At 34.8% G+C, this 72,089-nt stretch overlaps 1 protein-coding gene across 4 annotated transcripts; it reads left to right on the top strand.

The window, feature by feature from the left end:
- Positions 1 to 23,975: 23,975 nt before the first annotated feature.
- On the top strand, positions 23,976 to 51,534 carry LOC149551720 (rhomboid-like protein 11, chloroplastic). Of its 4 annotated transcripts, none has more exons than XM_089787233.1 (3): positions 24,001 to 24,554; positions 32,010 to 32,185; positions 51,126 to 51,534. In XM_089787233.1, exons 2-3 carry the CDS (start codon positions 32,020 to 32,022, stop codon positions 51,158 to 51,160), a joined length of 201 nt encoding a protein of 66 aa, XP_089643359.1. In that variant the 5' UTR covers positions 24,001 to 24,554; positions 32,010 to 32,019; the 3' UTR covers positions 51,161 to 51,534. The 4 variants fall into 4 exon arrangements, 2 of the variants coding, with proteins under 2 accessions (XP_089643359.1, XP_089643360.1); XM_089787234.1 differs by lacking the exon at positions 51,126 to 51,534 and adding an exon at positions 48,864 to 49,713 and having other exon boundaries at positions 24,004 to 24,554; XR_016352802.1 differs by lacking the exons at positions 32,010 to 32,185; positions 51,126 to 51,534 and adding exons at positions 27,572 to 27,662; positions 48,864 to 49,713 and having other exon boundaries at positions 24,007 to 24,554.
- Positions 51,535 to 72,089: the final 20,555 nt, after the last annotated feature.

Here is a 72,089-nt window from a genome sequence, read left to right as displayed (position 1 = left end):
CACATTTTTGTTGTGAAAAAAATGATTAAGAAGCACAAAGTGGTTAGTAAAAAATCGTGGAGAAATGACCATTGAGAGTGACATATTGATCAATAGCCCTAAGCACCATTCTCTAAATTTTCTTAATAGAGATGAGAGGGTAGTACAATTTATCCATTTTCACTAAAGCCTCATTTTCATCATCATCCTAGGAAAAAATACCCTCAATAGAATTGGAAAACTTTCCATCCTTATAAAATATATTCCCCACAACTGGTATATCAGTAACTAGGTAAATAATCTCCTAGTCAACTATAAATTTCCTACCTCTAATCACAAAGGAACCCTCATGCCAATTCTTGTGAAAATTTTTGATAACCTAGTAAATATGATTTCCTCCATGAAGTTGTTATATGAATGGAATGAGGCCTCTCAACTACAAAATATCCCAAACTCTAGTTCTCTTTCTCCAAATATCACATCAAACAAACATCCTTCTCCTTTAACTTCACATAATGAAAGATCATACTCTCTCAACAAAAAAATCCAAAATAGAGGAAGCAACAAAAATGGCAAAGGGGAATTAACCCAAATTAGTAAATTAAAAAATGAGCTCAGGAAAAACAACCCAAAAAGTGTGTGAAATGATAAGGTGATAATTTTGACTATTGCCATAAGAATGACACACTTACCAATAACTCATAAATCTTTTAGTACAAGTGCAAAGATTAACCATTTTTAAGAACAACTTCCTTACCATGAATTCTATTGTACTTAATGTGAGATCTGACATGATTTGGGAGGTCTTCTTCATGATGCCATGTAATGAAAGCATTTAAATTAACCACCACGTTAGCTAATGAGTTAGCCATAGTGTTTGATTCCCTATAGCCATGTGAAATATACTTTCTTTGCAAGGTGTTGATAATATCCATAACATTGGAAATGATATTGGATATGTTCCAAGAATCATTACAAAAACCATTTATACATCTTATGATATTGTTAGAATCACCTTCAAGCCATATATTGGAAAAATCAAGTTTCCTAGCCAGAACAAGGACATGAAGGGAAACCATTGCCTCTGCATAGTGATTGGTTTGATGAACCCAGGGGAGCTCCACCATAATAATACAATGTCATGTATGATTTTTTAACACTCCTCCATACCCAATTGACCTAGAATTACCTTTGGCCATCCCATCAAAATTGGCTTTGATCTAATCCATACGTGGGAACTTCCATATGCACTCAACTCCAATCATGTTCTTATCCACAAGAGAATTATAAATATTCCATAAAGAGTCCTAACATTGGAGGGGAGGACTTGGAGAGACACTAAAATTATCAAAGATAACCCTCTCAATTTTAAAGAAAATTTCCTTTGGGCTAGCCACTTTATCTCTAAAAAAAATGTTATTTCAATCTTTCCAAATACCCCATAGAATATGAGAGAGAGAAAGGGACTAAAGTTGTTGGCTTCTCTACCAAAAGAGTGAGAAGACCATTGAGAGAAACACGATAAAATGGAGCAAGGAAAACCCATTATAGGTTAACTCTAAAAAATATAGGCAACCAAACCTCATGAGAAAAAGGCCACTAAATAATAACATGCTTAATTGACTCCTCTTCATTCAGGTAGAGAAAAAAGCTGATGAGAAGATAGAATCCTCTTTTGCATAGATTATCCACAATAAGAATTCTATTTGGAGAATGATCCAAAATATGATCTTCACCTTAGGAGTGAGACCAAAAATCCAAGCATTGGCCCAACCAAGAGTAGGGTTAGTGGAAGAGGTTTCAAATTGTAGATAGAGGAAGCATATAATTAAGCAACTAGAGGGAGAGGCTCCTCTAATTATTTCATCCTGGTAGGCTAGGAGATATGACCATTGAACATGGATTATGTTATACCATGTATAAAATTGTTGATTTTATGCAATAATGCAATGTTATGTATATTTTACATATATGGTATCAAATACTTAAATTTCCTTTTGAAATCTTGATATATAATGTTCAATAAATTCATATTATTTATCTGACATTAACATTATTTACTAAAGTCATATTTTTGGTCTCTCACTAACATGTTATTTAATATGAATATTATTTACACTTGACAATGCATCGTTCATTATGTCAACAAATTAGAATGCAACATTCAATATTATAAACTAATTGTATTTACACATATCAATGTTTTACAAGCAATTTGTCATAAATGAAGTTGTAAATAATTTGATGTCTATAGGAGTGACAAATTAAGTAATTGGATATTAAATCTTTGGAAGAAAAGAGTTTCAAATATATAATAAGTATAAGTGTTCATTGTTAATACTCAGTTAAATAAACCTCCAAATGTAATCCTCCCTAAAGTGAGAAGAATATACAAGGGAAAAAGAACATTTTATATGTTGGATATAAAGAGCATGCATGTATGGATTTATAAATGGGGATTGTTCTTGCAGCTTCATGTACACCAACCCATGTAGAAAGAAACTTATTTGAAATGGATTTAACTAGGCAATTTGGTTTCAATTCTTTGTATGTGTGTGAGGACACTCAGGTTCATGAATGCTCCATAAGATTCCACTAGAGTATACTAATTTTACCTAGGCCTTATTGGGTACAAGAAAGTTTGTTAACTACATAATCAGAAGTTTTAAAATGAAAAGTTAAATGTTGTTGAGAACAAAACCTACTCCGAATTAAATCTAATCTTATCCAATCAATGTTTAAAAAGAAAATAAAAATATTGTTATAGTAAGAAAGAAATAGGCTCTCCTCTATATCAGTGGCTTTCAAGAAACTCTATAAATGCATTGTAAAACTATCTAGATGTTAGATAGATTGCATAACTTAAATACTAGGACGAGTGTAAAGGGAACAATAGGAAATTTAAACAAACACCAATGTGCGGATCACAAATCCAACATCTTACTAAATGCATTACTTATGTCAAACTTTGAAGCTCTCCTATTGCCAACAAGAGAAAACTCATAAACTAAAATGACCAACTTCACAAAATTATTACAGCTGAATCAAAAACAAAGAGAATAATGAACTGAATAAATTAAACTCAGAGAGAGATAAAAATCCTCTAATATATATAATTTTCTCTTACTGTGGTTATTTAATACAATCATTAAGATAATTATTAAGTTATCTAACTAATTACAACAATTAAATGGTGATGTTTCCCTAGAGAATAATATAGAATTAATGATATTATATTAAATCATCATTCCAAGATAATCTTCATTTCAATTAGGGTCAAACTATTTCATCACAATTTGATGCTTATGATGTCAACACTTATTCTCAAAATATAGTATCTTACTTAATCACTTTAGCATAATCTATTTTTCTCATTGATTGTTTTAGTTCTAGAGATGATTTGAATTAATGAATTTGAAATAAACAACATTCATTAAGAAAAGAGTTCAATGCTAGGTAGCAACCATAAAGAGAATGTTTTATTTAAAACTATCAAGTTAAACTCATTCATTTAACATGAGTTTCAAGGGTTCAAACTTGATTTCCACCATGGTTGATGTCATTCTCCTTTAGCAATAATGATTTCATTTATTTATTTGACTCATATTCTTTTCCTATATACTAATTTAAAATATTTTCATGGATTTTAGCATGATAGATTTTTTTTTGATCTTTCTGTTAAAAACAAGTTTTTTTTTTTTTGGTCAAGACAATCCTACGTGTATGAATAAGTTAGGTCTTTAGGGGTCAAACGGTGCCGTTACATGATTTCTAGTTCACTTAGAAACTTCACTATAAATTTGGCTATGAAATGTTAAGTCAAATCTAGCTTTATTTATGTTTTGAATGTGAGGGAGCTTTGTAAGGAAATTCTGAAGTGTTTTGATATCAATTTAGAAAGAAATTCAAGATGGTTTTGTTTTTTCAATTTCACTTAAGGTTCACCCATGCTAATCTAAATATAATCATATTTCTAATGTATCAAAAATACTTGGGTTACATATTTCAATTCAAAGTTGGGTTGGATTAAGTTTATACAAGCTTTGGGTTTGTGGTTCCTAGAGCATATTAAATTTTCCTCAAGAACTTTCTTTCTTATGAAATTATGTTAGACATGAATGACCAATTAATTTTATGTGTGTCAAGTCCATAGAATTAAAGTTAATCTACTTTCAAAGTTTATGTTCAAAAATGCCTCACATTGACAATTCACACCATCAAAGTTATTAAGTATCAAAATTCTTATCAAGGACTTTGACTTTGTTGACTTGGTTAGTGGATGTCGACTGTCGACTATGAGTATTAGTCATCTTTAGTTGCATATTTTAGACTTATGGTCAAGATGTTGTTTGATTTAGATTACAAAAGTGTAGTACAAATATGTAGTTATGTGTTTTTGGTATTCATGAACTTCTTTAATAAGAATTTTATTTTTGTCGATATGATGATTGACTATGTGATCCTATTTATCTTTCTTTCTGTTTACATGTTAGATTGATACATGTTTTGGGAAAAAGAGGGGTGAAAATTTATTAACATAGAAAGGATTACAAAAAGGAGAGCTCAACAAGGAACTATGTCCTGGTCAACAAGTTCATCAAATTCTCGTAATAGATTAAGGGTAGTTGCACCCTATCCATAATATTCCAACCTAGTGCATGAACAGAAGCCCATTTGCCCAAACAATTAACAACTTTGTTCCATTCACGAGGAATGTAAGTAAACCTAATGAACTCAAGAGAGGTACAAAAGAGAAGAGCTTGATTAACAACAGTAGCCAAATTGCCAACTAACATCCTCAAGCTCCTGCAAAGTAAGCAAGTTCACCACCACTTGCGAGTTAGACTCACAGATAATCTTGCACCATCCCCTCAAACAAAATTGTTCCACAACATGTAAAATGGCTAGAGCCTCCATGAGATTGTCAGTATGGAAACCCTTATGGGCTAAGAAAAATAATTTAACTTCATCAGAGCTCCAACAAGCCACTCCCCCAATACCAACAGGTACTAGATTCCTCTGTGAAGAACCGTCAGTGCTAATTTTAAAAAATACATGAGGAGGTGTCCAATGCCCCTCCCGATTCACCGATCCCTTTGCTTGTCGCCGAGGCTTTTTGGGCACTCTTTGGTACCATTGAGCTATAGTCCCATCCTAAAGATGAAAATTGAGGTGATTTCATATAGAAAGATTGGTTGAATCCATACCCCCATCTATCTCACACTTTGCTTGAATAGTTTCTTGAAGAGAATGCATGGTCTTCTACCAAAGGTCCATGATACCAATTCAAACATCTTGAAAGACTTGTCGATTCCTCTCCAGCTAGCTATGCCAAAGAATGAACAATGGGCCAACAATCCAAGCAACATGGAGAGGAGAAGCCTTGCAGGGGTCACTCCCCAAGCAGGCCCAGAACTCAGGCAAAGATGAAGCATGCCAATAAGAGAAACCCTAAGCACTCCACCAAAGGTGTCATAACTAAGTAGAAAATGAGCAATGGAAGAACAGATGGGAGACATAATCCTACCCATTACCACACAAAACACAAAATGAGGGGCCCTAAAATCTGTGTTTACAAATATTATCCCATGTAAGACAATGGATGTGAGCCACTAGCCACATGAAAAAATTGCACTTGGACCAAGAAAATTTATTCTAAACTTGTTTCCACCAAGGGACCTTAGCATCCCCTAACAATTGTGTAGTTATCTCCTGATACCCAACATAGACAAAATATTTACCAAACAAGGTACCTCTCCAAGCCAAAGCATCTGGTCCTAGTAGAAAGCAACATGCGCTAGAGGCCATAATCTGAGAAAGCTCCTGATGATCCACCTCTGTGCCTCCAAGAGGCCAATTTGAAGAGTGCTTCCATCTACAACCAAGAACAAGTCCCAAATGATAGGAAGTCTTGTAATGAGCCACTTTGTCCCATCTAGTAGGAATAAAAGAATCAAAGAGAGTATGAAGATGAGGGTACATGGATAAGATGGAGGGGAATTCATCCCAAACATCAGACCAAAACAAAGCCTTAGAGCCTCACTTAAATATCTAGAAAAGACCCCTCTTAACTAAAAGAGCACCAGTATTGAGAGTATGTCAGACCATAGAACCTCGACCTTCAAGAGGAAGTGTAAAAATAGAGCAATGATCAACACCTCTAAAATACTTATGAGTAATAATACAGTCCCAAAGTTGATGTTGTCCAGAGCACCATCGTCAATAAAGCTTAGCAGCCAAGGCTTGACTACTCAAGATAGTTGATCGAAGACCAAGACCACCCTCTTTCTTAGGCCTGCAAATAGTCTCCCAACTAATCAAATGCCATTTTAAGATACATAGATTACCACTCCAAAGGAATTTCCAAGAAAGAGCATCAAACTCCTTGAGAAAGTAAACAAGAGCAGCCTGAATCATGCTTCTATAAGTAGGAAAAGCTTGAACAACATATTGAAGAAGGGTAACTCAAGAAGCAGTAGAGAGCCATCTATGAGTCAAATTATTTACCTTTTCCTCAAGCTTGTTAATCAAATTGTACCGAAAGAGTCGTGGCTACCTAGAAATAGCAACAGGGATGTCGATATATGTCAAAGGAAGCAACCCAATTTGAAACCGCAGGATATTAGCAATCCTTTACTAAATAGATTTTGGAGTGTTAAAAAAAATAGAAGATTTGTGCTCATTAAATTTTTGGCCTAATGCCACCAAATAAATATCCAAAGTATGTCGAAAGGTCTCAACTTCCTTGATCTGAGAAAGTCCCACAAGAGTAGAATCATCAACAAATTAAAGGTGAGAAAGAGTAGGTAAACCATTACCCCACTGCGACCCTTGACTAGAGTTCTGCTACACCTAATACTTGATGAATCTGCCCATGCCCTCAACCATAATGATGAAAAGATAGGGGGAGAGAGGATTACCTTGGTGAAGACCTCTAGAGGCATCAAATAGCTGGGAAGGTGGACCATTAAGAAGAATAGAAAAAGAAACAGAAGTAACACAACTCATAGTCCAATTCAGCCAATCAAAGCTAAAGCAAAAGGTGAGAAGAATATTCCCCAAAAAAATCCATTTAACTCTATCGTAGGCCTTAGCCATATCCATCTTAACAAACATAGATCACTCCCTTGAACTAGCCATAGAGTGAATAGCCTCAATAGTAATAACCACCCCATCCAAATTTGTCTTCCTACAATAAAACCATCTTGTTCCTCTGAGATAATAAAGGGAATCTGCTTTTTAATTGTCTCAGCAATTAACTTGATAATGACTTTGTAAACCACATTACATAAAGCAATAGGTCTACAAAACTCTCGTTGATTAGCCCCCTCTTTTTTTGGAATAAGAGTCAAGAAAGTAGAATCCAATGACTGAAGCATTTTCTTGCTATAATATGATTCCTTAAGCACCTCCAACAAATCATGATTAATAATGTCCCAAAATTCCTAAAAGAATTCAACTGGATATCCATCAGGACTTGGAGCTTTGCCCTTAGGCATGCCAAAGACTGCCTCCTCCAACTCATCCTAAGAGATTGGTCGCATGAGATAATCATTCATTTCCTAGGTAATAAGGGATGGAATACAAGACAAAATAATATTTTCTTCATTATCAGTAGGAGGAGAATCTTCAAAGAAGAGGGTAGAAAAGTATCGAGTAGCCTCCTAAAACAAAGCTAGCAAGAAAGATCTTTGAATACTTTCAGAATTGACCAATGAAGAAATATAGCTCTGATTTCGACGAGATTGCAGAATTTTATGAAAAAAAGTAGTGTTCCTATCTCCTTCCTAGAGCTAGTCAACTCTAGCCTTTTGCTTTGAAAAACCTTCCTCTTGAAGTTCCCATTCTTCCAAAACTCTAGAAGCAAGGGATTCAACCTTGCCAAGATCCTCAGAAAAACCTCGATCTCTAATCTACCTAGTTATGACATCAAGATGTTCCTGAGAAAGCCTATTCATAGAGTGAAGGTTCCCAAAACATTATCTATCCCATATCCTAAGTTGTCTTTTAACATATTGAAGCCTTTTAGAAAATGAAAACATAACAGTACCATATCTAGGAGCTTCATCTCTCCACCAACAAAATACAAGATCATGAAGAGAGGAGTCACGAAGCCACATCAACTAGAAATTGAAAGGTGGATGCTTGGAATAATAACCCCAGTAGCAAAAAAATTAATTGGCCAATGATTAGAATCTATCCATTCCAAAATTTTTGAAGAGAGAGTAAAGGTACCACTAACCTAGAAACAAGAAATTTATCTAGACGTTCTGAGATAGCATCAACCCTTGTCCTTCTATTATTCCAAGTATAAAGACCATTAGAAGGCTTAACATCAAAGAGGTGCAAAAGAGCTATGTGCTGACGAAGAAGAGCAGAAGAAGGCCCTAATCGAGCCAAACCACCTTGCTTCTCCTCCAAACTTAAAACTGAATTGAAGTCTCCTGCTAACACCGAAGGATGAAAAGGGTGAAAATCTCTAACATACTGAATATGCCTCCCAAGTCTCTCCTTTCCCACAAAATCAATAGGCCCATACACATTAGTAATCATGATCACCTCACTTGAGTCCAAAGAAGAAGCCACCATAGAGAGAACTGAGCGAGAAGACACCTAGCCAAGGGGAGAATTTTTTTGCGGATCCCAAAAGATAGTCAAGCCACCGACACATCCCATAGCCTCAACATGTTGGTATTTCCCACGAGGCCAAATACTAGAGGCATATCGAACCATAGATTCCATAGAGAACTTAGTCTCTTGGATACAAAAAAACATTAGAAGAATGATCAACCACTAGATTTTGAATAGCCTTTTGTCTAGGGATGCTATTCAACCCCCTTACATTCCATGAGAGGATAATTGTCATTGAGTAGAATGAGGAAACTGAGTATCCAATGGTTTCACCGACCCAAACTCTATCAATATATCTCCTATGAGTTTAATCTTCTCTTGGTCTATTTTGCACCCACTCCTTAGAGGAGTAAAGGAAACTTGCTTAAAGGGTCTATGCATTATTCCCAAGGGGGGAGGAGAGGAGACCCCTTACCCTTACCAGATGCTAGCACATCCTTAACCAATTCAGCCAAAACAATGTCATTATCCTCAAGCACCACATGTGTCACCAGAGCTTCAGACTTAGGTTCTATAGGGACCTCAATCTTCAGGTGTATCACAACCTGGGATGCCACACAAGCATCATGAGGTGGAGCTCCCTCATCTGAGAAAATTGGATCATGAGAGATACTAGGAGGAATACCCTTCTCTAAAACCATACTATCTAGCACCTCAAAATGATTAAAACCAGAATCAAATTGTTGATCTTTCAAAGGTCTCTTCTGACCACATCCCTTAGCTTGTGGGAGAGCATGGGTAAATCCATCCTCATCCTACATTTGAGCCTTTCATTTTCTTGTATTATCTGGTTGATTTTCCTCTTAGGTGTATTATCCATCTGAGCTTGTCCTTTTCCTATAGCATTTGCTAGACCACCTCCATTGCTGGTCGCAGAATGGTCCACTCCTTTGGAAGTCAAGTTTTGAGGACATTGACACTATAAATGACCATACTTATGACATATCCGGCATCAAAAAGGAAGGGATTCATAATCTAACTATTGCACCTAAGAAGAAGACCCAAGAAAAAATTCCAAATAATATGGTAATGGGTTATTAAAATCAATTCAACACAAACTCTAGCAAAATAAGTAACCTTTTTATCAAGGGATTGATGCGCAATCGCAGTTGGCTTTCCTAGCAAACGAACAATTTGATAGAGAATGTCTTGTCCCCAGAATTCCAGGGGAAGGCAAGGCAAGCAAACCCACACTAGAATTGTTAAAGGGAGATCCTTAGCATAATTAGATCTTGAATGAAAAGGTTTGAAAAATAACCCCACATGGTTGTAGAAATAAGGCCCTCCTTCAAAAACATGATCACGATTAGACATGCATGAGAATACAAAAAAAAACTATTCACAAACATGATCCCCATTTCTCCTTCCACCTGTCATGAGCGATGAATCCATGCCTCAAGAGTCAATAAGGAAATCTAGATCCAAAGAAATTTGCATATCAAGGCATGCTTAGTCCAGTATTCAATGTCCTCCATCACCGCTGCTAGAGGAATAACCAGAATATGGCGATCTTGGCTATGTGGAAAACAACCATTAACTTTTTTCATCATGGAGCTCTCCCTTGAATAAAATGATTCAAATCTTGTTGCATGCATAGTCAGAGAAGAACCATCTGTCCTTACCAACGCAGAAAAAGATCCTAGGCCTTGCCATGCAAAAAATAAAAAAACCTTAATCCACTAGTTGCAACAAATATTGACAAAAATAAAAACCCAGCAACACAAGTCCCAACAACTGCAATGGTTGTAAGAGTTTGCCAATAATAAGAAAACCCACACTATTGTCGTCAAATCCAACACCAAACAATAAAAAAGAATATGCATGTATAGGAGGCTACGAACCAAGCCCTATCCCAAAACTTCCTCACAACTCCACAACATTCTTTTGCATTTATCACTTTCCCCTCCTATTGATACATGTCGATGATGAGGTTATACTCAAATGATGCATTATGTTGATTTTCATTTTTGTAAGTATATGAAATGTGATATGATTTCATGATCTTGATGTTTGTGATAGATGATGTTACTATTCATGACAAATTTTGGTTAAATTGAAATGTTTAATGCAAAAATGATGTATTTTTTATCATTAATACTTAGGTACATTGACTCGTTAATACGTTGTGAGTGTCTAAGTTTGTGTCAAATTCAACGGCAAGAGTGTGCTTGAGGTAGAAGATGCTAGATCATTAGTAGGGTTGGAAGCAATAATGTGGTCACACACAGGCTTGGACATAGAATGCATCAATTGTGTTGCATTTTGTGTCTCTAATCCTAATCTTAATCTAACTATGTGATTAAGTTAGGTGGAGTTCCAGGTTCTTTTCTTATAGCCAATGGTTCCTTGCTTTAAAAAACTATTTTTGGGATTGTCATTTGTGTTCAACTTGGTCTCACACCAATTAAATGGATATGCCATTTAGATTTGTAAGAGGCTTTCTAAGTTTCTTTCCTTTTCATTAGGCATTAGCCACTATAAAAGGTTTATGGCTGCGTGAGATTATTGTCTGCAACCTCTTGTGTATAATATTTTTCATTCCACCTTATGGTTGTTAAGCCTTCAGCTTGAAATCCTTCAAGAAGTTTATGCTTTAACCACATTTACTTGTTGTAGATGATAATTTAAATGGTGATCATGATGATAGGAAAAATTGATTATGTGGATAGAAAATTTTGATAAACCTATTAGATTTAGGAAATGAGTCTCATGTTTTGTGTTTTTAGAAGATCTCTCACATGCAAATAATTACCATGTTCTCTCCTGTAGAGATGTTAGAACAAATGCACACCAAGTAAAAAATTAGAAACTATGTTGTTCTTATCATTGTCATGCTTATCCTTTATTTTATTAAAAAATATGTTTAGTTTCATGATGCATAAAATAGATGTAGGTATTTTCTTTTAAACAACTGATTTCTTTTTGATCGAATTATGGACTATTTGGAATATAGTGGGCCCTGATTGATAAAATCAACCATTGGTACTAACAGATATTCCTCAAATTTTTCTAGTAGGTGCAAGTCCAATAATCACCATCAATTATACAAAAAATAGTCAATCTTAGAAAACTAAGCTTCATTAAAATGATCTGTGGCACGATATACCTGAACAAGGGAGTTCAAGTTCTTATAAATAACAATGCTAAGTTGCCACAATATAAGAGAAGTGACTTTTGCCTTACGTTTTTGGATGAGGATGTGATATGAACCTTCTAATTGATGTTATGTATTTTTGTAAACAATATGACTTGTGACATTTTATTGAAGTGTAGAACCATAGAAACTTGAACTTGTTAAAAAAAGATGTGTTTTCTTTTCTTAAGATGTAAGAATTTTTGTTTCCAAATTAAGTCATTGTTTAGATTATGTTGTATAAGGCATGTAAATGTCCTTGCATTGAATGATGATGGGTGGGTATCAAATGTGGACTTATCACTCATGGGAAAAATTATGTGTTCTTTCTTTTTTTATGTTTAGCCAGGCTACTTTATATGCATATTTGTTCTTTAAGCATGGTTATTATTTTCTCCCTGCCATATCCATGCTTAGTTTCTACTTAGGTACGTGGTTGCATAAGAGATTAGTCACATGGCTGCACCATATCCATCAGATCCAATTGTCTTGAGTTGCTAGGCTCCTCGGGCATGGTTAGGGAGTTCTTTATATTAGGAAGAACCCCGAGGGTACCAACCAATTCATAGTTGGGCACTGAAAGTGTTTGAGCCACACTCTCGTCTCATGATAGTAGATGAACTTCAATCCAAGGGCTTTGGATATAGAGATTCATGCATATGGATAGAGGTTTGATGACATCTTTCTTTTATGTATTTGTGTTATATCATGTTCTTGAACTTAAATGATGTACTCATTGTGTAATGTTTGACATGCATATCGACATTATTCTTTGATGTATTATTTATTCATATTGTCATGTGATGACATGTTAGTTCAACAACTTGGTCGATTACTTCATGTACTTTGAACTTTTGTTGTGAATGATGTAAACTATCATGTTTCAATGGTGGTCGATTTTCCTTATGTACTTATTAGCATGTGATGCAATATACATATCTTTTTAAGGTATTTGACAGATGGCTGATATGTATGTTTTAAGAAAACTTAATTGAAGAATATTGGATTTAGACTCTTGGTGTACTTTTCTTAACTTTTCAAATCAAACTTTTCTGCATTATATGGAATTTTGCTTATGTGGCACTCTTAAGGAATTACAGTCTTTACATTTGTACATTTTATGTAAATTTGTATAAAAGTATTTATAAAATATGTGGTTTTATTTAGTTGCAATTTAACATAACATTGAGAAAGAACAAAAGCCTTCAGGAATTCAACATCATACATATATTTTAAATAATAGATATATTTTTTAGTTTTTTTGGTTTAAATCGTACCAAGCTTTTGAATCAATATTTCGGATCAAAGTTTGCGATCCATTATCACGAGAAAGAAGAAAAGTTAGAGGTATTTTTCTATCAATACAAATATTTTATCAACCAAGATAATTTATTAACACTTTTTCAAATAAAATGATAAAAATAAGTACTACAACACTTGAAATCATACTTTGTGGTCCATCATCACAACAAAGAAGTACAATTAGAAATATCTTTTTATCGATACAAATAATTTATCAATCAAGATAATAAATTTAACAAGACTATATAAATTATTCACACAAACAATCTAGTAAATGAGAACATCATGTCTATTGGTTATGACCCCTCCATTTTTAATAGATAGTTTCCTCAAATATGCCACCCATCTATACATGGGACATCAATTTTTCTTCATTAGCCACTTCATAATACATTCCTTGTAAAGCATGTGCTTGCAATTGGCCCGCCTCTTCTCCCTCTTCAAACTGCATGTGTTTTAACTAGGTTCCCATAACCTTTCCTTTTACCAAAAACCATATGACACAATAAACAAAAATTGGAATACATGCAAACAAGGAGATCAATCTAGACTCCATCAGTCTTATCACAAGTATAATGGGTTTTATCAAGACTCCCATAACATTCTAACTTATAAATTGATAAATGGATAAACAGATGTTGAATAATATAACCACTCCCTTAAAAAGGAGAAAATAAGAGGGTTTTAAAATGCAACCCAAATTTTGATACTTTTCACAACCTCTATATGGTAATATGAGCACTTATTGGAATCACAAATTAAGAATTAAACAAAGGGTTTTGGAAGGCTCTCTTAACCACAAGATTAGGTTTTGTATTGGCACGGTCCAAAACCAAAAGAAGGATGTTATCAATGACTCTCTATCAGTATATCCCCAACACCAACCAAAACCCTATCCACCTCAACATAATAAGAAAAGGAGACATAAACATTCATAAAGAAAAGCCAACCTTAAACAAACTCCTAGATTAAGAAACTAGGGAAGAGAAAACCACTCAAACAATTACTTCCCATCTCTCCCACATGAAAAACCTCCACTTCAATAAAAAGATGCCCCACCTCAATAGAAAATGTGAAAAAATGGTGAAAGATGAATAGAGAGATGAACACAACCCATAGAAAAAAATTCCCCACCTCTATAGGAGACGAGTCCACCTCTAAATGAGTAAAATGGGGGAGGGGAGAGAGATAACCAAGAAAATCCTCAAAAAATATCACCATTGAAGCACACATAGAAAATGGATCATGAAAGACTAAAAAACTCAGAGAGCTATCAAAAGATATATCATTAAGCATAATAGAGTAGCACAAAAAGAACTTAAAAAGGGATTTATGAAAAAAACACAAAATTGAACAATCAAATCCTTTCTAAAACACACCGAGTAGGAGAAACCAACCCAAACAACTCCATCCACTCATCTAGTGCAAGCTACAACACCCACACCAACAAAAAGTGCAACTACACCAGCATCAATATGGACCAAAATGAATAATCCCATATGAAGCCAAAATACACACGAGAGGTAAAAGAAAGGACATCACCATACACCAACATAGGTCAGAGGAGACAATACCCTCAATGAACATATAAAATTATGCCTCACAATACTGAGGGAGATGGATAAGCCCATCCAAAAAGACCTATGACTAACGCTAAAAATTATTTCCAAGTCTTTGCAAGCCCATAAATGAAACAAGGACAAAATTCTAGAAAATGGGTCAATCTAAACCAAAATTGTATAGTCCCCTCATTGCACCACATCCCCCAACAAAACAAGCAAACTCATAAAGGAAAAAATACAAGTGACATAAAAAATAGGCACATGTATGATTAGGTAGCCAAGAGTCGATTGCCCATCTTCATCATCATTACCTTCTCTTCTTGCTCCCTAAAGTTCCCTTGATGTAGACATATAGGTTTAAAAGCTCCACTCTCGCTCCCTCTCTTGTCCATCTTTGTCTGAAAATGCCAACTACTAAATGTTATAAAGTGTGTGAAAGAGAAACTATGTAATTTCATATAATTTTCTCTATTTCTACCATCCCACACAAGAATTGATGTGGTATATGTTAAAAATACATTTGTATAGCAATTGAAAATTATTATTTTTGGGGGAAAATTAAGAATTAAAGTATAACAAGTGAAAATGCTCATTGTTGACAAATAAAGACATTAAAAATCTAAATTCAAACATTGATTCTTTTATACTACTTCTCTGAATTTGGTTGAATCATGAAAGAGGGGACTCAACTTAGTTCATAATCTTATAAACTTAAAAGCCCCATCAAACAAAAATATGAAAGACCAAAAATCTAGAATGCCTTACATAGTGCGATAGATATAAAATTCAAGAAAAACCTTAAATGTCACGAGGTTTTTAACAATAAACTTCAAAAAGAGAATGTGGTTGTTAAAAACTCCAATCTATTATTGTACAATGATAAATCTTCATGAGTTGTAGTTGAGATGTGGTGATAGGTCTTTAGTGGGAGAAACCATGTGAAATAAATTATGAGTTCCTTCCATTTTTCTTCATTGATTTAGTGGTTTCCTCCATGACAGAGCTATGTTGTATTTTCATTCATAGTGCACACTAAAGGAAAGGGGTAATCCACATTAAAGTTCTTTTTTATCATCTACAAAAATAGACTACTAAATTTGGGAGATTTGTCTACAATAACATAATTGAAAATATGTCTTCTATGGAGGACCATACTAAGACTAGGTTCTAAGTATAAAAGATGTTGAATCAGACAACTCTTGACTATGGAGAACTTAGGGAAAAATAAGTGATTGACAAAATTAATCATAGGCTCTACAACTACAAAGGTGGTCCATGAAGCTATATTTGATGTAAGAGGATAAAATCAACATTAAATTTGTTTTTAAAGGAGAAGAGATGGAGAGTGTTCAACTTGATAAGTGGAGCATACTTGACAATCATTGTGTAGCAAGGATATGATGATATTTTTATGAGATTTTTGTATTATACATTTTTTGTATGAGCTAAAAATCATGCAATTGAAAATGTAATAGTATAAATTGATTTGTCCATACTTGTTAGGTCTACTCGGTTAAGACGATTTTTATTCTATAATGTTTAGAAAGTAATAGTATAAATTGATTTGTTAGGTTTACCAATACCTTGCTTAATCAAATATCATTTTTGCTTGGTCTCTTTCTGATCTCCTTCCACTAATCTCTTGCTTGGATGATTCACACTTTCATTCTTTCACTTTTTCACTTAACTATTCTTTGATCTTCTCTTTTCTCTTCTCAATTTTCTTGGCTCTTCTTTCCTCTTCAACAACATTTCACTTTGATCTCCTTAATGAAAAACTCCCTCACCAACATCACTAGCCAAAAAACTTGCTTAACTACTCCTTGAATAGTAGTCTCTGTCCTTCCAGATTCTTTGAATTATTGGTGCTTAATCACAATCGTCAATCTTAGATTCATTGCATATAACCACTTAGAAAATAGAACCTTTTTGTTAACCTTGTCCTTCTCAAATCTCCATAATTAGACCTTCATTGTATTTTTTCATTCATTGGTCTTGTAACAAACTTTGACTTGTACTTTTGAACTTCTCAAACATTCTTTATTTCCATCAAAAGTCAGCTTTAGATTCCATCTTTAAAAACTTGTTTTTTTGTTACTTGGTGAACATAACATTTCACTCAGGTAAAACATCATTCAAGAAATACTGAACTTGCTTAGGTAACACTGAATTTTCACTTGCTTAGCCAACTGGTCCATAAACACTATAGTCATTCGATGAATATTGTCTTCCTTCTTTAACCTTGTTACTCTTTGTAGCTTGTATAACACATTACATTATAATATTACATGATTGTAAAACAATCAAACCAATATTACACTATCATTTTCCAACTCATTCAAGTACCCATTGAATACCCAACTTGTCAACTTCATCTTCAACACACTTTCTTCAAATCCTCTTCATCAATCAACTTGACAAAGCACTCTACTAAGTTAGCATAATGTTTAATCAACCAAAACTTGACATCAATGACAACATAACAACTTATATGATTCTTTTACATACATTCACAAGACTCTTAGTTGAATCATCAATTAGGGTTAACATTTAAAACATTGAAAGTCAAATGTTTGGTTACACTTATTGAAATATTCTTCTTTGTGATTAAGTACATTAGACTCTTTTTATATTCCAATTGGTAGCCTATGTAAGGCTTTATCCTTTAGTGCAAGAATTACTTTCAACTTCTAATCACAATAATTGAATGGAGTTAGGGGTTGTATAGTCACATTAGGATCCATATTGCTAGACTTAGATTGTTTCTTATAAAATGCATAAATAAAGAGCACTTTGTGAAGAAGTGTAAAAAATAGAAAACATACAACACTCCCTAGATTATTTCTCCCCCCTTTTTTGGAACTTTATAGATGAAGTAGTTTTAAACCAAATCCAAAAGAGAAATAAACTGAAAATAACACTTTATAATGATAGTGTGTCCATTGGATTGCGACAAAAATGCACTTTCACAAAAATAGAGCTCAATTTCTAAGTTAAGGAGCAAAATAATTTTGTCACTCTGAAAAATTAATCTTCCAATAGAAAAAAGTTTGACTCTACCATTTTTTTTGCCAAAACAAAATAGATTGACCAAAGTTAAGCCCCATGGGGTTGGAAAGAACCAAGGGCTAAAAATCCATATGACTAGGGGGCAAATTCTCAAAAAAGTGCATCCCTTTACCATGACATTCCCCCCACACCCCCCCCGCCAAATTTCTTATGGCATCATTTAAAGATACCGTTTTGGAAAACATTATTCAATCTAATACCTTTTTTTGGTTTCTCATTTCAATGCACATAACTCAAATCACTACAAAAATAGAGGAAAACTAACCTAATGAAAACAATGTGAAGAGTGTAAAGTCAAAGATTAATGTTTAACCAAAAATGGTTTATATTGTAAAAACATTGAAGCCAATAGAGAAAAGAAGAAACAACTCCTAAAAGCCATGATTTACATGTCCATATGGCAAGCTAAAGGCATAAAAGGAAGATGGTTTCCAACATATACTATCTAGTCCATAAAACGAATGACCATTTTGCCAAAAATAAAAGCCTAGAAAATCCAATTCCACCTCGAGATGCATCAAGATTTAATGAAGTCAAAAGGGGGAATTATTAAAAAAATCTAACCTTCAAGTGGTTCTCAAATCTTGTTCTAGTAAAGATGAAAATTGGAGAAATAAGGTTTTGTGCTGAATTTAGAAATTTAAATGCTACTATCATCTTCCTGGCACAAATCATTTTCTACAAAACATAATTGGATTCAAGATAATAATAATGATTGGTGGTTTCTGAGGAAACAACTAAGAGGTATTAATATAGATTTGACAAATCCTTGAGATATAAATGTATATGACAAGAGGTCATTTAAATCTTTTTTGGATCAACATTTCAAAGAGCCTCGAATTTGCATCTACAAGTCTAAACAATGAAATAATGGTTGTATTATGTCATAATTTAATAGCCCACTCCAAGAATATAAGAGAACACTACACATTTAGAATATGTTTATACTATGGGATATCATTAAATTTCATTAATACATGTAGTGTGTGAAAGAAGATAAATTGATGCATCATATTATCAAAAGATGAGATAATTTCATAGATCTTGACATAGTAAAGGAAATTGGCTAATACTCTTTGGCCCCAAAAAAGTTAAAGGAGTCCAATCCTTCATTGGAAAAATTAATTTATTGATAATCATTGTGCCTAATTTTGTTGAGAAAATTAAGACCATCTCCAACATAAATAAAAAAGGTAGTTGATTACTTGGAATAATGAGCTAGTTGAAGCTTTATCAATGCCACAAATACCATTAAAGAAGCCCCTATTTTGATAACTTAATTTATGCCAACTTGTCAACTCTTCCCCTATTTTGATAACTTAATTTATGCCAACTTGTCAACTCTTTTCTTGTGATTAATTTTGTACTATTGTTGTTGTATTTCTATAAAATAATGGAAAAGATTTTGAAAAACCTATACCATTCTTATAGGGGGTAGAACTTAAATATACTTAACAATGGAAAATCATGAATATGCTCTACTTAAGGAAATGGAAAACTATAGGCCATAATAGGTGGGTGCAAAAGTAATTGAATTTGTTTTGGTTATTGATACATCTTATACAAAAGGGTTAGTAGAAGTGTTTAGAGAATAATTGATGATAGTGAAGTGCCATATAGGTGAGAAAGTAGAGTTGTGGACAAAAAAAAATCCAAGTAAACTAATACAAAGAGAGATTTATGGCTACTGAATTCCATGAGACATTGTGGTAAAGTAGCCATTTGAAAGAGGTATATGTGGCTAACAAAGGTTGTAACCATTAAAATGGTTGCAAACCAACGGTGAGGTCATGTGTATTGTAAGGAAACTCAACTAGTACAATGTGTGGGTCTAGTAATGAAGCCAAAAAAGGGACTTTAAATGAGAGAATACACATTCTATCAAATGTGAAAATAATACAAAAAATTAGATTTCTCATGTGAGAGCTACATGTGGACCATATATGTAAGAAACACTACTTTGGATGTGAATGTACAATCAATACAAGAATTAATAAGAGGTGTATGCACATGTTTCCACAATATAATCATCAAACTATACTAGTCACAAGTTGCAAAATAACCTACTTAAGAAAACATATTGTTTTGATTAAGTAAAAGGTAGGTTTTAAAGGACCCAAAACCTTTTACAGAGTAGTAAGAAAATAAAAACTGATAAACCTAGAAGAACTGTGCATCAGCGCCAAGAGCAAAACAAATTAAAACAAGTAGCTAAAAACAATGAGTTGGAAAAGACAACAAAAAGAAAGCAAAAGGACAACACAAAACTAGCTACAGGGTCTTCAGTAGATCCACTACCTAGTCTGCAAGGATATTCATGTTTTTTGTAGAGGCCTTCAAATCATCCATTTCTTTGGCTTCGACACCCTCTATCTTTTTTGAACTAATCCTAATGCGCTTGCTAGGTCCTTGGTCATCTTTCACTTCGTTGGAGCCTTGACCTTTCCCTTGTTCAAATTTATTTAGGAAAGTGTTGATGTTGTTTGCCACAGTCTTTAGAATAGAACAATTTTGATTTGCCAGTTTCTTAACCGTCTTCTCCATATTAACCACTCTGTTATCTAGACCATCCAACTTTTTCTGGAAATCTTTAATCAACTGATCCATAACTCTATTTTTTGCTTCAAGGTGTGGAACACGTTTCATTAGATTCTTGACCTCTTCAGCATTACCAATCACCTTAGAAAGTTTATCAATATGTTATCCCAGAGTTCTCTCCCCTCTAGTAGTTTTGTTAAGCTAGTCAAATTCTCTTACAATGTCCTACATCTAATGCTGCAAACTACTAATGTCCTTCATAAGCCCTAGATTGCCAAAGGTGCCTTTGAAAAATCCCTGGTCATCATTGCCCTTGTTATGAGTAAGGTCATCCTCATCCCCACCAACATTGTCTCTTTCATAATCAATCTCCTCCAACCCTTTTGCATCCACCTTCCCTTGACGAGGTGCATTTTTTCCTTTTCGCTCCATCTTCTTAATCAAAGGTTCATTATTAGAAGGCATGCTTGACACCCTGTCCATATTCTTCCCCTTGTTTTTAGAGACCTTACCAACAATACCACTTTTCCCATTCCCCTCTTCCAGCTCCTCTTCAAAACCCGTATCCAATTCAAAATCAATCTCCTTAATCTTCCTTTTCTTCCTAGACAAGCTACTAGGCTCAAGATTTTTCCTCTTCTTAACCCCAATCTCCGCAATCTCATCCTCTATGTCTTCATCAAAGTCCTCATCTTGTTCACTTCCCTCCATCTCACATTCCATAGTTTTCTTACTAAAACGGGGTCTATCCACTTTTATTGATTTAAGGAGGTTCATAACTAGCACCATTAAACCCTCATGACAAGCATGGTCATCCTTAAGATCATTTTGAATAGCTAAAATTGTAGTACCCAACGATTGCCTGAGGTAGAAGGGAAGATTAAGACTAACCCTATGCCTAAAATGGTTTACCAGCATAAAATGGTATCCAAATATCTTAGTAAAGTGGCCATCCAAAGTTAAGTATTCAATAACAACGAACATGACAAACCTCTAGGGGCGAGATATAGAACCAAGGCTAAAATAAGAATTACTAATTTTGACTAGTTTGTTCGGTTCCTTTTTTGTTTCTGCAAATTCCTCCACAGCTCAATCCGAAAGCTTCCTATCTCTATTAAAGTTGCTCCCCTTTGTGTCAAGGCCTGTAGCTTTCGCAATGATGTCCTCAGTAAGCTCCATTCTCTGATTACCCACTATAAAACTTATATTGTTATGTTAGGTGCATAGTATACAATAAAGTAATTAACTAAATCCAAAATAATAATAATGTATTGGTAGAAGTAACACTACCCAAAATGTGAATGTATGTATAGTGGAAAGTATAGGTTTAGAGGGCCAAATATAAATGCTTAATGACTATCATTTCTCTATTTTGAATTCTAATGTCACTATGCTTATTAGCTTATCTTATTTTAATACTATTATCAAATATGTGCTTACATTTACTTATCATGCTTTTATATTATCATATTGTCTACGTTTTCTTACCATGCTTTTAGAGCTATCTTCTTGTATTGCCTACATTGGGGGAACTCACCTTTCACTGAATATTCATTGTCATATCTTGCTTCAATTGCATAGTTAGCATGCTCAAATGATTTGTATGTATTCCTTAGGTCATTCAATCTTTATAATTTATTCATATTGGATGCTCATTCCTTGATGGTTTAAAAATTTATGCTCTAGCATGCTTGTCTTATGATGATACATACATACATGTTATATGAGCTTCAACACAAATTATTTAATTTTTATTATTTATTTCTCACATGATTGTACCCTTTTACATGCCTCCATATGGTGCTATATACATTTATATTTATATCTAAAACTTAATTAATTTGATCTTGCTTCATTTTCCATCTCAATTCCTTGCGTCTTTTTGATACAACCAATTGAAGGATGACATATATTATCACAAACACTCTTTTGTTATTGATATGTATTATTTACATAGTTACCTGTGCTACGTAGAGACTCCTCACACAAGAAAATGCATGACATTTTTTTATCACATTATTACATTGCATGAAGATTTCAAAAGCTAGATCATATTACTATAGTGAGCAAGTACTTCTCATATTACTTTCTATGCAAGAAAACCTAATCAATCCCTACTCATATTTTAAAATAACTAAAATTAATTAAGCAAAATTAATTAAGCATTTGTGGTTATTTTGATACAGTGCATGAGTTGCTTATTACATGTCTTTTCATTGTTTTGCATTTTGATTGACCATGCATATTGAAGAAGAATCATCATATTATTTTTTGAAACAATATCTTTTTTATGAGCAATTTTATCAATATTGATTAAGAAAAATATACATGTATTCAAACACAATATTCACAACAACTGCCAAAATCTAATGTCTAGGGTGCTTGCAAGTTCATTATAAATCTATTGAACTAACACAATTTTAATTTAACATAATTTTTTTGATGGATAGTCTATTTCTATTGATAAACAAGCACGCATAGCATCTAGTTCCTGCCAATGTAGAAATTGATTTAAATTTTATAGTCAAAGTGTCACCTATTGTTATTGTATGAGGTATACACTTAAACTACAAATTTGACTTTTGAAAATTTTGTTTTATTTGCAATTGCAATAGTAAAATGGTTATTATGCATATTCTCATAGTATATTTAACAAATATATATAAAATGCAATAAATTAAAAAAATTTGTGAATAAATTAATTGCCATATGTTACATATCTACCATGCAAAAAATGGCATTGAGAGTAGCTTAACCAAAGTGAAAAGGGAAGTATTTAGTGATTTTCTAGGTGTCATGAAATGGGGAACAAAATTACTACTAAATATCTAAAATAAATTAGAGTAAATGTTATTTTTATAATACATTAAAAGCATAACTACTTTTAATAATATATTTATATTAAAAATTAGATATTTTTTATAAATTTGTGCTAATTTTGTTTTTAAATAAATATATTATATTGCAAGTATAAATGTAATTAAAATGATTATTCACAAATCTATTTTCTTTCTATTAATTTAAATTTAAATTATAAAATATCTTGATAAGATCTAATAAAATTATTAAAATTAGATCTTAATAAATTCTAAGTAAATCAGATAAATAACCCAAAAGAATATATATATATATATATATATATATATATATATATATATATAGAACGGAAAAAAAAGTTTGAAAATAAAAGGCATTGATTTGGTAAATATCATTTCTAATTAAAGAATTTGAAAATATTTATAGACATTGTCATGGTACATATTTATTATTTTAATGTAGATGGTTTTTAATTAAAAAATCTTAAAAATTCTATATATTTAAGTGAATATCATCTCTATTTGAAGATATTCATAGACGGTAGGTACATATTAATTATTTTAATGTAAATGGTTTTGAATAAAATAAATTTTTTGGGAATGTTGTATATATTTAATTGAATTATCATCTCTTATTAAAGAATTTGAAGATATTCATAGACATTGTGAGGTGGTTGATACATATTTATTATTTTGATTTTAATCTTGTTAAAGTGATGTTTTTATTTTTGTGCACAAAAACGCAAAAGTGAAACACTACTATAGCATACATTAGCCAATGAGATTGTTAAAAATTATATAATTTCATAAAGTTTTTGAAAAATAAATTGTTTTGATTAGAAAATCAAATTGAAAAGTTGCATTCAATGAATGCTATAGTCTCATGGAAGAACTAATAAAATATGAAATTACATATTAATCCAAAAAAAAAAGAGCCGAGGATAAGCTAAGGATTGCCCAAGGAGAGTCCACACGGCACCAAGCTTGAAAACTATAAACTGTTTATTGAAAAAACAAAAGTATCAATTTTGATAAAAAAAATCAATTTTGAAAGCCCTGAGTGCAAGAGTTGTGACAGCTGAGGGAGGAGGATCATGGTGATGGTGATCATCAGAACCTCACTAATCAGTGGGATCAATAGGGCCGGGAAGAGACCACCCATGATTACCAACTTGTTTGTCGCACTTTTAGAAGGCAAAATGGCCAAGGCCAAGGAATGGCCATTTAGATGAAGTTACCCTTGGGCCACATAGAACCACCACCATGGGTGGACCAACCAGTAACAGGAGCAACAGGAGACCAACTAGACCAGTGCCATGGCGAAGAAGCCGAGCGAGCCAATTATCATTCCCACCACCAGGAGAGTGGCGGAGCTTGGGAGCAAGCAGTCTGAGAGTGGTGGGTAGATGAACTGTGACCAAGGCGGTGACCATGAGACGAAGTGTGGTCAGCATAAACAGAATCCAGGGACACTCTGGCCACTGTACATGGGGCATTAGCCCAGTGCTTTAGAAGTTCTTGCAGGTGGGTCACCTACATATTTTCTGTTATATTTGATAATCTTCTTATACCGCAATAAGGTTTTCTGAAACAATTGTGAATGCAATAGTTTAAAATGGTATATGCTTCCCTAAGCTTAACTTCGACGAGTTAGATAATATCTGCATCTTTTAACCAGTCTCTCATATGAATTGACTCCCTGGAGGGTCTCATGCAAGTAAGTTTAAAAAGACTAATAGAAAGAAACCATGCCTTCTAGCACTAATTGAATTTTTCCATTGGGTGCTCTAAAAGCCAAAAACTAAGAAAAAAAAAACAGCAACATCGGTTTAAGTCTTATCTCGAACTTAAAAGGGGTTTTATGTTTCAGAGTTTGGGCTTAGGGTTGTACAAGGCGTGTAAGGGTCCTTGTGCACCACATTTTTCTGTTACTTCTCTCTTGCAAATTAAAAAGGGGGAATGATAAATGAGTAAAACTCAAATTCTAAAGAAAAATGGGGGAGTGAAAAATGAATTTATACCTGAATAGCTCATAATAACCATGCCTATTTTCAAGCCTGAGTATATTTTTGCACTACTCCATTGCAGTATGATATAGCCAACCACTAACATAAATGTTTTTCAAGAAGTAATAATCATTTTTTCTCAATATGAATCTTTGTGTAAACAAATTTAGTTTCAAGATCTTTCATGATCCATGGTCCTCTGTCACGCCCATCCACTTATTGGGTTGGTGTACAAAATTCTCTCTCCACGCATTAAGAAAATGAGGCTACTATGAGTATGGAAAGTTCTTCTGCCATTTATTTCTCTAGTGAGACATGCTTTAGCAGATCCTGTGTATCAATATATCTTTTACAGAATCAGATTAGTCATATTAAAATAATAATCAACTTATAGGGGTGGTTGACAGAGTCCTTATCTTATTTATGAAGACATATACAAATAAATTTAACAATCCACTAAATTTGAAATTTAAGAAATAGGTCCTTAAAACATTTTCTACAAGGATGGAGCCCGGTGGTCATGACCATGGTTGGTTTTGAAACTGCACTTCACCTTTTACACTTTTTAGTGAAATTACTTCACTCCCTCACTTAGTGACATTGATTGTGCTTTTTAGATAGAGTGCACTGGAGAGTCAAAAGAGGGATGTTTGTAAGAGAAAAAGATGGAAGAAAAGCCATCTGACCATTTAACAGTAGATGAAAATTGCTCTAGTTTGTTTTGTATCTAAAATAACTAATGCTTATAGATATTGATTTTATACAGAAGCACTGATCTAATTCAAGCTAGAAAATAAAAGACAACAGATAAAATGCATATTTTTCCAATGAATGAACTAATCTATATATAATAAGTAATCTGACCGTTCTAAATGAAATATTCCAATAACTGTAGAAAGAAAAGAAAAACTCTATAAAGAAATGAAAATGATTTGATTACATTGGAAAGGAAACACTTTCTCGTTGTTCCCTCTTTGTTTTAAGGGTACCTTTTAGTTGCATTAACTTTTACAGTAATAACAAAAGTGAAAACAAACCATGCTCTTACTTGTAACACCTGGCTTACTCCATTCATCTTTATAATTTTAGAATGGAGCACCTTTGAGAAATCGTTTGCCATCTAAAAACATTTATTCCATACGTAAAGCAGTTATATTTGCAAGTTGTTCAATCTAGAGCTGAAGCTTTTTCTATTTGTTTCCTCATTGATATGTGGGTCTATGGTAGGTTACTTGAGGGGCCCATCTAGGTTTAAGATACATAAATTGTTTAATGTAAAAGAATCCAGAAGTTTCAATGCCTTTTCTGAAATGACCTCAAGATTAAAGTTATGTAATCTTGCCATTAAAAACAACATCTCTAAAAAACCATGAAATCCATACATAGTGCAGTTATATTTGTAAGTTGTTCAATCTAGATCTCAAGCTTTTTCTGGTTGCTGCCTGATTGATATCTAGGTCTCTGGTAGGTTACTTGAGCGGTCCATCTAGGTTATCTGGACTGTTTCAGATCCATTAATTGCTTAATGTAAACCAATTTAGAAGTTTCAAGGCCTTTTCTGAAATGGCCTCAAGATTAAAGTCATGTAATCTAAAATAAAGTAGCAAGTTTTCCTAAACCAGTGCATATTGATGAAACACTAAGGTTGGTCATAGCTAGTCCTAGCAATCACAAGCTCAACTTAAGCTGCAAGAAGACGTCTCTTGTGATTAGGGCACATAAATGTTAATTATTCTTAAAACAACAGAAGAAAACCAAGTATATTGACCTGGGTTCCTAAAAAAAGGGTCTGTTCCTCACGTTATGCCAATTAATTTCATGTTAATGTAGCTTGATGTTTGTGGCTCTGCATCCAATGGCAGTATTCGTAGTTGGCTGGTTCATTAGCTAAAAGAGAAGACTACATAGTGATGAGTCCTGTATATTGGATCTTCAGAGAAGATAGGCTTGGAGAATATTGTGCTACAATGAATATTATATGAGATAGTCAAGAAAAAGAACAATTGTAAATGAGATGACAATTATTTGGACTCCAGACAGTTATTGCATTTGCAAGTATTGTCTCACTTATTTTTCAATTGTTTGATTTCTTTCTTTAGAACTATTCTGAGCTAAGGGCTCCACAAATCATCCAACATGCACGTTTTTTTAATCTCCATTGCGCACTTCCCACACCATTTATTCCAGTCCTCTGATCTTGTTTCTCATGAGTTTGTGGGAACTATGCTGCTAATTGAGCTTGCTCTTATTCTTATGCTGTCTGGATTTGAAGTACACCTATTTTTAGTATCACGTGTTCCATATTCTTCATTAATACTCTGTCCCAAGTCTCAGAAGTCAAAATCTAAACACAAGAAAGAGTCTGAAACGATTAAACATGAACGACAAGAAAACAATTGTCTTGCTTTCTGTGCTTTTAGCATTTCATCTTATGTTCAAAGGAAAAGTAAAATTATGCAACATTGTGTTCAAAACATATCAAATATTTCCAATAAACTAGTCCAAAATTTCTAACAGATTCTGAACATCTCATAGGTAGTTTTTGATGCACGAACATTCGGTAGATGGAGACTGCAAGCCAAACTTGAATCAGAGGATTCCTCAATAGTTTGAAGCAACTCAACGGGTACATTCTCTAATTGTTCTGAAGCTAATTTCAAGCTTTGCTAGAATCTACACTTAATTGAACTTGAATATATAGACCAAAGCCATGAAGTTCAAGCATCTAGGGTATGATCACCTAAATGGTTTAAAAAGCCCAGCTTTAGAGATAGGGGATACAAAGCTAGGATATGCTGATTTAAATGATTCCCCAAGTAGAACAGAGGACCCCAATAAGCATCCCATCACTCAAACATTAGTTCAAAGTGGGCTTCTTCAAGCCACAAGATTTCTAGTGGTCATACAATGTGTCAAATTGATCCTTGAATGTATAAATATGTATGATTCTAGCTGTAGAACCATTAAGATATATGATCAAATATTAGTAGCTCTAGATAGGGCAACACTTAAGAATTTGTTCCTCTTGCCAAGTAGAAATGCATATGCTCACTGGGATTTCACTTCATCACAATGTGAGTTTAATCTTAAAAAGGGATTTTATCAGAATGAATCTGCCAAAGAATTGTTCTCACCCCCAAAGAAGGAACAATTCAAGTTGTCTAGTATGATTATATCACATTATTAAATGGGACGCAGACATGGTTGTTTTGTTGCATAGGCTTAGAGGTGACGAAGGTACCCTCAACTTAGATGAATGGATATTTTTCTTTATGTAAGTCATCTGCTCAAAATCAATATACATAGATTGGGCTCGAATGATTAGTGACAGACTACATCAGTTAATCACTATATTTTCATTGAACAAATTCTTCTATATGTCTTCTTATTCACTGTATACCTTGGCCTGCACTCAACAGTGGCCCAGACTGGGTCATGTCAAGGATTTTGATTGTGACATTCAAGTATATATGATTTCTACCCCATCTTGCAAACATAGAATGATAATGCTGATTTCAGAAGAGTCAATGATGTATTTACCATGAAATTTGTGAGAGAATTGCATGGGTACCTTGATTAAAGAATCTCATTTGGAGATGCATTCTTAATCTAGACCTAAGGGAGCTATTTCTTGCAATTAGATACTTTCCCTTACATCAAAATTGGCGGCTTTCATGATTTTCCCTAAAAATTGTACAGGAATGCACATGACAAGATTACCATAATTGAACTTTGTAGGCAGATTTTAAAGGTAAAAAACAGATGTAGTGGAAGGCACAAAGTAAACATTACCTTTCCTAATAGTTTAAGAGTATAAAGCTGTCAATCATCATCTAATGCCCTTAATATTGTAAAGGCGGCAACAAACTGTGAAATGGACACTTAAGACTACTTCTCACTTTGGTTGAGAGTCAAGTGTTGGATCATTTTTTTCTTAGAAGTTGCTCTCACAAACACAACCAAAAAAAGCCCTAGCCAAGCCACCCCTGCTAATGTCAACATCACTCAGATTGACTTAGGCCCTCTCAGCATTGATGCAGATTTGCATAATCGGCAGGTTTGAACCAATAGGTTTATGGAAAGGGTGGAAAATGACCAAGCTAGACAACAAAAGTTTAAAAGCTATGGTGGAAATAGAAACATTATCCAAATTCCTCAGGTCTTTGCTAGGCCCAATGTGAATATTGCACATCATTGCTCGTTGCACTATTGTAGACCCAAAATCTGATGAAAATAAAGAGTTCACTGCACAGTTGCAGATAGACAGTCAATTTGGAAAAATTACTTGGAAGTGAATTGAAGATTTAAACACTCAGGGGTTTTCCATTCATTGACAACTAGAGCAAGTCTTACAATGAGTTGGTAATAGCTAGAAATGTTGCGCATCCAAAATCCGAGTTCCAAAGATGGAGGGTGTAGTGCATAAAGTCACCATGAGGCTACTACAAGAAGTCATTGACATGGGGACCAGCGTAGTAGTCAGTATAGGTATATTACTGCACTCCTTGTGGTACAAGGATCTATAGCCTTGGATTTAAATGCGAATGCATACAAAGAGTAGTTAATTTAAACAAGTTAATTGAGGAGGCCAAAGATATAATTACTTAGGTGATCCGGGTTTTCAAAGATATAAATTGTGAATTGAAAAGAAAGTATAACTCAGGAATAGTCTCTTTTACTATGCTTAAAACATAATATCAGAATAACATCAATGGTATAGCTCATCCCTTAGTATTTTGTAAAGAGATGTGCACAGAACTGGCCCACATAGATGCCATCCTGATGTGGTGTGTCAATCATTACAGGACTTTCATTGCCAAGGTTGAGGAAAACAAGAGACAAAAAATCTTGATCCATTTGAAACAGAAATGTGGGTGTTCCTGATCATGACAAGATGTTGGTCATTACCAAGGATTTATGGGTCTACAAGCAGCAATAGGCAGCTCAACAACCGCCAGAAGAAGCTGAAAAGACTTCATTGAATCCTCTTGTCTACTTTCTTTACACTCACTGGACACTTATTATTTAAGTTGGCTAAAAAAAACTTATTCAATTTTTATATATGATTCTTTAAAAACAATCAGGTTTTATGTAATTGATTGGACAGTTTTTCAAGGGCTTTAAACTGAACAAGGGATTGACAATTTTAGAATCCCCCTTATGCTTTGACATATGAGCGAGACTTGATTTGATATTGCAGTTCTGGTTTTGAAATGAATGAAAATACCAATTGAAGGTCTATGAAGATATACGTGTACCTAGTTTATACTTGTATTTCTGTTGGAACTTTGTTTTCGCACATTGAACTTAGCATTCTTTGTGGTGCTAGTGTTAATATGGGTATTAACAGTTCTTTGTGATTGGAATGCTGCAGTTTTGTTTGAGCCTGATTTTTTTTAAAAAGGAAACAAAGATAGGAATCCACATGATTTAGTGTATCATAAGGAGACTTTTGAATTTGGAAGAGTGGCAATGAGATTGAGAAAAAGCTTAACTGGAGACCTGCACCCCAATGTCTATTACCAGATTTAGGATCAGGTCTTGTTTGCTATGGCATCCAACATAATATTTCCTTGGTTGATGCTACAATTGTGTTAAAAGCAGTGAAAAAAAGAACCTACAGGGGAATGTTGAGACGTGTTTTGGATGCAGGAAAAAAAGAACCTCAATTTGGGTACGACATCAAGGGAATATTAACATATTAATTCAACATTCAGCATAGTAGATACTAACACAACAATCAAATGTGCAGTAAATTTGTAAATATTATATATCATAAAGTTTAAAGATGATCATGATTACAATAACTAAATAACGAGAGTACCATGGCATGATATAATGAATCATGATCAATATCAAACTCAAAGTGAGTATAAACTTAGAACTACAAAGTTCTATAAATGTGACAATGTCAAAATTGTAAATCAGCATCACATCAAAATGGACAAAATATATCAATGGGAGGCCTCTAATGACTAATCATCCCCCACGCCAAAGCCATCATCACTAGAACTACTTGACTCAATATCCTGGGCCTCCTCATCCAGAGTTGTCAAAGACTTCTTCTCCAAGCTCTCTCAAACTCTTCTTCTCACTCTTCCAAACTCTCCTTCTCACTTTCCTATAAGCTGTCGCATAAATAGAAATGTCAAATGTGAATGCCAAATGAAGTATGAATGACTTTTGAAGACTTAGAGGGCTCTATAGGGGACCCACAAAGTTTAGGGCTCCAATACAAATAAGAAAATAAGAAAATGTTATTTTTATACCTTTTTAGGCCCCCACAGCTGGCTGCACCCCGTTCCGTCCCAGGTGCAGTTGAGGGATGCCTGGGAATTCCACAGGTATCATCCCCTTGCACCCACGTCTCTGTCTACCAGACAAGGATGGGGGCAAGTGTGGCTGAGGTGTGGTGGTACCGCAACAGCAGTAGGGGTGCATGGGTGAGCCGCGTACCCGCCCTGCCGATGTCCCCACACCCAGTTTGTGGGGTGGGGCAGGGTGTCTGGAAGTGGGTGCACATCTCTGTGTTACACTGGTTAAAAGTAGATTTTCTTCACTAAAGGGATAAACAAATCAGTGCATGCTCATCTTTTGAATATCATTGTGTCAGAAATCTAATGTCTAGTTAAGGACACGCATGTTTTCTTTGCAAGTTATATTGAAACTGCGATTATAACATTGGCACTTTACTTTTCTGGTTTATTTCACATGGTTATCAATGCTGCATAATTCTACCATGTTGCCATCAAGTCAGGCTTTCCAGTGATATGAATAAAAGAAAAGCGATCACTTGATTATCGACAAACAAATCATGCACAAGCACCAATTGTATTGGAAAGAACCATTAATTCCATATTTGTTTTTTGATACTAGCAATATTTACTTTAATGTTCTTTTTGCATAACTATCACACTTGGAGATTTTTCAAATGTAATTTTTTAGTGCTGATTTGTTTTGCAATTACTATTAGACATTAGGTAATGGAAGTAGCCCAAGGTTCAACACAGTTTAGTAGCGACCATGGTTGTTTATTGCTGGGTGGGAGCATCAATCATATTGCACACTTTTCTGGTGCTTTAGTTGGAGTTGCTTTAATGTGGCTGCTGAGTCGGATTCCCTTTGGAGAGGCAACTGACAAAGAACAAAGTAAGTCCTTGAAAAATAGGCAGAAAGTTACTGAAGGGTTCTATTGAGAATGGTAAACTTTTAGTATTGGAAAGAAACACCTTAGCAAATGTGCTCCTAGGAGTTTACACAATCAAGGGGAGAGTTATTTCAACATCGAGTTGATCTAGTTTGAGTCAATCATATTCTTTAATTATTTTTTTGTGATTTTCTACCTTGAGAAATCTATTCCTCTTGAAATTAATAAAAAAGTTTGAATTGAAATTCTAAATCTAATCTGCAATGTAACTGTATCAACTGAAATTTAGTGTATGTTATGGACGAACTACTGGACTTGGGTACATTTTATCTATCTAGTCTAATACTTTATGAAAGACTCGATATAATTTCTCGCTGGTTAGTTTACCATTTATTTTTTAGCAATATGTAGCAAGGAAAGAAAAGAACTGTACTTTAGTTCTTTTGCTAGCAGGTTTTTTGACTTGTTCAATATTGCAATTATATTTTATTTTAAGCAATAGAATTTTGAATTTATGAGGATGCGTGTTTGGAAATGTTTGGTTCTGGGAATATTCTTAAATTTTGGTTCCAGCTGCATAAACTGACAGATTTTATTGGGGTCCCCACCTTGCACAAAATAGTCAAACTTATATGAACATCTACCTAAAAGGGAACTTAGCTCAACACCCAAAAATAGTAGAGGCTGAAGCAAAAAACATTGCCCAAAGACCAGACCATGTAGAACCGACCAAACAACCAAAAAATAATATATCAGGATGACATGCCCCCTCCATTCATATCGGCACAACACTTTGAGAAGAATATGCTTGAGGAATTGAGGCCAGCCACCATAAAACCAAAATCAAGTGGCTGAGGATAGTTAAAAACTTGGGTCACCACCATTTGTTCAACATATGAAAGAACACCAACAGTTATCTGTAGAAGGGAATAAAGTCTATTTATGCTTCAATATCGTCCACCACATGACTCTTATAAGAATCCAGATCCAACAATAGTTGGCACTTTTTGTAAATTTAAATAAGCAGATAAATGAAACAAAACAGAACAAAGAAGATGGAACATAATAATTATAGTGGTTCGGCAATAGCTTACGACCACTCTCTCAAGCAGGGAATCACTTCATTATTTAATATCTGATACATTTAGTACATAGACTACACATTCACATTCCAACAATCTCCCCTTCAAGACCAAGTAGCCCAGTCATGCACTGACATCTCCTGCATTTCAATTTCAGATCTTAGATTACAACTAGGCCTTGAGAAGACCTCAATGTTAGCTAGAGATTTTTCAAGAATGTCTCAATTCTCCCCAAGCTTGTTCTAAGCTTTGTATTGTCTCATTGTGTCCAAGACTTCTTGTTGTCTGACTACAAGAGGAAGGAATTGTCATCTTATGAGGGCCCATTGATGGATCAGGTGCAAATTTTCCATCACACTGATCTCGAAGCTCCTATGAGCTGTGCTTCCTTTGGCAAGCTCTCTTTCCACATCACCATTAAACTTTCAAAAAGATTGACCTGTTCTTTCCATCGCACCTTCGAAGGAAATTTACCCTATGTGCAGAGGTCAATTCTTGTGAATTCCAAATATGGGAGTGTTTCCTGTTCTACCATGACCCACCACAATTGGCAATTGTTTGGCTACTAGTCTGCCCCTTCAGCAAATCTTTTGCCGTGTTGTCTTCCCCTTCACCAAATTCTTTTTCTTCTTGTTTGCCCCTTCAGCAAATTTTTTTCCCTGTTTTCTTGAACGTCATTGCTCTGTTTTTTCCACATCACCATTAAACTTACAAAAATGTTACCCTCTTCTTTCCATCGCTCTATGGGAGTGTCTGCTGTTCGTAGGGAGATGTGTTCTTTTCCTTGTTGTCTGCCCCTTCACCAGCTACTGGACTGGAACAGCATATCTAATTCCGAACCCTCATTTTTTAAAAGCTACTTCCCTCCTAAATACCACCTGCCTGCACATGGGACACTCGTTCTTCTTCATCAGCCACTTCACAATACACTCCTTGTGAAATATGTGCTCTTCATGGCAACGCAATTGGCACACCTCTTCTCCCTCTTCAACTGACACAAACAGATGGAACATACAACATTTTCATTCACATGATTTTCTGATACTTTAACCCGAGGCAAAGTTTCTCTGATCTCTCTCTCCCTGTGCCCTTCCACTCTCTTTTTCAGATCAGTGGACCAATGTTCCGAAATCAAATCAATCACTTCCTGCAAGATAAGATTGGTCTCATTCATTCCCTCATCATCACATTCTCCTACTCTCTCTGCCAATTCCTCGAACTCCACCAACAACAAACAAAGAACACTCTCAAACAAGTTCACACGAAATGCAAACTTGTCGAATCCATTTTTTGGGTTTGCTTTGTATACTCTTTTCGCTTTCATCATATCACTTTTCAATGCATGCGAAACTTTCTTTAGACTGTTTATCGCTTCATTCTCTCCGATTTTTCGTAACTTGTAACTTCAATTAGCTCTTCAATAATGGATCTTGATCTCACGCTCCTATTTATATAAATGAAGTACAACCAAATTAAGGGTTAGGAGTAAATAGATATCATGCAACTGTAGTTTTTATTATTAAATTTTTAATTAAAATGGCAATCAACACCAGTTCATGATATCATGCAACTGTAGTTAAACTTCACTTCCCCCGTAAATTGTAATACAATTGAAAGACACATCATGCAATTCAATTAGTGTTAATGTATAGATTAGTTAGAGAGTTATACATAACTCTTATAATTATACTTATGTCATTTTGTATATGTGATATTTAATAAACACACACACATATATATATACTGTTATTTTAATTATAAACTAAAGACATAAATTATATATATATATATCTATTTACATTAAAGTAGAGGTTCATCTGTATATGAATGTAAACCTGACTTACAAATTATTGGGTGTCAGTTTATTAGACTCGATATATGTTATCGAGCGCTTGCATGTGTTTTATTATATGTTGTCGGGCATTTGTTTAAAACTGCACTTAGTCAAGAATAGCCACGACTAATAGACGTGACTCAAATATGAGTCACGGCTATTAGTCGTGACTCCTCTGCTTTTACATACACTGCCGCATATATATATATATATATATATAACCATCGTGACTCCTCTGCTTTCGGATACAACGAACACAGAAATATTAAAGTCTTCAAGTTATTGAAAGCAGGGAAATTCTGAATATCGACTCCAGGATTAAAGTGCTGGAAACATTTCTCACCACATTCAGTTATTCATTATATTCTGATCTTGAACCAGTGATACAGTAAAATATAAGGATTAAGTCTGATACATTAACAATTAGCTTTTAGAAGAAGAAAACCAATAGCGCATGTTTATGTTTCAATACAGCATCTTCTGTTATCATTTATGTTTACCATAAGCTCTCCTCAAATAGACTATGAGGGGGATCTAGAACCTCAAAAGGAGAAGCTACAAAATATTTAACTTTACACAAGAACAATTAAGAAACAATGACAAAAAAACAACCTAATAAAAGAAAAAATAGAGCACGGGCTTCAAAAACAACAAGCCAAAGCGTTACAAAATACAATAGAGGGGTTTACAAGGCTTCCTAAACCTTAGGCAAGAGAGTCCTTAGTTTTAACAGGTACCCAAAACCTAACACTACATGGGTTTTAACTAGGTTCCCATAACCTTTCCTTTTACCAACAACCATTTGATACAATAAAAACAAACTAGAATACATGCAGACACGGGGATCAGTCTAGAACCCATTAACCCTATCATAAGTAGTAATGGGTTTTATCAAGGCTTCCATAAAATTCTAACTCATAAATTGATAAATCGATAAACGCATGCTAGACAATACTACCACTAACACTACATGGGTTTTAACTAGGTTCCCATAACCTTTCCTTTTACCAACAACCATTTGATACAATAAAAACAAACTGGAATACATGCAGACACGGGGATCAATCTAGAACCCATTAACCTTATCATAAGTAGTAATGGGTTTTATCAAGGCTTCCATAAAATTCTAACTCATAAATTGATAAATTGATAAACGCATGCTAGATAATACTACCACTGGACCCTACACATGTGAAACAATATGGTTTTGAAATGCACCCGAAAACTTGATACCTTTTGTAGCCTCTGAATGGAAATATGAACGCTTGTTGGAATCACAAACTAAGTATATAACAAAGTGTTATGGAATCACAAGATTAGGTTTGTTCTGGAACCCATAACCAAAAGAAGGACGACATCAATGACTCTCTATTTATACATCGCCAACACTCCAACAAAAATCCTCTCCACCTTAACATGAGTAGTACACACATCAATAGGGATAAAGGAGACATAGGCATATAGAAAGAAAATCCAACCTCAACGAAATTCCCAGAACAAGCAACTAGGGAAGAGAAAATCACTCAAAGAACTACTTCCAATCCGTGATATTGCTATCAGGATTTAACTATGTAGTTTTGGAGTCAAACTCATTGACCCATATTTCATGAGTAGTAGTTTACACAAACCCATCTCTCATGACAATGAATAGAACACTTAGCACTCATTGGAATTAGGTGATGTTCTATTCATTGCCACGAGAGATGGGTTTGTGTAAACCACTACTCATGAAATATGGGTCAATGAGTTTGACTCCAAAACTACACAGTTAAATCCTAATAGCAATATCATAATTTGACTTGGTGTGGAAAATAAATCCTACTTATCTATTTCCAATCTCTCCCACATGACAAACCTCCAATTGAAGATATCCCACCTCAATATAAAAAATAAAAGAAGGTGAAAGAAGAATAGAGAGATGAACCCAACCCAGTCACAAAAAACTTCCCCATGTCTATAATAGAGGAATCTACCTCTAAATGAGTAAAATGGGTGAGGGAAGAGGACAACAAAGAAAAGCCAAAAAATAATCACCATCGAAGAACACTCAACAAAATGGATCATGAAATTCCCAAAAAATCAAAAAGAGCTATCAAAATATATGTCATTCAACACAATAGAGTGACATAAAAAATAAACTCAAAAGAGGGGCTTTACAACAAAGCACAAACTTAGATTAGATAAAGATTGGTGATGGTGGTTCAATCTAGCACGGCATTGTTGAGTTTATTTTGGCTGGAATCACTTAGTGTAAAAGCAATGAGGCTCCCATGGGAAGGATTATTAAAGTTGGCCATGTCCAAAATGGTTTTGGGAAGGGAGGATATGTTGGCTTTTCCTCCCTTGGTACCACGACTGGCCTTAAAGGTGTTGGCTTTGCTAGTTCTGATAGTTCACTTGTCATGCCCAAACTACGAGGCAAAAACACACACAATTTTTTTTTTTTTAAAATTAATAATTATTATAATGCTCAAGTTGATAAGTTTGCGATCACATTTCAAGAAAAGATTCTCTTCATTACATCCTAAGTTTATAAACTCTTGTGGAGGAATACATCGTTAAACTGAAGCTCTTGTTATTAAAATAATATCGATGTTTATTTCGTTTCATATTAATCTTAAAACAATAGATTTAAATTTCCTCTATAACAATATAATTAAAACTAGATTTAACATTTATTACATAGCATCTTTCATCTCATATAAGGTTAACATTATAAAAAAAGAATTTTAATCAAGTTCAACTAGATCAAGTTCAATTATAAATCTCTTAGACAATTATCGATTGACAATTTAATCGATATTGAAAAGTCACTTTAAGAAAAACAATTAACTAGAATTAAAACAAAATGTATATATATAATTTATTAACTTTAAATATTTCGATTACTTTAACATAATAATTAACTATCAAAACCCTACGAAAAATCAATTAACAACTAACTAAATTCTAACTAATTTAAAGCTTTCTAAATTAATTAAACAACTAAATTAACATAAATATAAAAACTAACTAAACTTATTATTAACCTACAAATCAAAAACTCAGTAACATTCAACTAATTTAACATTAATATAAAAACTAACACTACTAAAAAAAATATTAAATTTTAAAACAAAACTTTAAACAAATAACAAAATTAATAACTAACTTAAAACTTAAAACTAACTAACTTTAATAAAAATTAACTAAAACTTAAAATAAACTAACTACAAACTAACTTTATTACTTAAAAAAAACTAGCTCCCCCAAATTAAAAACTAAATCTTAATTCTAACATCACTAACTACTAATATAAACTAACCTAACACAATCTAAACTTATTTAAATTAAGCAAATATACTAACAAATTAATTTACATTTAAAATTAACTAATTAAAATAATTAATAAATAACAAAAGGTAACTACAACACATAAAATAACATATGCTAAACTAACTTAACACTAAAACGAACACCTATTACCAACTAACACCTAACACTTAAACTAACCCCTAAACCCCTAACCCCCTACACCTACCTAGCCCCTCCCCACGTTTCCCCATACACTCCACGCTGCTCCAAAACAGCCTGCGCGCTGACCAAGGCTGTCAGCGCTGGCAGGCTTGCTCCCTCAGCCCCTCCTTGCATGCCTTATAAAGGCAATCAGAGGTGAGTGCTCCAATAGAGATGGGGATGGGGTGATGGGATGGGGGACAGGTGACGTCACCCTCCCATCAGCAATCCACTTTGTTGAAAACAAAACAAATAAAAACCTTATTAAATTGTTAGCCTCATAATTGACGCCCAAGAAGAGATGATTAGGTATTGATGACATAAAGTTTTCTAGGTAAGTTAGGATATTTAGTTATATTTTCTTTTCTTTTCTTTTGATAGTTATCTTATTATTGTTTTTTTCATTTTAAATATAATTTTTTTTTTATAAAGCGAAAAGGATAATTGAGGAATCATTTTGATTCTCTGTTCCAAGGGCCATTTAATTGTTTCTCCCATACAAAAGACAGAGAGTTTTTTACTCTCTTGGAATACATTTTTTTTTGTCAACATTTTTTCTAAATAAAGATTTCAAAGCAATGTATTTTTTTCTTAAGGTGTATTTTTTTTTTGATAGATTTAAAACATAGATTTAATCATTGTGACACAATAATACAAAAATAATTGATAGCTCAAACAACTTGAATTGAACTATAAACCATAACCATTTTTCTTTCCTCAACATAGTTTTCATATTTAACATATAAGGAAAACTTAAAAATTTGCTTAATTAAACCATCATCATTCATCCTATTTTTAATGGGCATCCATCTAATTTAAAATTACGATTAAATCACTTGATAAACAAATATACTCAATCACCATTTTTTTTATTGGCAAACCTGATTCAAAGGCTCAGCCGGGAAAGAACCAGGAAGAAAACCCGGCTTTGTTGCCATTACAACATAGTTTTGAAAAACAGTTACATAGGATTTCAATCCCAAATTACAACAATTTAATTAAATTTTCTTCATGACCCTCAGCAAGGGATTCATAACAATATCTGCAACACATTTCTAGAACCATGGAGGGAACAAAATCTGATCAGGTGTCAACAAGCATGACCAAGAGACAATTCAAACATGCATATTCATACGAGGTTTTCACAATAGGATTCACAATGAATCAAAACTAGGGAAAGGTGGATTTTTCCAACAAGAGATGTCAGACACAACACCAAACCAGGTGCCCAATCGGGGCTATAAATCAAGAACTTCCGTTCTTCCATTCTTACATACCAAAACTCATACGTGGTTTGTGCTGACAGGTAGGGGCCCATAACACCCTACCCTCTCCCCCTCTTCTCGTCCTGAGAAGAGACTCTACACTGTTGGAGTCCAACTAAAATGACCTTTCCTGAAATTGGCCACTTCTGCCCTCTCCAAGGGTGAGTAATGCCAAAACACCCATGCAAGAACATCTCAAAATTCAAACATAAACATGAAAGGAAAACATTCAAAAAACATGGTTTTCAAACCTTCTCAACATACCCACATACATACAAGCATTCAAACAACAACAAGGTAGCATAAGCATGAAACAAACATGAAAATCTGAACAAGGGAGATGAGAATTCCTACCTTCACAGAGAGGTAATGGCAAATGAACAAGTTTGAGTAGAGCTTTTCCCTTCCTTGCTTCAATCTTCCAAGACTCCTCTCTAAATGTAGAGATTGGGGAACAACCTCAACTAGTCCAAGAAGGGCCTCTAAATAAGCCTCAAACTCAACCACCAAAGGGATCAATAAATTCTCCCACCCACCTACAAATCTAGAAGCTCCTAACTCAACCCATACTATGGTTAAACACTAGGTGGTGAGGTCAGACAACTCATGGTAGCCATAATCAATTTTCGCACAAAGGCAAAAAGAGATTTTTTGAGTGACCTCAAAAGTCAATAAAAGGGGCTTAGGGGTTGGAAAAGACCCCCAACCCATACCCATACGTCTTGGGTATAAATATTTCATGTTTTAAAACCTTAGGAATAAGTTTAGAGCCAAACAAAAGCTAGGAATTAAATAGGACCATCTAACAACTCAAAAATGCAGATTAAGCACTAATCCGGATTAAGGGTGACTAAACTCGATTAAGAACCCAATTAGCAAACTGACACTAACTTAATCCGACTTAGGTCCAGAGGTTACATAGCTAACCCTAATCAGCACACTGAAGAGCATACACAATTCACGAGTGTCAAGCGACACTAAAAGAACATAGTTACGAACATTAACATTCACTGAACACAAAAAAAATACATACATACATCTCACAATACAATACTTGAATTACGAACAAGGTTTCCAAAATTAGCCCATAGGGATCAGTTCTGTTCCTCCGTCGATTTCCTCGGCTAAAATATCTGCACACTCATTGCACACATCAGTAGTCCCGAAAATCACATGTACATATGTATATTTACGTATTAGGAATCACATAAATTAAAACATCCATCTATAACAAAAATCAGGGTTCCTCTCATCTTATTCAATTCTTAACCATTTAAAATATCTTAAACCAAAATGTTAATCCTACCTTTTACTTAATTCATCAACATACATATACATAAAACTTAAATGACGGACATCAAATATCTGAAAATAACATCACACAACATGAAATAATATGATATGTTCAAGTATCTGATAATGTCTCGACATCTCGAGTCGTGAGTATCAAAATGATAAAGTAACAACAAGGGCTACGAAGGGTCGGGGCGAGGCCTCACATCACTGATTCGCTAGCCTGGCACTCTATGGTGGCCATGATTGAAGAGGGATGGATTACGATTAAAGGAATACATTTAAAGAAATCTCCCTCTCATGCATTGGATTTTTCTCATAATTTCCACAAAAAGGGAGTTAAGGGGAAATCTTAAATGTATATCTGGTTCTTTTTGTTGCCCCATTGGGCAGTTTGGTGTTTGATTACTTTATTTTTGTGCTCGTCAGTTTGTGTCTGTGTAGGTTGCGAGTTGTTTTTCTCCCTCCTTCATCTAGGTCATGCTTTTTCTTTGTTCCATTTCTCTATTTGGAGCTCACTGTATATCTTTCAATGTGGGTTTCAAGTCCTCTTGTTTAAAACCTGCTTTGCGTAGGGTTTCAGGGCTCCTTCAAAACTTTTTTACCTTAATAAAAAAAAAGCACTAACTTGAAAAATCAAACTCTTTCTAGTAACTACTAAGGCGGGAGAAATTGAGCCAAACAACTCCATCCATGCATCTAGTGCAAGCTACACAATACACACCAACAAAAAAACGTAACTATCCTAGCATCAATGTGTGCCAAAAGGAAGGATCCCACATGAAGCCAAAATGCACACGAGAGTGAAAAGAAAGGTCATCACCATGTACAACCATAGGGCAGAGGAGACAAGATCCTTAATGCACATACAAAATCATGCCTCCCAAGACCGAGGGAGATCAATAAGTCCATCTAAAAAGACCTAAGACAACACCGAAAGTAACTTCATCTACACATCCAGTGCAAGCTACACCAACCACACCAACAAAAAATGTAACTATACCAACATCATTGTGGTCCAAAAGGAAGGATCCCACATGAAGCCAAAATGCATGTAAGAGGGAAAAGAAAGGGCATCACCATGTACCATCATAGGGAAGAGGAGACAAGACCTTCAATTCACATACAAAAGTATGCCTCCTAAGACCAAAGGAGATAGATAAGTCCATCTAAAAAGACCTAAGACCAACACCAAAAATACTTTCAAATTCTTTGAAAGCCCATAAATGAAATATGGACAAGACACTAGAAAATGGGATGATCCGAATCAAAACGGTACAATTCGGGCCCATTGCATCACATCCCTTAGCCAAAAAATAAACTCATAAAGGACAACACCAAAATGACAAAAAAACTAGGCTCATGTATGACTAGGTAACCAAGAGCTTATCCCCTATCTTTTTCATCTTTATCTTCACATTTCACATCCCTAAGATCATCCCCTAAAGCTCCCTTGATGTAGACATAAACCATAGGTTTAAAAACTCAACTCTCACTTCCTCTCATATCCATCTCTGCCTCAAAATACCAACTAGTAAATGCTATGAAGTATGTGAAAGAGAGTGTATGTAATTTCTACATAATTTTCTCTATTGCTACATGCCAACGTAAGAATTGACGTTGTATGTTAAAAATATATTTATATATCTAAATTGGATTTTAATTATTTTATTTTTGGAAAAAATAAAGGAATAAACCTCAAAAAGGAAAAATGCTCATTGTTGACAAATGAAAGCATTAAAATTGAAATTTGAACACTGAAACAAATGTATACTGCTTCTCTAAATTTGGTTGAACAATGAAAGAGGGGACTCAACTTTATCGGTTTAATAAAAGTTTATAATCTTATAAAATTAAAAGTCCTATCAAACAAAAACATGAAAGACCGTAAATCCAGAATGACTTGGAGAGTGTTATACATTAAAAATCCAAGATAAACTCTAAAGGTCACAAGATTTAGGAAAATAAACTTTGAAAAGAAAATGTGAGTGCTAAATAATCTAATCTATTCCCGTGCAATGATAGATCTTCATTGGATGTGGTGATAGATCTGTAGTGGGAGAAACCATATGAAAGAAATTATGATTTCCTTCCAATTTTCTTTATTAATTTTTGTACTTTTCTTCATGACTGAGCTATGCTACATTTCCACTCATAGTCCACAATTTAGGAAGGGGTATTCTGTATTAAAATTCATTTTAATCATCTAGGAAAAGGAACTTCTAAATTTGGGAGATTTGTCTACAATAACATAATTAAAAATATGTCTTCTATGGAAACCCATACTAAAACTCGGTTCGAAGTAGAAAAGATGTTGAAAATGATTTAGGGTTTGTAAGATGACAACTATGAAAATGTAAGGCTATGAGTTGATGTCTAATGGTGTAAACCATCGGCTAAGCTCTCCCGTTATCATTGACAATCCCAAATTCTCCATGAGAATGACTTACATCATTTCTTTTCGATTTCCCACCAAATAAAACAACATTAATAAAGTTGCTTGAAGTACTTGAGGGAGCAAGAATGGTTGTTGTATAAAAGACCTTCCATATTCAAATAGCCAAGAGTGTACTTGTTCAATACATAGGCCTTGTGATTCTAAAGACTTCCTGCAACTCATTGCTATTTTAAGAAATTCACACCCCAAGATCTTGTTTTTCCTACCCTAGACCTTTTTATTTTATGTTCTCTATAATTTTGTAAATACCTCTTCACACTATCTCCCATTTATAAAATGTTGGATTTTTTTAACATGCATTATGCAATAAGTGTAGAGGACAATTCTAATGAGATTCTCATTAGACAAGTTTTTTTGGGTAGAATTATATTAGATAACATTTTGAATTAGACAACTTTTGACTGTAGAGAATTTTGGGCAAACTAAGTGACTGACAAAATGAATCATAGACTCTACAATTGCAAAGGTGGTCCATGAAGCTATCATATGGTTGGAGAATGGAAGTGGGCCAACGACACATAAATGAAAGGGGAAGACCGAGAACCACCCCTTTTGGTTAGATTAGATTGATAGAAGAGAAAGCACCAATTTAAGTCTAATGGGCAAAGGAAGAATGAATAACTTGGATTTATTTCCATCACCCCCATCTTAAGAGGATTTAAGCAAAAGGATAAATAAAGTAATGTTGTAATAGAAATAGAAAGGAGAAGATGATATACCTTTGTAGACACTTAAAATTGTCCTAAACACTATATTGATTGATTTAATATCTCCCTTGACACTATAATTAATTATTTATTAATTAATTATATTTGTCATATTTTTCTACTTATTTAATTAAATTTAATTAAGGTTCACTTCCTTAATGTATTTTTATTTAATTTGAATATTGCCCCCTAATGTATTAAATTTATTTAATGCATAGTGCTCCATAAATCCCCTTTTAAATAAATTTCAATTTATTTAAGTTTCCCTCCACTTTATTAAATTCTATAATCCTATGATTAAATTAAATCCTACTTAATTTAATCCTAACCTCACCTAAAACCTAGTCTACCAGCCATCACTCTCATCCTTTAAGCCTACCCATTAGTTAATCCTATTTAATTATCTTAAATACCTTCCTAAACACAATTTAGTCCCGAAGTGTTTCCTCACACATGCGTGAGCAACTCAAAATCCAAAAAAGCCCCCTTTTTATTAATTTATCCAAAAAGCCTCTTACACCCTTACACACTTGTCCCCTTTCCTTTCTCCAAGGTTGCTGACACACACCTTGAGCCATCTCAATCACCAAAAAGGCTTATGTTGACCTTTGCATGGCTTGTCTTCTTAGCTCATGTGTCTCCCTTGTGCCAGCCATGTGGATGCCACATAGATGCCACCTCCCCATGGCCTCTCTCAAGCCTATCAATAGAGACCTTGTCTCAAGCATTCTTCATCTCCCTCATTTGCATTGTTGTCATGCCAGTATAGTTTTAGAGCTCTTAGTGATTTTCATGGATTGTTGCTTACTCTTTGGTAGTTGTTAGATTTCATTTCTTGCATTGATAAGTTAGTTTACTTTCTTGCATCCATATTCACCATCCTTGAATGCTTTGAGCATGGTTGTATCCATAACCATTATTTGAAGCATTCTCTTCACATCTAGTTAGTTTCATACATCTTGCGTTTCATTTTAAATCATCACGGGGATTCATTCAATAGTTGTGTTTGGGAGAGCACATCCATATCCCTCACTATTGAGCACAACAACAAAGCCTTTTGTGGGCACCCTTGTTGAGTTGCTCTGAGGTTGCATGAGGACTCTCTCTTTTTGGTTGCATTAAGTTGTAAAACTCTAGTATAGAATTAGTTTTGTTTTGATTTACTTTGAATCATTGTTGTACATGTACAATTAGCTCTGCTTGTTTACATATGCTCCCGATAGGATAGGTTCTCTTGTATACATTTTGGCACACCCAGTGGGACCCACGCCCTTTTTTCACACTTGAATTTGATAAAAAGCTCAACATTCTCTGTAAAAAACCATTCACTGTCGTATCTATTAGGATGAAGTGTCGTCTGCGAAGATGCTTCATTGTCTCTGCATATCCTCATCTTCGCATTTTGGCATCTCCACTAGTGACAGACTCAATAACCCACTGAAAAATGCGATTTTTTTTCCTTCTGTCATCTCCGATGTTTGGACGTCTCTGCATACTTAATTGTGGTCTCTGCAGTTTAATGTTTTGTAGTCTACGTTGTGGGCGGCTGAAAATCTGCAGTTTCACTTGACTGTTGTCTTTGCCTTTGAACTGGCATCTCTGCCTGTAGACTGTCGTCTGCGATTTCCTGACAACATACTGTTTCAGCGTCTGCAATTTGTCGACGATTCCTAGTTTGGTTGTTTCCGGGGTTTAGCATCTCCGCTTTGCTATTGTTGTTTGCGATCTACAAGTGTAAGTATCAGGTATAATTTGCTCGGTTCTGTTCTGTCGTCTTTGTTTAATCGTCTCTGATATTTTGTTAAAATCTACGCTTAATTGAACTTGAATACATAGACCAAAGCCATGAAGTTCAAGCATCTAATGTATATCACCTAAATGGTTTAAAATGCCCAGCTTTAGAGAGGGGATACAAAGGTGGGATATGCTGATTAAAATGATTCCCGAAGTAGAACAAAGGACCCCAATATGCATCCCATTACTCAAACATTAGTTCAAACTGGGCTTCTTCAAGCCACAAGGTTTCTAGTGGGCATACAATGTATCAAATTGATCCTTGAATGCATAAATAGGTATGATCCTGGCTCTAGAACCATTAAGATATATGATCAAATATTAGTAATTCTTGATAGGGCAACACTTGAGAATTTGTTCCTCTTGCCAAGTAGAGATGCATATGCTCAGTGGGATTTCACTTCATCACAATGTGAGTTTAATCTTAAAAAGGGGTTTTATCGGAATGAATCTGCCAAAGAATGGGCCTCACCCCCAAAGAAGGAACAATTCAAGTTGTCTAGTATGATTTATATCACCTTTATTAAAAGGGAGATTGCAGACATGGTTATTTTGTGTCATAGGCTTAGAGGTGATGAAGGTGCCCTCAACTTAGATAAATGAATGTTTTTCTTTATGTAAGTCATCTGCTCAGGATCAATTACATAGATTGGGCTGCAATGATTAGTGACAGACTATTTCAGTTAATCACTATGTTTTCATTGAACAAATTCTTCGATCTGTTTTCTTATCCACTGTATGTCTTGGCCTGCACTCAACAGTGGCCAGACTGAATCAGGTCAAGGATTTTGATTGTGACATTCAGGTATATATGATTTCTACCCCATCTCACAAACATAGAACAATAATGCTGATTTCAGAAGAGTCAATGATGTATTTGCCATGAAATTAGCGAGAGAATTGCATGGGCACCTTGATCAAAGAATCTCATTTGGAGATGCAGTCTTAATATAGACCCAAGGGAGCTATTTCTTGCGATTAGATACTTTCCCTTACATCAAAATTGGTGGCTTTCATGATTTTCCCTAAAAATTGTACAGGAATGCAAATGACAAGATTACCATAATTGAGCTTTGTAGGCAGATTTTAAAGGTTAAAAACAGATGTAGTGGAAGGCACAAAGTAAACATTACCTTTCCTATAGTTTAAGAGTGTAAAGCTGTCAATCATCATCTAATGCCCTTAATATTGTAAGAGTGGCAACAAAGTGTGAAATGGACACTCAAGACTACTACTCACTTAGTTGAGTGTAAGTTGTTGGGTCATTTTTTCTTAGAAATTGCTCACTCAAACACAACCAAATAAAACCCTAGCGTAGCCATTCCTGCTAATGTCAACATCACTCAGATTGACTTAGGCCATCTCAGCATGGATGCAGATTTGCGTAATCGGCAGGTTTGAACCAATAGGATTATGGAAAGGGTGGAAAAAGACCAAGCTTGACAACAATAGTTTAAAAGCTATGGTGGGAATGGAAACATTATCCAAATTCCTCAGGCCTTTGCTAGGCCCAATGTGAATATTGCACATCATTGCCCGTTGCACTATTATAGACCCAAAATCTGATGAAAATAAAGAATTGACTGCACAGTTGCAGATAGTCAATTTGGAAAAATTACTTGGAAGTGGATTGAAGATCTAAACACTTTGGTTTTCCATTCATTAACAACTTGAGAAAGTCTTACAATGAGTTGGTAATAGCTAGAAATGTTGCGCATCCAAAATCCGAGTTGTAAAGATGGAGGGTGTAGTGCATAAAGTCACCATGAGGCTACTACAAGAAGTCATCGACACGGGGACCAGTGTAGTAGTCACTATAGGTGCATTACTGCACTCTTTGTGGTATAAGGATCTATAGCCTTGGATTTAAATGTGAATGCATACAAAGAGTAGTTAATTTAAACAAGCTAATTGAGGAGGCCAAAGATATAATCACTTAGATGATCGGGGTCTTCAAAGATATAAATTGTGAATTGAAAAGAAAGTATAACTCAGGAATAGTCTCTTTTACTGTTCTTAAAACATAATCTCAGAATAACATCAATGGTATAGCTCATCCCTTAGTATTTTGTAAAGAGATGTGCACAGAACTGGCCCACATAGATGCCATCCTGATGTGGTGTGTCAATCATCACAGGACTTTCATTGCCAAGGTTGAGGAAAACAAGAGAGAAAAAATCTTGATACATTTGAAACAGCAATGTGGGTGTTCCTGATCATGACAAGATGTTGGTCATTGGCACGGATTTATAGTCTACAAGCAGCAATAGGAAGCTCAACAACCGCCAGAAGAAGCTGAAAAGACTTCATGAAATCCTCTTTTCTACTTTCGTTACTATTCACTGGACACTTATTATTTAAGTTGGCTGAAAAAAACTTATTCAATTTTTATATTTGATTCTTTAAAAACAATCAGGTTTTATGTAATTGATTGGACATTTTTTTTCAAGGGCTTTAAATAGGGGAAATGTAAACTGAACGAGGAATTGACAATTTTAGAATCCCCCTTATGCTTTGAGATATGAGCGAAACTTGATTTGATATTGCAGTTCTGGTTTTTAAAAGAATCTATTGCAGTTCTGGTTTTGAAATGAATGAAAAATACTAATTGAAGGTCTATGAAGATATATGTGGATCTAGTTTATACTTGTATTTCTGTTGGAACTTTGTTTTCACGCATTGAACTTAGCATTCTTTGTGGTGCTAGTGTTAATATGGGTTTTAACAGTTCTTTGTGATTGGAATGCTGCAGTTTTGTTTAAGCTGGAATCTTTTTTCTAAAGAAAATAAAGATAGGAATCCACATGATTTAGTGTATCATAAGGAGACTTTTGAATTGGGGAGAGTGGCAATGAGAATGACAAAAAGCTGAACTGGAGATCTGCACCCCAATGTCTTTTACCAGGTTTAGGGTCAGATCTTGTTTGCTATGGCATCCAAACATAATATTTCCTTGGTTGATGCTACAATTGTGTTAAAAGTAGTGAAGCACCAGTACAGGGGGACGTTGAGACGTGTTCTGGATGCAGGAAAAAAAGAACCTCAATTTGGGGACTACATTACAAATTTAAACAAAAATATAAATAGGTGTGTGGTGTAAGTTTATTTCCCTACCACATTCCATGATTAGGCTACTAGGCACATGGTTGTATGTAGTATGTTTCACAGCTGCAATGTATCCATCCAATCCATCTTGTTTTGGGAAGCTAGGCTTCTTGTGCCAGGGTCGGAGAATTCTTTGTGTCAGGAAGAACCCCAAAGGAGTAAATACTCTGTGGTTGGAGAGGTAAAAGCACCTAGGCCACACTTCCGTCTTAGATAGCAAATGGATGACGTCCGATGGCTTTGGAGACAGGTTACAAAGAAGGACATATGACAAGGTTTACAGAACCTACTAAATGATTGTAAAATCATCTTAAGATGAACATTTGGATTTTATTATGTAAACATGTTGTTTATTTGGTTATGCACATTGATGGGCATATGATGGATGTCGATTTATAATTCAACATCCTCATCATTTGTTGTAATATATTTTTGATAAACTAAGTTTACTGTTAATTTAATTATTGAAAAACGAATGGTTTTCTTTGACTTTTCAACTCAGTTTCCTATTGGTGAATTGTCCACTTTTCTCGCAAAATGTGTGATGTGGCATTTTTGTTTTGTACATGGTTATTACATATAATTATGAAAAGATGTTTCAGTTTAACATATTAATTCAACATTCAGCATAGTAAATACTAACACAGTAATCAAATATGCAGTAAATTTGTAAATATTATACATCATAAAGTTTTAAAGATGATCATGATTACAATAACTAAATAACGAGAGTACCATGGCATGATATAATGAATCATGATCAATATCAAACACAAAGTGAGTATAAACGTAGAACTACAAAGTTCTATAAAGGTGACAATCTCAAAATCATAAATCAGCATCACATCAAAATGGACAAAATGTATCAATGGGAGGCCTCTAATGACTAATCGTCCCCCATGCCAAATCCCTCATCACTAGAATTACTTGACTCAATATCTTGGGCCTCCTCATCAAGAGGTGTCAAAGACTTCTCCAAGCTCTCTCAAACACTCTTTCTCACTCTTCCAAACTCTCCTTCTCACTTTCCTCTAAGCTGTTGCAAAAATAGAAATGTCAGATGTGAATGCCAAATGAAGTATGAATTTCTTTTGAAGAATTAGATGGCTCTATAGGGACCCATAAAGTTTAGGGCTCCAATACAAATAAGAAAATAAGAAAATGTTATTTTTATACCTTTTTTGTCCCCATGGCTGGCTGCACCCTGTTCTGTCCCAGGTGCAGTTGAGAGATGCCTGGGAAGTCCCTAGGTACCATCCCCCTGCACCCACATCTCTGACTACCAGACAAGGATGGGGGCAAGTGCGGCTGAGGTGTGGTGTTGCCACAACAGAGGTAGGGGTCCGTGGGTGAGCCACGTACCCGCCCTGGGCATCACCCACGGACCTGCCCTGGGGACATCCCCACACCCAGTTTGTGGGGTGGGGAGGGGGAGGTCTGGAAGTGGGTGCACATCCCCATGTTACACTGGTTAAAAGTAGATTTTCTTCACTGAATGGATAAACAAATCAGTGCATGCACATCTTTTGAATATCATTGTGTCAGAAATCTAATGTCTAGTTAAGGACATGCATTTTTTCTTTGCAAGTTATTTTGGAACTGCGGTTATAACATTGGCACTTTACTTTTCTGGTTTATTTCACCTGGTTATCAATGCTGCATAATTTTACCATGCTGCCATCAAGTCAGGCTTTCCAGTGATACGAATAAAAGAAAAGCAATCACTTGTTTATCGACAAACAAATCATGCACAAGCTTCAAATGTATTGGAAGAAACCATTAATTCCGTATTTGTTCTTTGATACTAGCAATATTACTTCTATGTTCTTTTTGCATAACTATCACACTTGGAGATTTTTTAGATTTTTTTTTTGTGCTGATTTGTTTTGCAATTACTATGAGACATTAGGTAATGGAAGCAGCCCAAGGTTCAACACAGTTTAGTAGCGACCATGTTTTTTTATTGCTGGGTGGGAGCATCAATCATATTGCACACTTTTCTGGTGCTTTAGTTGGAGTTGCTTTAATGTGGCTGCTGAGTCGGATTCCCTTTGGAGAGCCAACTGACAGAGAACAGAGAAAGTCCTTGAAAAAATAGTCAGAAGGGTTGAATTGAGAATGGTAAACTTTGAGTATTGGAAAGAAACACCTTAGCAAATGTGCTCGTAGGAGATTACACAATCAAGGGGAGAGTTATTACAACATCGAGTTGATCTAGTTTGAGTCAATCATATTCTTTAATTTTTTTTTGTGATTTTCTACATTGAGAATTCTATTCTTCTTGAAATTAATAAAAAAGTTTAAATTGAAATTCTAAATCTAATCTGCAATGCAACTGTATCAACTGAAATTTAGTGCATGTTATGGACGAACTGCTGAACTTGGGTACCTTTTATCTATCTAGTCTAATACTTTATGAAAGACTCGATATAATTTCATGTTGGTTAGTTTACCATTTATTTTTTAGCAATATGGAGCAAGGAAAGAAAAGAACTGCTCTTTAGTTCTTTTGCTTGCAGACTTTTCGACTTGTTCAATATTGCAATTATATTTTATTAAAAGCAATACAATTATGAATTTATAAGGATGCGTGTTTGGAAATGTTTGGTTCTGGGAATATTCTTAAATTTTGGTTCCAGCTGCATAAACTGATGGATTTTATTGGGGTCAAACTTATATGAACATCTACCTAAAAGGGAAACTTAGCTCAACACCCAAAAATAGTAGAGGCTGAAGCAAAACAACATTGCCCAAAGACCAGATCATGCAGAACCGACCAAACAACCAAAAAATAATATATCAGGATGACATGCCCCCTCCACTCATACCGGCACAACACTTGGAAGAATATGCTTGAGGAATCGAGGCCACTCGTATATTTGTTTGCCTTAGCCACCATAAAACCAAAATCAAGTGGCCGAGGATAGTTAAAAACTTGGGTCACCACCATTTGTTCAACATATAAAGAACACCATCAATTATCCGTAGAAGGGAACAAAGTCTATTTATGCTTCAATATCGTTCACCACATGACTCTTACAAGAATCAAGATCCAACAATAGTTGTCACCTTTGTAAATTTAAATAAGCAGATAAATGAAACAAAAAAGAACAAAGAAGACAACACATAATATTTATAGTGGTTCGGCAATCGCCTACGTCCACTCTCTCAAGCATGGAGTCACTTTATTATTTAATATCTGATACATTTAGTACATAGACTGCACATTCACATTCCCAACAATCTCCTAGCCCAGTCATGCGCTGACATCTCCTGCATTTCAATTTGAGATCTTAGATTACAACTAGGCCTTGAGAAGACCTCAATAGATTTTTCAAGAATTTCTCATTTCTCCCCAACCTCGTTGTAAACTTTGTATTGTCTCATCGTGTCCAAGACTTCTTGATGTCTAACTACAAGAGGAAGGAATTCTCGTCTTATGAGGGCCCATTGATGGATCAGGTGCAAATGTTCCATCCCACCGATCTCCAAGCTCCCATGAGCTGTGCTTCCTTTGGCAAACTCTCTTACCACATCACCATCAAACTTTCAAAAGGATTGCCCTGTTCTTTACATCGCACCTTCGAAGGAAATTTGCCCTATATGCAGAGGTCAATTCTTGTGAATTCCAGATATGGGAGTGTTTGCTGTTCTACCATGACCCACCACAGTTGGCAATTGTGTGGCTACTAGTCTGCCCCTTCACCAAATCCTTTTCCTTGTTGTCTGCCCCTTCACCAAATGCTTTTCCTTCTTGTCTGCCCCTTCAGCAAATTCTTTTCCTTGTTTTCTTGAACGTCGTTGCTCTGTTTTTTCCACATCACTATTAAACTTACAAAAATGTTGCCCTCTTCTTTCCATCGCTCTATGGGAGTGTCTGATGTGTTCCTTTCCTCGTTCTTTTCCTACTGGACTGGAACAGCATATCTATTCTTTCCGAACCCTCATTTTTAAAAAGCTACTTCCCTCCGAAATACCACCCGCCTGCACATGGGACAATCGTTCTTCTTCATCAGCCACTTCACAATACACTCCTCGTGAAACATGTGCTCTTCATGGCAACGCAACTGGCACACGTCTTCTCCCTCTTCAAACTGCCACAAACAGATGGAACATACAACATTTTCATTCACATGATTTTCTGATACTTTAACCCGAGGCAAAGTTTCTCTGATCTCTCTCTCCCTGTGCCCTTCCACTCTCTTTTTCAGATCAGTGGACCAATGTTCCGAAATCAAATCAATCACTTCCTGCAAGATAAGATTGGTCTCATTCATTTCCTCATCATCACATTCTCCTACTCTCGCTGCCAATTCCTCAAACTCCACCAACAATGAACAAAGAACACTCTCAAACAAGTTCACACGAAATGCAAACTTGTCGATTCCATTTTGTGGGTTTGCTTCGTATGCTCTTTTCGCTTTCATCATATCACTTCTCAATACACGCGACACTTTCTTTAGCCTTCTTATTGCTTCATTCTCTGCTCCTTCTGCCATTTTTCTGAACTTGTAACTTCAATTAGCTCTGCACAATAGTGGATCTCGATCTCACGCTCCTATTTATATAAATGAAGTACAACCAAATTAAGGGTTAGGAGTAAGCAGATATCATGTAACTGTAGTTTTTATTTTTAGATTTTAAATTAAAATGGCAATCAACAGCAGTTCATGATATCATGCAACTGTAGTTAAATTTCAGTTCGCCCGAAATTTGTAATACGATTGAAAGATACAGCTATCATCATGCAACTCAATTAGCTTTTAAAAGAAGAAAATCAATAGCGCATGTCTATGTTTCAATACAACCACTTAAACTTAGGTTTTATTTGAACAAATAAACGTGCAAAAGGGCAAGCAGGCTTTAGACCGAAACACTCTACTATAGATCACGGTATCACTTTCAGGCATTTGATAGAGAAAGTTTGGGACACTTCGGAGAATGAGGCTTTTTGTTATTTCGTAGACTTTAAAAAAGCTTTCGACACAGTGCCACGTAATAAACTATGGGATAGAATGGTAGAGCTGGAAGTCACTAAAGAACTTAGGTCAGCGGTTTACAGATTATATGAGCAGGTCAAAGGTAAAATCAGAACGACAGAAGGGATATTAGAAGATTTTGACAGCAACATCGGGGTTAAGCAAGGGTGTCCGCTTTCTCCAACATTATTCGGGCTCTATATTGACAAGTTAGAAGAGTGGATAAACAAGACCAATGGTGAGGGGGTGCAGCTGGCCCACTTCGTGATAAAATTGCTCTTATATGCAGATGATCTCATAATTCTTGCTAGAACAGCTAAAGGTTTGAAAGAGCACTTGAAAGCACTAGAAATTTTTTGTCATGATGTAGGAATGCAAGTTAACACTAGCAAAACCAAAATTATGATCTTCTCACTAAAGAAGAATAGGGGCATACAAGACAAGTTTCTGTTTGAAAATAGCCCCCTTGAGACTGTGGAAGAGTACAAATACTTGGGCATCGATTTTCATAACAAACTCAACTGGGATACTTGCAGATTGAAAATGATCCAAGGGGGCTGAAAGGCGTTATACTCTTTACAAAACAAGTGCAGGAACGCAGAATTATGGGATTGGACGACCATGAAAACTCTGTTTGGTTTGCTGGTCGCTCCGCTTATTTTATATGGATGTGAAGTGTGGGGCGGTAGTATGTCCAAACAGAAATGGCGGCAAGTAAAAAGAATTCAAAAACACTTCATCACATGCAATCTTAAAGTCAAGACCACAGTTCCGTATGAAATCCTTTTGGCGGAGGTGGGTTCCTTTCCATTAGAAGCCATCGCATTGATCCGAATGTTAAGCTATTTAAAGAAAACCCAAGGTCTGGAAACACATCGTTGGCCCAAGTTGGTAATAGAGGAAAAACTTGTGAGGCGGAAAAGCAAATGGATGAAACAAAATGACAAATGGATGCAAAAATGGGATATCAACATCCAAACTTGCTCGGATAACATTAAAGAAATAAAAAAGTTTGTCAATGAAAAATTTCGCAATATTCTGTGGACAAGACACATAGGGCGGAAAAAATCTTATTACATTAAAGAATTTAATCTCACTTCTAGTCATGATGAAAAGGCCTATATAAGGGCACCTATTAACTGGAAAGCAAAAATGTTGATAGCACAAATTAGAACTAGTTCACATCAGCTGCGATGTGAAACTGGTAGATGGCAAGTTCCAAAGGAAGAGTGGGCAGACAGAACATGTTTATTCTGCAATATGGGAACAGTGGAGACAGAGCAACACTTTGTCATAGAATGCGTGGCTTACAACGACATCAGATATGATTATACAAAAAATCTACAGAACAAGGACTTCAACTATTTATTCGAGGAAGATCAAGTGAAGAGAACAACGGATTTGATTATCAAAATTCAGAGAAGAAGAGACAAGTTAACCAAAACTTTGCAGACTAGTTTGGCTCCTGACTCAGGAGGGTGATTGCATGGGTCCCATAGACCACTTTAGTCTCGTGGACGTCATTAAAATCTATCATATCATATCATATCATGCATTACGACACAACAATTTTACAGAAGTTAACTTTTAAAAAGACATGCATGTGTAAATCATCTATCTGTTAGAATGCGGCAACAAATTCTGTTTTCTTAAAAATAAAGAAAAAAACAACAGAGTTTTCATATCTAATTTTCCGAATTGTTTGTGCTTGACTGCATTAATCTTTTTTTATTTTTTTCTGGCTATTGAAAATTCTTGCTTTTGTTTTTAGGTATCCATAGTTTTAAGAGACCTAAAATTAATTTGAATAATCAAATATTAGTCTTGAATATTAAATTGTAAGTGTAAGGAGAAATTAGATTTTATTATAAAATAGTACAACAAATAAATTGTGTTAAGTAAATTTATTATGTTGAGTTTTTAATTTTAAAAAAAATGTTAATTTTTCTTTTAAATCTTTTATTAATCTATTGCGCAAATTTATCTTCTTCCCTCTACAAATTCATCATATAAATTTATCAAAATTGTATTTTCAATACAATTCAAGCAAGCACAAGGTAATGCCTTTTTTTAAAGATATATAGCAATCTTTTATGTCAATATTACATTCTAGGAAAATATATTTTAACCAAACATTGATGTGTAGCAAACATAACAACATTATCATGGTTTCTCCATATATTATGAGTCTAACAATCAATAAGTTATTAACTTTATCCTTGGTTTGATTTTATAACTTTGGTATGCATATTTTCTAAAATGGTTATCTTAGTCATTGAAGTAAGTGATTTCTATTTAATTAGGAAAAGGTACAAGTATTTCAAAAGAAGAACCACACAAGAACTTACATCTATAAAGGATAAGCTATCTATTACATTGTTTAAATAGTACAAAGATGCCTAATGTATTCTAAAGTTTTATCTATAATTTTTTTTATAAAGAAATATAGATCAATTTTGTTTCGAATTTACCATACTTAAACAACTACCATTCCTTTCAATATCTAGATGAACAAAACTAATAGATCCCAACATCTAAGCATGGTTTACTTGTTATCATAAGAAATTGTTTTATTTTATAAATCTTGTTTCATTGTCCTTGCCAAGTGTGCCCAAAGGAAATAGAAAAGTAAGGATAACATGTTTTCTTCATGAGCTAAATAAACATTCTGAAGCAATCAAAGTAATATACATTTTACAATAAACATAAAAACCAATTGTTTTTTGAGATGGCAGATGAGGAGTCTTTTGATTTTTCTGATCTTAGTTGATATTGAAGCTTCAAAGGGGCCTTTTGTATTTTCTATTGTGAAAAGAGTTATTCTTCTTGGTGCTACTCTCTCTATTGTCCCTACTTCTCAAAAGTTTGTTGTCCTTTTTTGGAGGGTTCTTCTTGTTCATTGGACCTATGCTCTTGATAAGATGAGGTTTCGAAGGTTGAAGAAGGATGGATTATGATCAAAAGAAAACATTCAAAGAATTCCTCTCCTTTTATCATGACCGTGGGATCCCATAAGAAGGGATTAAAGGGGAAGTCTTAGATTTTGTTGGTTCTTTGTTTTGGACGATCAATAATTTATTTGTTTCATCTTTTCTTGGCTGCAATTTTTGTTTTAAGGGAGTAAGTAACCTTCTTGGCTCCCTCATTCTCGAGTTCATCCAATTTCATGTGAGTCCCACTTCTTTTTGTAGATCTTATTGCATGTCTTTTTTAGCTGGGTTTTAGGTCCCTTTGTTTAAAACCTATTTTGCAAAGGGTTTTAGGGCCCCTTCAAAACCTATCATCAATTAATCAAAAGAATTCGTTTTAAGGCAGGTTAATTTTTGTAATCTTTGTGCTTTCACCTTAAAGTCACTTGGCTCTAAGGGCCTTAAGAAAAATCATGTTTTAAAACTTGTTGCTTGAGACAACAGTGTCTATGTCATGTCATGCTGATGCACACTAGAAGGGTCAAATGCAAGAACATGGATTATGATCCCTTGTGTACTATGCATTATTCAAGCACATGCTAATTGTAGAGGGATTCTATGTAGAAAGATTTATTTTTTATGTGCTCTTACACCTTGAAAAATGGCGCTAGCTAATCTCCAAACAAAATGCACCAAAGACAAAAAAACAAGTCAAACATGATTATTTTTGAAATTAATGAAAACTTAGCAAAATTTTCTCAAAAAATTTATTGTTTTCGATCACAAAATATAAAGATCATGAAGATCAAATGCTGAAAATTTCAAAAATATTCATTGTGTTTTCATTTTTTTAAAATTTAGTCAATGGTGCAATTTGTAGGAAGGATAGCTGCGTCCTTGAAAAATTGGCACCCATGCATGATTAGCGCATGCTTGGATGAGTGTGTTATTTTCCAACTTGAGGTTTTACAATGTGAATAATTACTCAGTGTAGTTATTGCACCATTTTGATGGGGACACAACCCAAGCACAGAATGGACACAACAGGAAAAGGGAAATTGTATTAATTGTGAAAATAAGCTAGTACATTCAGTACAGAGAAAATAGACTTCAAAACATGCCCTAAGGGCTTACAACAGCACAAAATTGGAGATAATTTCTCCTTTTGGTACCTTCTCTCAATTTCCACTCCGAATTGCCTTTTACAATGCCAAAAATGTCCTTAAATAGACCTCGGAGGGTAAAGGACTAGGAGTACATTTTAGAAAGTGCTAGTAGGCATCCATCGACCAAGTAGAAGGCTCCAGAAGCTGCGTTAGAAGTTGGTGCAAATCTAGAAGAATCCAAAAACGGTAACCGAACTTTCGGGAGGCATAACTTTTGAACCGTAGCTCCAATTGACGAATCGTTTACATTTTCGGAAAGCTCTCAAAGCACTCTATAGCCTTATGGACACACTTCGCTCGTCCCCCATTTTTTGGCCCTTTTCAAGGTCATTTAATGCCCCTAACCTGACTTTGAAGCATTCTTAGGAGGTCTCCAAAAATCGAAAAAATGCGATAACTTTCAAACCGTGGAGCCTTTTGACCTGATTCTTTTTTTGGAATGCTCTAAATTGCAATTACATTCATCTGGCCAATTTACACCTCCTAGTTCACCAAAATGATGGCTCAATTACATACTCCTATTTTTTTGGCATTTACACATATCCCAAGGTGTTCAAATACTCTATCCTAGAACACTGATAGTGGAACTGTGAGAGTTGAAACCTTTATTTGACCCAAATGGGTTTCCAGAAATGAAAACACATGAAACAGAAACTAAGTCTAAGTACTTTTTTTTTTTGGTAACACAGGATTGCCCTTATACCTCTAGATGCTCCTGCATCAAACACCCAGGGTAGATTAAAAAGTGACCCTGTCACTTTATGAATGGTAGAGGAAATCCCAAATGGGAAACCTCAGCTGCCGAAATCCAGGTTGAGTCCTCTATCGGCCATCCTTTCCACTTGCCAAATACTCTTCATACTGCCTATTTCTGGTGCTCCTAACCACACGAAGATCTAGAATGTCTTCTATCTCCTCCTTCTTAGAAGCAGGAATTGGACATGGCTCTAACATCAGTTCCTCATCTGCACCATCATCATGATACTCTGTTAAGTCTGCAATGTTGAAAATAGGAGAAATGTGAATACCATCTGGCAACTCCACCTCATATGCATTTCCTGAGTCACGTTTCTTCAGAATTTTGCAGGGGCCAAATTTCTTCATTTTCAGCTTGTTGTAAGTACCGGTTGGAAATCTTTCTTTTCGTAAGTGTACCATGACTAGATCCCCTACTTGGAATTCCTTATGTCTTCTCCTTTGATCAACCCTAGCTTTATACTCTTGATTCATCTTGGTAATGTGTACTTGAACCTCCTCATGTAGATGCTTGATATGTTCAGCAAATTCTTCAGCTTCAGCACTTGTCCTTTCCCCTTGCTCTATCTTCCTCAATTCTGGCGCAGTCCTTGGGCTACTTCCATATACAATGTGGAATGGTGATCTACCAGTACTCCTATTTACAGAGTTATTGTAAGCAAACTCGGCTTGTGGTAGAATCAAATCCCACCCCTTGGGCTTATCCCCAACTAAACATCTCAACAAATTGCCCAGACTTCTGTTTACCACTTCTCTTTGGCCGTCAATCTGTGGGTGATGTGTGGAACTGAATTTCAAGTCTGTTCTCAACTTTTTCCACAATGTTCTCCAGAAATACCCCACAAATTTAGTGTCTCTGTCAGAAACTATACTCCTTGGAAGACCATGTAGTCTTACCACTTCTCTGAAAAACAAGTCTGCAATATGGATAGCATCATGAGTTTTGTGGCATGGAATGAAATGTGCCATTTTGAAGAACCTATCAACTACCACAAATACTAAGTCATTACCCCTTGGTGTCCTCGACAATCTAAGAACAAAATCCATACTTATGTCCTCCCATGGCTTTGATGGAACGGGCAATGGCTGATATAGTCCAGTGTTGTGGCTAAATCCCTTGGCAACTTGACAAACCTAGCAACTCTGTACAAACTTCTTCACATCTTGTGAAATCTGAGGCCAAAAATAATGTTCTCTAAGAATGGAAATGGTCTTATCTCGACCAAAATGTCCTGCCATCCCTCCACTGTGTTTCTCTTTAATCAGATTTTCCCTCATGGAACTCCTTGGAATGCACAATTGGCTGCCCTTGAATAACATACCATCCTGAATCAGATAGTCTAACCACCTAGTTCTATCTACAGCAACAGGCTCTTTACAAGCTTTCCACGCTTCAGCAAAATCAGGATCTTCAGGGTACAGATTCTTGAGTTCATCAAACCTAACTACTTCAACCTACATTACTGTAAGCAACAACTGTCTCTTGCTTAGTGCATCTACAACCTTGTTAGATTTTCCACTTCTATGTTTCAACACAAATGTATAGCTTTGCAAGAACTCTACCCACTTCATATGCCTCTGATTCAATTTACCTTGGCTATTTAGGTATTGTAATGCCTAGTGATCAGTATACAAAACAAATTCCTTTGGCAATAAATAATGCCTCCATTTCTTTAAGGCCTAAACTATTGCATAGAACTCTTGATCATAAACAGAATACTTCTTCTTTGCATCATTCAATTTTTCACTAAAATATGCAATAGGCTTACCTTCTTGGCTCAATACAGCCCCAATAGTGCTGCCACTAGCATCACAATCCACCTGGAACACCTTTCTAAAATCTGGAAGTGCCAACACAGGTTGTTCTGTCACCTTCTTCTTCAACAATTCAAAACATCTCGCAGCTGCTGCAGTCCATTTGAACTCTTTTCTATCCCCTCTTATTGTGTCAGTTAGGGGTGCACATATGCCACTAAAATTCTTAATAAACTTCCTGTAAAAGCTAACCAGACCATGAAATGATCTTACCTTAGTAGCAGACCTTGGAGTAGGCCATTCCAAGATGGCTTTTACCTTCTCTGGATCCATTTTGAGACCTTCAGGTGATATAACAAACCCCAAATAGACTAACTCCCTTTTTGCAAAGATACACTTCTTCATATTAATTAACAGTTTCTCTTCCCTTAACCTTTCAAGGACACTATGAATATGCAAGAAATGTTCTTCCAAAGTCTTGCTGAAAATTAAAATATCATCCAAATAGACAATAACAAATTTTCCCAAGAACTTCTTAAGTACCTCATTCATAAGCCACATGAAGGTGCTTGGGGTGTTCGTCAATCCAAAGGGCATGACTAACCACTCATAAAGACCCTCCTTGGTCTTGAAGGTCGTTTTCCACTCATCTCCTTCTCAAATCCGTATCTGGTGATAACCACTCTTGAGATCTATCTTTGTGAAGTACTGAGCTCCACTCAAGCAGTCCATAAGATCATCCATTCTTGGCAAAGGGAATTGATATTTGATGGTTATCCTATTTATAGCTCGAGAGTCTGTACACATCCTCCACTCTCCATCCTTCTTTGGTGGCAATACTGTAGGTACTGCACATGGACTCAGGCTCTCCCGAATCAAGCCCTTCCTCAATAGCTCCTGAACCTGTCTATTTAGCTCCTTTGTTTCAGTAGGAGTCATCCTGTGAGCAGCCTTGTTAGGAAAACTAGCTCCTGAAATTAGATCTATCTGATGACTGATTTGCCTTACTGGTGGCAATCCTTCTGGAACATTATCAAAGATAATATCTCCAAACTCACCTAGTAAATCTGAAACTTCAAGTGGTATTTCACTACTACCTTCTTTATCTTTCCTAGGAATCAAAGCATAGCACATATGCTGATGTTTCATTCCATCTAAAAACTTTCTTCCATCAACAAGACAAATCCTAGCACTGCTACATACCTTTTCACCTTCCTTTTTCATGGGCTTCAGTTTGTGGCGAACTCCATCCTTTGTTAGAGAGTATGTGTTTGCATGACCATTATGTACTGCATGTCTATCAAACTGCCATGGTCTACCCAACAATAGATGGCAAACATCCATTGGAATAACATCACAGAGAACTTCATCATGGTAACTCCCAATTTTGAATTTCACGAGACATTGTTCACTTACCAGGACCTTATGATCATCTTTCACCCAAGTAATCCGATAGGGCTGGGGATGTTTCTCCCTCTTGAGCTTCAGCTTAGAGACCATCTCCTCTGACACCAAGTTGTCAGTGCTACCACCATCAATGATCACATCACAACATTTTTCCTCACATTTGCACCTGGCACGAAACAAACTCCTCCTTTATCCTGGTTCAATCTCACCACTTAATAGGACCCTTTCATTTACCAAGGTCTCTCCTCTTTCTGCATCCTCTAAATGTGATGACTGTGCATCCTCATCCACATGAGCAACCCTAGCTTGACCCTCAGTTCTCCTATCTGTCCTTCCTTGTCATTGAGGGCATTCAAAGGCACGATGACCTTCTTCATTGCAATGAAAACATGTACCACAGAAGCCTCCTCTTCCTTGTCCACGTCCTCTACCTCTTCCTCTCTGATTTCCAAAGTCTTGATCACGGGAGCGGTTGAAACCCTCATCCCTCTGGTTCCTGCTAGTACCCACATCTTCATTTTTCTTTTGGATTTCATTTCGACCTCCAGATGACCTACCGCTTCCCCTTCCTCCTTGATCACGCCCTCTTTGTCTCCCTTCAAACCTCTTATTCGGCTTCTCTTCAACTCGTAGGGCAAACTGGTATGCCTCTTCAACGCTAGTCATTCTTACCAGACTTAATTCCTCCTCGATGCTTGGTCGCAACCCACTGATATAACGAGCAACCTTCTCCTTATTTGCTTCTGCATGCCCTGCTCTAATCAAAAGTCAATAAAACTCCTATGTATATTCTTGGATTGATCTTCCTGCTTGCTTTAGCCCATGCATCTTCTTAAACAAATCAAGCTCGTAGTCCACAGGAATGAACCGCTTCTTTAATTTGTCCACCATGCGATCCCACCTTGTGATCTTCTCCTTTCCTCTTCTGTTTCTTTTCAATTGAACCTCTTGCCACCAGATTTTGGCATGGCCTTTCAGTTTGGCCTTTGCAAACTTAACCCTATCTGGGTCCCTGCTATCCTCATACTCAAAGTATTCTTCCAGTTCATTGATCTAGTCGATCAACTCATCTGGTTTCAGATTGCCTGAAAATACACCCACATCGATTGTAGGTCTTTTTCCAAATTTAGTAATGGCCCTAAAAAGCCTTTCCTCTTCCTGATTCAGAACTTCCTCGTCAAATTCCCCTTCTGGTCCAATTTCTTCTTCTTCCCTGTCACCCTCACTGTCGTCACCTGTGGCAACATTTGTTCCTCTACGAAGCTCCTCCTGCAATGCTTGTACCTACCTTTGGAGGGCTCTAACCTCCTTAGGATTAATAGCTTCGGCCCTTCCACCACGCTCTCTTCGTGGAGGCATCTTCTTAACTCAAACCCACAACCACACGGTCCTGGTGCAAACTGCCTCACAGTCGGCGCTCTGTCTACACACTCAGGAAAACCAGCTTTGATACCACTTGATGGGGACACAACCCAAGCACATAATGGACACAACAAGAAAAGGGAAATTGTATTAACTGTGAAAATAAGCTAGTACATTCAGTACAGAGAAAATAGACTTCAAAACATGCCCTAAGGGCTTACAATAGCACAAAATTGGAGATAATTTCTCCTTTTGGTACCTCCTCAATTTCCACTCTGAACTGCCTTTTACAATGCCAAAAATGTCCTTAAATAGACCCCAGAGGGTTAAGGACTAGGAGTACATTCTAGAAAGTGCTAGTAGGCATCCACCGACCAAGTAGAAGGCTCCAGAAGCTGCGTTAGAAGTTGGTGCAAATCTAGAAGAATCCAAAAACGGTAATCGAACTTTTGGGAGGCATAACTTTTGAACCGTAGCTCTAATTGATGAATCGTTTACATTTTCGGAAAGCTCTCAAAGCGCTCTATAGCCCTATGGACTCTTCTCTTGTCCCCCATTTTCGACCCTTTTCGAGGTCATTTAATGCCCCTAACCTGACTTTGAAGCATTCTTAGGAGGTCTCCAAAAATCGAAAAACTGCGATAACTTTGAAATTGTGGGGCCTTTTGACCTGATTCTTTTTCTGGAATGCTCTAAATTGCAATTACATTCATCTGGCCAATTTACACCTCCTAGTTCACCAAAATGATGGCTCAATTACATACTCCTATTTTTTCGGCATTTACAAGTATCCCAAGGTGTTCAAATACTCTATCCTAGAACACTGATAGTGGAACTGTGAGAGTTGGAAATGTTATTTGACCCAAATGGGTTTCCAGAAATGAAAACACATGAAACAGAAACTAAGTCTAAGTACTTTTTTTTTTTGGGTGACACAGGATTGCCCTTATACCTCTGGATGCTCCTGCATCACATTTTAAGGCAAACGTATGTAAAATAAGAAGTGGAAACCAAAATACTTTAAAGTGTGTGACTGAATACCCAATATACATGAGAGCGAGTACGAATGGGTTGATCTAACACTATGGAATGCATAATGTAAAACATTCACATTGCAAACTAGTTGTTTGTCAAAATGCATCACAAAAATGTAATTTCATGGAATTCAATATTTCTAAGATATTTTAAAAATGATTTGTTAGAAGACCTTCAAAGACTTTCATCAAATGTGATTGATAGGAGTAAGAAAAACTTCTATAAGTGTTGATCAAAATTCTCTCTAACATGCCAATGACATGCATATAGAACATGGTCTCATGGATAAATCATATATTAAAAATTTGTTTGGGTGTTAAAACGAAATACTATAGAATGAAATAAAAATAGTACACATTTGTATACATAAATGTAATTTTTGAAATGGTCATATTGAGCTCAAATTTTTATTAGATCTTATAGTGGAAAATACCGATAAACATGTGGAAAAACCAACAAGATCTATGAGAGATAAAATAAAAGTACAACAACAAAGGTGAGTTCAAAGATGAAAGTCCGTTAATATGAAGAAATAAGTGTACATATAAATGTGAGTGATTGGGTCAAATCACAAGTTAAAGAAAAGCATGTGACCCTTTCTAAAAATCCTCCAAAAAAGAGATGAGAAGATAAGAAGCGTATAATGTCCCTCATAAAGATGATGATGTTGTTAATGTAGACTACACACAAAGAAAAGCATGTGACCCTTTCTAAAACTCTCCATGAATATGGTTATCATCTATTCAATCATCTAAATTATGAGGATTGGAATCTGGATTTGAAGAATTCACATTAAGTTGATAACCCATTTGATGTATACCACCAAATTCTATAATCACTTGAAAAAATAACACCCTTTCTTTTAAGTTCTCTTTTTCCTTAGTAATTTCTAAATTTGGAGAAGATAAATTAATAGAATTGGTTACCTCAAATTCTTCTTTTTCAAAATAAAAGTGAGGCTCTCAATTTATTTTTTCATGTATTAATGTGAACTTCGTGACCATTTTTGTTACAAAAGGAACATTTAACTCTCGTAGTAGTTGATTTAATTTCTTGAAATAAGTTATCCTTTTTAAAATTATGAATTTTGTCTTCTTTATTCTCCTTTTTGTCCTTTTACTGCTCTTTTCCTCTCCTTTACCATTTTAATGCTTTTAATTTCTTGTAACTAGGGTTTGTGCCTTAATAGATTTCAAAGTACCTATTTGAATTGACTTTTCTTTTTCCCTTGTAATTTCAAAACTAGAGTTATAGAGTGAGGACATAGACCATAAGGTACCAAGGGCTCTTTTAGTAGAAATAAAGTAGAGACACATATATAACATTTAGAACCTAGTTTAGAAAATACAAAAATAATTAATTGATCCTCTTTCTTTTCAATTCTACAATCTTTTAATTGCAATATCAAAGATTTAAATATAGTGAAGAGGTCCTCTAAAGTTGGCAATTGGAATGAATAAGCCCTAGGAGATTGTTTTCCAACTCATGACTTCTAAGTCTGTCAATTGTCCCATTTAATGTTTTGAGAGATTCCCAAACTTGGTTGGTTGGGTGTTTTCAAGTTCTCACATGAAATACTTATTTATGAGGCAATTTAAAACATTGAAAGTCAAATGCTTGGTTACACTTATTGAAATAGTTTTCTTTGTCCTTTGATACATAAGGTTCATTTTCTATTCCCATTGGTACTCTATGTAAGGCTTTAGGTTCATTTTCTATTCCCTAGATTATTTTCCCCCCCTTATTTTTGGCACTCTATAGATAAAGTTCTTTTCAACCAAATCCAAAGGAAAAAACACAGAAAAGGCAGTTTATAATAATAGTGCGTCCATTGGATTTGTGACAAAAAAATGCACTTTCACAAAAAATAGAGCTCAATCTCGAGTTAAGGAGAAAAATAATTTTGTCAGTTTGAAAAACTAATCCTCCTATATAGTTTTTTTAACTCCACTAATTTTGTTTTGCCAAAATAAAATAGATGGGCCAAAGTTAAGCACCATGTGGTTGAAAAGAACCAAGGGCTCAAAATCCATATGACAAGGGGGTAAATTCTCAAAAAAGTGCACCCTTCTACCATGACACCCCCTCCCCCCTAGTTTCTTATGTCATCATTTAAAGTTAGGTTTTCGAAAAACATTATGCCATTTAATACCATTCTTTGGTTTCTCATTCCAATGCACATACCTCAAATCACTACAAAAAAAGAAGCAAGCTAACCTAATGAAAACAATGTGGAGAGAATAAACCTAGAGACTAACGTTTAACCAAAAATGGTTTATATTGGAAAAATCTTGAAGCCAATACAGAAAATAAGACACAACTTCTAAAAGCCATAATTTATATTTTTATATGACAAGCTAAAGGCATAAAAGGAAGATCTTTTCCAACGTATACTATCTAGTTCATAAAATGAAGAGTCATTTTGCCAAAAAATAAAAGCCTAGAAAACTCAATCCCACCCTAAGATGCATCAAGATTTAATGAAGTTGAAAGGGGTCATTATTAAAAAATTCTAACATTCAAGTGGTTTTCAAATCTTGTTCCAGTCAAGAAGAAAATTGGAGAAATAAGATTTTGTGTTGAATTTAGAAATGTAAATGCTAAAAATCTCAACACAATCTAATCTAGAAGCTAAGCACCATAACTTTCATGGATTGTGGAAATTTGATGATGGTAAAAATCTCAACCCAATCTAATCCTGAAGCTAAGCACCATCACTATAATCTTACTAACACAAATCATTTAGTACAAAATCTAATTTGAATTCTAATGCCACTATCCTTATTAGCTTATCTTATTTTAATACTATTATAACATATGTGTTTACATTTACTCATCATGCTTTTAAAGCTATATTCTTGTATTGTCTACATTTTCTTATCATGCTTTTAGAGCTATATTGTCATATTGTCTACGTTTTCTTATTATGCTTTTAGAGTTATCTTCTAGTATTGCCTACATTGGGGGAACTCATTTTCAATGAATATTCATTACCATACTTATCCCATACTTGCATGTGTATAGTGTGTGTGTATGTTTGCTTTATGTTTGACGTTTCTGATGTGGTTGAGGAAGGGAGTTATAGTCTCCTACTAGTCAGGATCTACATGATGCACCACTTCTTACCATTGCCTATTTAGTTTAGAATATTGTGTTTGTACATGCATGGATTTTTATGCAGACTGCAGGTACTAGGTATCGACTTCCTTGAATTGCCAGGATGAGTATACCCTATCATAGTATTTCAATGGTATAAGTGGGGAGATAACTCTGGAGTCCAAATCCCAAACCCTAAGCAAATTGTCCAAGAAAATAGGACAAGTATCTGATTTAGTTTACCCATCTGAATTTGTCAAGTGACGTGAATTTGTGATTTTGACCCTAGAGTTTGATTATGTTCTTTGCCTTCAGTTGAGTTATAATTTTTGGTTTTGTGGGTATGTGGTGATTTTCTATTATAATTAAATCAAATTAAAAGATAATTTAATGATTTAATTTAATGAAAATTTTATAAAGAATTTTGATATTTAATTATATTTAATTAATTGAGAAATTAAGTAAATAAAAGAATTAAATTTAAAGATTTTATTAAAGTTCCATTTTTTGACGTATTTATATTTATTTAATTTAATGATAATTATTTAAGAGATTTATTTTAATAATAAACTCTAAATAATGTTATTAATTTAGTTAATAAATATATTATTAAAAATATCTCGCGAATGACTTAAATAAAAGAATAAAATTTAAAGATAAAATTATAGCTCTAATTTTGGCATATTTATAATTATTTAATTTAATAATAATTTTAGGAGTTTTATTTTAATTAATAAACTCTAAATAATATTATTTGTTAAATTAATAAATATGATATTAAAAACATCTCATGATTAATTAAAGTGAAAGAATTTTTTTTTGGAATAAAGGGGTAAAAACTTTATTAAAGATCAGAAAGCACTAATACAAAGAGATCAAGGACCTAAGGTCCCAAGGAGAAACAAAAGCACAACCCCAAACAGAGATAAAACAACCAACACCATCATTTGTCATCATTCTCAACCCTATCCTCATCAAGAATGCTCCTTAAGCTAGGATGAAGCTCCTAAGGAACCAACTCCCATTCCTCAATTCTCCATCCCTTAGCATGCTCGAAAGCCCATTTGGCAAAACAATCCACTGCCGTATTCCACTCCCTTGGAATATGGAAAAAAGTCACCATTTCCATCAAAGAACTAATTTGCAAAATTTGTTGCACAATCCTAGCCAATTGACAATTAACATCAGCCACTTTCTGTTCAATAAGCAAGTTGATCAAAACCTGGGAATCAGATTCACAAACAATTTTTCTCCACCCTAAAGCGTGAGCTTTCTCAAGAGCAACAAGAATAGCCAACCTTTCCACTAGGTTAATGGTCTAAATCCCATCATAGATCGAAAAGATAAAAATCACAGAGCCCTACCAATCCTGCCGATACTAGTTGGACCCGGATTGCCCCTTGATGATCCATCAGTATTGATCTTCAAGACCCCATAGGGAGGGAAGCTGCCATTTGCCAACCCTGTCAATTTTTTGCTTCTCACGCCATCGTCTCTTAGCCCTAGTTAAGGCCAAAGAAGATCCCAAAGTCCCCAATCTCTCCACCAACTTTGTATCTCATTTCCCTAAAGGTAATTCCACTTCACACTTAGCCTCCACTATCTCTTGAATCATGCCCAATAACCTCTGCCAAATTTTTTGCACTAGCCTCTGCTCTCCACGAAAAATCTTTTGATTATGCTCCAGCCAAATCTGACATAATAAGAAGATATGCTCCACAAACCACACCTCCTACAGAAAAGGAGCCATCGAAGGGGACCGACCCATCCCTTGCCAAAACTTAATCAAGGAGGAAGCATGGACATAAGGAGTTGCCCAAACACCCCACCAAAAATGCCAAAGCTGTAGGGCAAAAGAGCAACGAAAGAACAAATGGGAAGAGTCCTCCTCATTAGCCCCACACATAACACAAATAGAAGGGCCATGGAAACCTCTCTTCCAAATATTATCCCAATTCAAACACTTATTCCAAGCCAACATCCAAATAAAATAGTTACATTTTGGCCAAGATAGATTGTTTCAAACTGTCTTCCACCACTGCATTTCAGACAGAACTATCTTATGAGACATCAATTTGCTGTACCCAAAGGCAACCGTATAGGTCCCCTTAGAATTGGGAGACCAGACAAGCACATTGTCCTCCTAGAGAGAACAACATCTTCTACTGGAGAGGATATTTTGCAACGCAGCAAAATCCTCCTATAAATTAGCAACCGACCATTCATCTGGGGACTTCCATTTAGCCATTTCCATTTGACCATAGGGGGAAAAGGACTTAAAGTCACTCACTTGTGACCAACTAGCCTCCAGAAACCACTGACAAAGAATCACCAGGTTAGGAAACTAGAAGTGATTGGGGGATATCCATCCCAAGAGTCCGACCAAAATTGGGTCTCCTCCCCTCTCTTGCAAATCCAAAATAATCCATCCTTAATAAGCTTAGCCCCTTTCTTTAGAGTATCCCAAATCATAGATCCCTTCCCCCCAAGTGGATACCTGGAAATATCAAGATGAGGAATCCCTAGGAGATACTTCTAAGAAAGAACCATCACCCAGCTCTTATCCTGCTCATCACACCATTTCTAGTAAAGTTTAGCAGCGAACACCTCTCTTATCAAAGCCAACTACCTCAAGCCTAGTCCCCCGTATTGTTTCAGACTGTACACCACTTCCCATCTAACCAAACTCCATTTGGAGGTCTCCAAGCAACCCACCCATAAAAATTGGCGCATCATAGAATCTAGATCCTTAAGAAAGCTCATAGGATAAACTTGAAGCATGCATCTATAAATGGGCAAAGCCTACACAACTAACTTAATCAACTGGACATGAGCAGTAAAGGATAACCAACAGTGAGTCTAGTGATTAACTTTCACCCAAAATTTGTCCAAAATAACCTGCCAAGACTCCTTGGGAAGCCTACTCACCAAGATGGGAATGCCAAGATACTTCAATGGAAGATTCCTAATCTGAAATCTCAAAGTGCGAGCAATCCTTTGTTGAATAGAGCTCAGAGTATTGAAGAAGTAGATGGAATATTTTCCCTCATTAATCTGTTATCCTGAGGCAACTAGGTACACATCCAAGACCCTATGAAGATTAGATGCCTCCCTCATTGTAGCCATCCCCATCAAAGCAATATCATTAAATTAAAAGATAATTTAATGATTTAATTTAATGAAAATTTTATAAAAAAATTTGATATTTAATTATATTTAATTAATTGAGAAACTAATTAAATAAAAGAATTAAATTTAAAGATTTTATTAAAGTTCTATTTTTTGACGTATTTATATTTATTTAATTTAATAATAATTATTTAAAAGTTTTATTTTAATTAATAAACTCTAAATAATATTATTAGTTAAATTAATAAATATAATATTAAAAACATCTCATGATTAATTAAAGTGAGAAAGAAAATTAATTTAATAAAGATATTTCAATTTAAATTGCTTAAAGTTGTTATATGAAAATTGTATATATAAAATTCAATATTTAATTAATTGAAAAATTAATTAAATAAAAGAATTAAATTTAAAATATTAAATTAAAGTTCTAATTTTAGCATATTTAAATTTATTTAATTTAATAATAATTATTTAAGAGTTTTATTTTAATAATAAACTCTAAATAATATTATTAGTTGAGTAATTAATATTATTTGGTTAAAAAGAAAATATTAAATATCTAATTTTTTTTTTATCGGTAAGAGGCCAAAGCCAAGATTAATTATTATGCATCATTATTAATTATTATTTTACTAAGCATGGGTAGATTCAAACCCAAGACCTCTTCAATAAGAGGCTCACAATTTACCGATGTGTTGTAGGCTCTTAGCTAAATATGTGAATATTTGATTAATTAAGAATTAATTAAATTTATGTTTTAAATGAGAGGTATAAAATTAGAGGTTTAAATTTAGAAAATTGGTTAAAGAAAGATTATAATATGATGTTATCTAATTTATTAGAAATTAATTAAATATGTATTTCAGTTTAAAATATTTATTAAGTCTAATTTAAGAAGTTGGATAAAAATAGAATTAAAATATTAAAATATTAAAGATTTAATATTGTTTTATTATGATAATTTAATTAATAATTACTAAATTAGAGTTGCATTGAAATAATGAGCTTTAATTATTCTTATTAATTTAAAAAATAAACTATGCTTTAAATAGTGCTTTCACTAATTAATAAAGTGGGGGAAAATAAAATATAAAAGAATATTTTAATTAGAAAGTTTTTTAAATGTGCATGAAAGAATTAAATATTAAAATTCTATTTTTAACATATTTATATTTATTTAACTTAATGATAATTATTTAGGAATTTTATTTTAATAATTTAAAATCTAAATAATGTTATTAATTGAGTTAATAAATATATTAGTTAAAAAACATCT

The sequence above is a fragment of the Cupressus sempervirens genome, chromosome 6, assembly GCF_028749045.1.
Source record: "Cupressus sempervirens isolate cs-2001-9-10 chromosome 6, ASM2874904v1, whole genome shotgun sequence".
In the NCBI taxonomy this organism is placed as follows: Eukaryota; Viridiplantae; Streptophyta; class Pinopsida; order Cupressales; family Cupressaceae; genus Cupressus; species Cupressus sempervirens.
This window is presented reverse-complemented; position numbering and strand designations above follow the sequence as displayed.

What these genes read in the sequence shown, in the direction of transcription:
- LOC149551720 (XM_089787233.1), top strand. Translation starts at nt 32,020, where the DNA reads ATGGAAGTAGCCCAAGGTTCAACACAGTTTAGTAGCGACCATGGTTGT. An exon ending in GGCAACTGACAAAGAACAAA is followed by an intron (nt 32,186 to 51,125) that starts GTAAGTCCTTGA and finishes ATGAGACATTAG; the next exon opens with GTAATGGAAGCAGCCCAAGG.